General features: G+C 38.3%; 2 protein-coding genes, 1 long non-coding RNA gene and 1 pseudogene across 3 annotated transcripts; 3 read left to right on the forward strand and 1 right to left on the reverse strand.

Moving 5' to 3' along the window:
- The first annotated feature begins 2,286 nt into the window (after positions 1-2,286).
- Positions 2,287-7,925, forward strand: LOC125472367 (wall-associated receptor kinase 2-like). The gene is made up of 3 exons (XM_048573682.1): positions 2,287-3,376; positions 5,780-5,953; positions 6,578-7,925. Exons 1-3 carry the CDS (start codon positions 2,464-2,466, stop codon positions 7,804-7,806), a joined length of 2,316 nt encoding a protein of 771 aa, XP_048429639.1. The 5' UTR covers positions 2,287-2,463; the 3' UTR covers positions 7,807-7,925.
- Positions 7,926-8,195: 270 nt separating this feature from the next.
- LOC125472577 lies at positions 8,196-9,667 on the forward strand (annotated as a pseudogene).
- Positions 9,668-55,721: 46,054 nt separating this feature from the next.
- On the forward strand, positions 55,722-62,312 carry LOC125472393 (wall-associated receptor kinase 2-like). Its single transcript, XM_048573746.1, has 3 exons — positions 55,722-56,822; positions 59,112-59,285; positions 60,856-62,312. Exons 1-3 carry the CDS (start codon positions 55,913-55,915, stop codon positions 62,082-62,084), a joined length of 2,313 nt encoding a protein of 770 aa, XP_048429703.1. The 5' UTR covers positions 55,722-55,912; the 3' UTR covers positions 62,085-62,312.
- A 2,578-nt stretch (positions 62,313-64,890) lies between these two features.
- LOC125472354 lies at positions 64,891-65,991 on the reverse strand. The gene is made up of 2 exons (XR_007254284.1): positions 65,656-65,991; positions 64,891-65,586 (listed from the first exon to the last, which is right to left on the reverse strand). It is a non-coding gene; the product is annotated as an uncharacterized LOC125472354 (long non-coding RNA).
- Positions 65,992-72,089: the final 6,098 nt, after the last annotated feature.

A 72,089-nucleotide genomic window follows, 5' to 3' on the forward strand; every position in this document is an offset into this window, starting at 1 on the left:
TAGGAAACCCAGTTGAAATTAAGGGGGATGTTGACTGATATACACATAAGCAACCTGTCCATCATTTCTCAAGCATTCTTTCAATCTCAAGCTAGGAAACCCAGTTGAAATTAAGGGGGATGTTGACTGATATACACATAAGCAACCTACCACATCAAGAATCCACATCAGCAAGGTCGTTATCCACATCAGCAAGTCTGTTAGTTAGATAGTTAGGATTGTAGGAAGCTATAAGGTGGTTATTAGTTTGTTAGAAACTTACTACAAAAGCAAAGAGCATGTATAAATAGAGAACTTCTCTCTGTGACTTGTATCTGATTTCATTCTGCAATATACAAAGCATTATTTCATTCTCTCTCTTCTTCTCTCTTTCTCTCCTTACATTTCTCTGCAATCTTGTCTTACTTTGCTCTTCTTTTTCGATTCATAGTATAGTGTTAAAGGATAGTTTAAAGTTTAAAGATTAAAATTCTACACACTTTCTAGCCCTAAATTTTCCTGAGAAACAAACGGAAAGTGAAAGAAGTCATACTTGGTCGGCGATAGCAGACGCGATCAGCGAGTTTGGCGAATCATGCTAGCAAAGATATCTGGTGAGAAAAGGAAAAGCAAACAGGGGCAAACTCTCTTTGCTGCCTGGATCACTGAAATTAGGGACGGCTAAAAACCCATAATTCAATCACTGAGAAAACATAGAAAAATTAAACACCAAAGAAATCAATCACTAAGAAAACATCAAAAACCAAAATCACACCACAACCCCCATAAAATTAAAAAAAAAAATTAAAATTAAAATATGGGTTTTATTTATCGGGTAGTGAATGAGTACAAGTACCACGAATGGTGCTGAGGACTAAATCAAACAACAGTAAAATTAAACCCTACTTTATTTATTTTTTTAATTCGAAAAAGGGAAGAGGGTAATGATTTTTCTTCGCAAACCTCTCTAACCCAATGAAGGATGCTCCTATCAAGTCCTTCAGTGAACTTATCTGTTCTGGGTTCTTCCTTTACCTGCACAAAAAGTCAAAAAATTAAAACCCACAAACCAAAAACTAAAAAAATAAATCAACTTTTTTTTTTCTCCAGAGATCCTGACAAAGAAAACTGAAGAGATCTCTCCACTGTGTTTCTAAGAGAGAGGTCGAAATGGAGGAGACGCTATCCAAAGGATGAGGAGGAAGGAGGAAGGAACCTGGAGAATGAGGGAAGAACAGCGCATCATTTCTATTTTTCTAGGAAAACGATTTGCATAAATTTTGATTGGTTCCGTCGTTTTTGGCAACAAAGTGAAAGAGAAAACGCCATTGAGAAAACTCGAGAACGGCAATGGGAGGGGATGCACCTTCTGAGATCAGTGAATGGAAGCAAATGGGCTTTTCCACAGCTTTCCACCACTTTTCTTTCCACGATGTAGATGTGGAGGAGGGAAAAAAAAATGCAATTACAGAAAATGGAAGGCAGAGAAATCTAACAGGAAAGGCAGTCGGAAGAACGCGTGGCCAGCAAGGACAAGGTGGTCCTTTCGCTGTGCAAAGGAGGCCACTCAACGGGAGACCAAGAAGAAACCGGGGGACAAATCTATCCGGACGCTGCTGATGAACAGTGCCATCCGAAATTGAGTTTTAATATATATATATATATATATATATGATTGATTAAACTTCTTACCGTGAGTATGGTGTAAGTCAGTGTTTTAAGATTAAAAACAAGAAAACAATATCTACAATTTAATTTTTTTAGAAACCAATAAAACGTTGATAAGTTCTTGCTCCACCATCAATCTTTTCGTTCTTGTTTTTACTCAAAACACTTCTATCAAGACCATCAAATCAAGTGATTTTGACCTTTAAAATTTCATTAAATGGTTAAAATTTATTATAATTTTTAAGAAATCAAAACAGATAGATCATTCAATAAAATTTCAAATGCCCAAATCACTTAATTCGGTGATCTTATTAGAAAAGATCGAAAGAGATCTCTTTCTTACTCAAAATACACAGACTATGCAGCCCTCACAAAAGTATTTCGACAACTAGTTTCTTAAAAAATAAAAAATAAAAAGAAAGAAAATAATCAATAAATTCACACCAGCAATCTTTCTTGACTTAACTTTAAATAATTAAATAAACTTGACTTGACTTTGCACAGTACCGTCGTTTATTGACTAATGACTCAGCACCAAGTCTTTTTTTATTTTTTTATGTCAAAACTAAGTACTAAGTCATAAACCGGACAAAGCCTAACGGTGGACTAGAACACTGACAGACAAAGTCAAGATGAGGAAGGCATGTTCCCCCAACACAAAATATGCCACCAAGCGTTTTAATCCCTTCCATATATATATTCCTACAGAAGGCCAACCTTCTTAATTAGCAGTTCCTTAATTTCTTGGATCCATCACCTGCTTGGATTTTCTCTATTACTGCTAGGATCTGCTCGACCCTTTTTAGTTAATACTATATGGCGTTATATAGGAGGATGCAGATTTTGCGTCTCTCTTTAGTAATGGTGGTAGCGGTTACAATTTTACTAGGAACTCCAACTCCAACAACAGCTCAATCTCTCCTTCCGCCTCAGGCACTGCCTGGCTGCCCTGACCATTGTGGTAATCTCACAATTCCATACCCATTTGGCATAGGCACTGGTTGCTACCTCAAAAGTCGGTTTAACATCACTTGTGAAAATTCCACTCAACAGCCAACAACACGTTTGATGACGAGCAATATCGAAATTACCAACATATCTCTTTATGACGGTGAGCTCCAAATACTACAGTTCGCAGCCAATGATTGTTACGATGCTCAAGGCAACTTGACCACACGGAACAATTCCAGGCTCCGGGTTCCTCCTCCTTACACCATCTCCGGAACCAAAAACATGTTTGTCGCAGTTGGATGCGACACATATGCGTTCTTTACAGGTTACCGGGGTGGACAAAAGTACACAACTGGGTGCATGTCCATATGTGACAATCTTGACAACGCTATCGATCAGCGGGATACTTGCTCTGGCGTTGGATGTTGCCAAACTAAAATCCCTAGTGGGCTGAAAAATCAGACTGTGACCTTGAGAAGCTTTAACAATCATAAGGATGTGTGGCACTTCAACCCATGCAGCTACGCGTTCCTTGTGCAAGAAGGCGAGTTCAACTTTAACAGTACAAGTTTTCGAGAACTAAACGATACAGCCCGGCTTCCGGCAATTATTGATTGGGAAATTGGGAAGGGGAATGAGTTATGTAATATTGCAGCTAAAAACGAGAGCACTTTTGCATGCAAGGCAAATAGCTACTGCCATAATCGGTCTTCAGGCTACATATGCCGGTGCCTGCCAGGTTACGAAGGGAACCCATACCTCCCGGATGGTTGCCAAGGTAAATAAATCTAGACACCATTTGACCATTTGACCATTTGATTATTATTATTATTATAAACAATTTTGCGTATATCAAAACATATTATATATATATATATGTATGTATGTATGCATGCATGTGTGTATGTGTGTATGCGTGTACGTACGTGTGTGTGTGTGTATGCATGTGCGTGTGTGTGTATGCATGTGCGTATATGTGTGTGTATGTACGTAGGTAGGTCTACTTATTTGATTATAGTTTAAACAAATAAATTTTCAATTTGCTTGACTTTCTTGCATATATGATTGTATTATTAGGATTTGGATCCATCCGGATTTAAATTGTGGGGATCCTAGAGATCCTCAGATCTTAACCATTTACTGTGCATCATGCGGTCAGAAATCATTTGATTTTTTTTATTTAAAATTAAATACAAATAGTACTTGACGAAAACTAACCTCACGATGTACGATAAATGGTTAGAATGTGAGGATATCTAAGATTCTCACAAAGTGAATCCAAAGAGATCCTCTTCCGTATTGTTAGGCTCATTGGGGGGTTGCGTTGAGGGATTCAGAACACTTTTGATCCCTTTATATCTTATTATATGTTGCAAAGTACTAGTAGTAAAAAACAGCCTTAGTCAGCAAATAATTGCCACTTTTGTTTGTGCCGTGTGTGGGGGGGATATGTGGTCCGCCTTTGTGCGACAGCTTGATGTGGTCTTGCCTTCAAGCAATGATTATGTGGTTTCATTTTTTCAACGAAGATTTTATGTAGTTTCACTCTCCAACGAAGATTGTGTGGCCTTGCTCATCAGTGAAAATCAATCTGTGGATTGGTATAGGTTTGTTACATATATCATTCTTGTGACAAATTTGTGTTGGTGCACCTGTGGTTGTGATATACGTGTAGGTTTTTAATTAATTGCTTGTTTGTGCAAATTCATTCCAAATCAATGTGTTGATCATTAAAGTATTGTTCCGATTGATACATTTGTATTTGTTTGTGATGATCAAGAAAATACTGCTATCGTTTCTTGTCAAAAAAAAAAAATTTGACACTTTTGTTGGGGTGACTATAATATTAATTAGTAAAGAAAAATTGTTCGTGGTAAATAGAAAAAGAATGCACTATGCAGTAATAATCTAGACGAACAATTTTTGTTACAGTGGTTTGAAGACATTAAAATAAGAATAAATTAAGTTTACATTTCTCTTTTTTTTTTGGGGTTTTTTTAAATGGGTCCAAAGTAACTAAAAATTGGACCTATTTCAAAAGTAAAAAATCATTAAAAATTGGACCTATTTCAAAAGGTAGTTTATAGAATTGGACCTATTTCAAATTTTCCCTTTTTCTTGCTCATCAATTAAATTTTTTTTTTCATTTTTGACAAGGTCTTTTAACTTTTGTCCATGTCATTATTTGAATATCAAATTATTCACATATCATCATATGTCAATTTTGAAAATAAAAAACTTATTAATCATTTCCAAATATATCTTTTTAGTATTTTTCATTTTTTTTAATTTGTACTCCTTTTAAAAATTTGTACCAATATTATTTTTAGCTTTAATTTGTACCCATAATTTTAAATTTTAATATGTACCGTATTTCTTAATTTAATATGGACCCATATTTTTGTGGTGAATGTACCCATGCTAATACCATGTATTTATTTTATACTTTAAATTATATCAGTAGTTATTTCTTAAAATATATTAATAATTACATGGGTGCATTAAAATTTTGTTTTTTTTTTTTTTTGGTAGAACTATGTGAAGAACAGTATTACTTTATTATTGATTTTTAAGTAATTATTGTAAAAGTATTATTTGAGTTTATTTAAATTTCATAATTTGTGAGATATTGAATACATAAATACAGGAGTTAAATTCCTTAAATGATGCTAGGAACCTAGATCAAAATATTTAATTAAACAAAGTTTCAATCTAACAATTAAATTGATTGGAGACTGAACCCAAAATAGTAGACCTTTAAAATCATATGTAAGCTTAGCTGGCCATGCCAAGTAGCCGCCAATTAGGCACAGATGCTGTTGCTCTGTGAAGATAGTGCCCACAAGCTAACAGTAATTAGAATCCCTTTCACCTGAGTCAACTGAGCACGAAATTCAAGTTGTTAAAATTTAATTCAACGGTCAAAAATAAAAGGTTTCATTAAAAGTTATAATAACTTTTAATGTTAGATCAAATTTCAAGAATCCGAATTTTTTACTCAGTTAGCTCAGGTAAAAAGGGTTCCGAAGAGGATTCCTTTCCCAGTAACACCCAATTACTAAATTTGCGGTGGATTGTCAAATCTGTGGGTACATGTACTGTTTCCTTTGGGCATTTCTCAAAAGTGGGATTTTAGTTTTACCTTTTGTTCATGGATTTAATTCATTCTTTTTCTTATCAGATATTGATGAATGCAAGGCTTCAGACTCCTGCAGTATTGGAACCTGCATAAATACAGCGGGAAATTATACTTGTGAATGTCCGAAAGGGTACAAAAATGACGATATGGATAAAAAAAGTTGCATCAAGGACAACGGTCGAGCAAAGCTCAGTCTCCTGCTTATAATTTCACTAGGTAATTATTTTACTTTTCTTTAGGCACGTGTTTTTATATATACAAAAGATATTGGTGGAGGAAAAAGTTGAACTCGGATCTTGTGTGCAAACTTAGTTACAAATCTCTTATTGGGTTGTTAGTTTATTATCTATCACATCATACAATCCTAGTCTAAAATTCTAAACGTGCTAATTTTTCTTTGAACAATTGCACTCAGATTTTGTTTACTCGACCATCTTTAGATCCAAAACTTTCAAACATATATTAGAAGTGCTCTCTAGAAGACAGATTTTCAAATCAAAATTGTTAATAATGTACCAATCAAAATTGGTATATACACTTTGTTATTGACATGATATTAAAACTGATATCGGCACTTTGTTAATAAGTATAATAAGAGTCTGTCTTGCCCAAAGAATGACTAATATTTACATACATATTCTTAGAAAGATCCATGCATGTACCAAATGAGTAAATATTCTCATTGTGTAGTATATGTCATTTTTTGTCACAAAATATCACTTTGTCCAAAACCTAATTTGTTCTAAACAAGAAAAGCACTAGCCAGACGACAAAAACAAGATTAATACATTGATGATTTGCTCTGTATAATTTCTTGCAATTTTGCAATCATCTTTGCAGGTGCCAGTGGAGGCTTCTTGCTTTTACTAAGTGGATCTTCTTGGATATATTGGGGAATGCAGAGAAGAAAGTTCCTCAAACTCAAAGAAAAATACTTTAAAGAAAATGGTGGCTTATTGTTACAACAAAAAATCGCTAGTCAAGGAGGCACTGTGGAGACAACAAAAATTTTCACGGCAGAAGAACTTGAGAAGGCAACAAACAATTACCATGAAAGTAGAATCCTTGGTGAAGGAGGCTATGGAATAGTTTACAAAGGAATATTAGCAGCAGATAACAATAAAGTGGTTGCCATAAAAAAGTCTAAAATTGGTGTCCCAACCCAGAAGGAGCAGTTTGTCAATGAGTTGATTGTTCTTTCTCAAATCAACCATAGAAATGTGGTGAGGTTATTGGGTTGTTGTTTGGAGTCAGAAGTTCCTCTACTAGTTTACGAGTTTGTCACTCACGGCACTCTCTTTGAGCACATTCATGGTAAAAAGAGGAAAGGATCATCATTTTCATTGGAATTACGACTCAAGATAGCAGCTGAAACTGCTGGAGCACTAGCATACTTACACTCCTCCGCTCTCATGCAAATTATACACCGAGATGTGAAGGCGACCAATATACTGCTAGATGAAAATTACACTGCAAAAGTGTCAGACTTTGGAGCTTCACGATTGATTCCTCTTGATCAAGCCCAACTTGCAACTTTAGTGCAAGGAACATTCGGATACTTAGACCCTGAATACTTCCTCACGAATCAACTAACAGATAAGAGTGACGTCTATAGCTTTGGAGTTGTCCTCATTGAGCTACTAACAAGCAAAGTAGCACTTTCTTTTGACAGGCCTGAGGAAGAGAGAAACCTAGCAAGCTTCTTTGTTTGCTTAATGGAGGAGGATCGCTTGAATCAAATTCTCGATGATGCCATAGTCAACGAGAGAAACATCGAGACACTAAAAACAATGGCCAATCTCGCAAAAAGATGTGTAAGGTTAAAAGGGGAGGACAGGCCAACAATGAAAGAAGTTGCCATGGAGCTGGAAGGAATGAGAATTACAGAAAAGCATGCATGGGGAAAAGCTGAAATTTTTTCAGAAGAGACTGAGTACTTACTTGGGACACCTAACTCAGATGCTTATCCTGTGGCTTTTAGAGCTGATTGTGGTCCTAGTACTGGTACAGCTAGTGAGAATGACAGCATTCAGATCCAGATGTTAATTCCATATGATGATGGAAGATAATTCACTGCTTCATATAATCAACTCAACATTGTTTGTCATTCTAGCCATAGTGAAATAATGTTTCTTTTCATCAAATAATAAGTGTAGCCACATTGGCTAGAGCAGATTTGCTTTCTCTATACACTCTAATTTGAAAATTCCTTTGCTGTAGTTTAGATTTTAGTTAAAAGTAAAGTATTGCTTGTATAAAAAAATATATATTATTTGTCATCATTTTGGAAGTTTTTATTTAGGGTATATACCAGAGCAGTAGGTGGTGGAGATCTCAACCTTGCACGTAAGAAGTGGCCCAACACCACGAACTAATTTCTTCTTCAAAAGGATTTGCATGGAATTTAGGGTGTGCATCAGAGCAGTTGGTCGGGGATACCAATTGTTTGACTGGTTAAATGACGTTGTGTATTGGAATTCAGTGTTTGAAATAACTACATCAAACTCAGAGAATGAAGAAAAATAATTATATCGAACTCAGAGAAAAGTATTTCAAAGAAGAGGGTGGAGACAACAACAATCTTTACAGCAGAACTTAAGAAGGGCACAGACAACTATTATGAGAGCAGAGTCGTCGGCGAAGGAGGCTTTGGAACAGTCTACAAAGGAATACTACCAGATAATGAAGTGGTTGCCATAAAAATGTCGAAAATCGGAGCTTCAACCCAAAGTGAGCAGTTTATCAATGAAGTTATCGTTCTTTCTCAAGTCAACCATAGAAATGTGGTGAAACTATTAGGTTGCTGTTTAGAGACACCGGTGTCATTACTAGTTTACGAGTTCATCACCGGGGCAACTCTTTTTTATCATCTTCATAGCATAAAGAGCAAAGAATCATCGGTTTCATGGGAGTTAGGATTGAATATCGCAGCAGAAACTGCCAGAGCACTAGCATACTTATTACTTGCGCTCCTCCACCTCCATGCAAATCATACACCAAGATGTGTAAACAACAAATATACTATTCGACGACAATTCCATAGCGAGTGTCGGACTTTGGAGCTTCGCGATTGATTCCTCTAGATCAAGCTCAAATAATAACTCTTGTGCTAGGCTAGGGTACTTGGATCCTAAGTACTTTCATTCGAACCAGCTAACAGAAAAGAGTGATGTCTACAGTTTCGAAGTTGTCCTTGTGCAGCTACTAACAAGCAAAATGGCACTCTCTTTTCCTAGGCCTCAGGTAGAGAGAAACCTGGCAAGCTTCTTCATTTGTTCCGTGGAAGAGGGTCACTTGACTGAAATTCTAGACGACAACAGTCACCGAGAGAAATATTGAGTCACTGAAAGAAGTGGCTAATCTTGCAAGTAGATTTTTGAGGGTGAAAAGGAAGGAAAGGCCTAGCATGAAAATGGTAGCAATAAAGCTAGAGGGGATGCGGACCTTGGGCCGCCTTGAATGGCTTATGCTGGAGGTGAGGGCTGGGCATTTTTTTAAAACCAAACCGACTGAACTGCTCGAAGAGCACCTGCGGCTGTTTGGTTTGGTTTGGTTTTTTTTCTTTTTTCTTTTTTTTAAATTTTTGGTGGCTAAAACGAACCGCACTTATCTTAATCGGTTTGGTAAGCGGTTCCAAAAATTCTTAGGCTACGGTTAATTGAACCGACCTGCATATATTTGATTTTAATTTTTTAATCATAATTAATACGTGTAGTAATATAAATAGTTAATTATTTACAAGTTATTGTGTTGGGAAATTTTATTTAAATTCATCTAACCTCTTTCTATACCCAATTGCATAATTACTATTAGGTACAAAATGAAATTAATAATAAAAATCAAATTTATCAATAGAGCCACATACTATAATTAAACCCCAGCATCACCACTTGTTTATCCTATGTTCATTCCGGCTAAAACCTTAATAGCTTTGATAGAGAAAAACAAGCTTTTCTATTGATGGATGGTGATTTTGAAGTTTTTAATCCTCCAACTAAGGTATGACTTGATTTATGGATATTTTATTTGTTTGCTTCTTTTTTGGATTAAATTTCATACTTTTTATATTATATTGTATTTGTTTTTCTCTGTCGTCTGTATGTGCCCCAAAACACCAGTGCAAGGACTTTTGATTAGTACTGCAAATACATAAAACTTGATTCTTGTTGCAAATAAAGGTTGCTCAACCTTAACCACGAACTAGCGGGTGGATGTCTTGCACCTTTTTTATTTGAAATAGCTCCAATTTGTTTATTTGTTAGCCCTATGTCACTTCAAAGTTTATTAAAAAGTACATGAAAATGCTCGATTTAAAAAGAACTGAATTAGAGCTTGCATAACATTCTCTTGGCAAATTCAAGTCTATGGAATGATCTCTTGGATCCCCAGTCCATGGATGGGTTGTGGTAGCAAAAAAAAAAAAAGCTGCCATGGAAATGCTAATCCTATACAACAGATGCAATTATAGAGGGGCAAAGGACGCCTCTTTAAAAAGAAAAAAAAATATTCAATTAGAAATGTTATTTTATAAGGGAATGGGTGTAAAGATAATTTAACATTTTGAATTGGGTATGAGATGGTAGTTTAGGTAATAAATTTGTGTTTAAAGAGATTTTAATTCTTTAATAAAAAACAATATGAATGAAGAGAGTAAATTAAATATAGAAAGAGATTAGATAAGTTCAAATAAAATTTCTCTAATATGTTTCCATAGAAACAAAACTTAATTAGTTTAAAGTGTCCTCTTTCTTTTCATTCAAAAAGCAAATAGCAAAAAGTAAATGTAATATTTCGGTGCCTAAAAGGCAGAGAGGAATGAAATTATGAAGGACATTTTGATGCCTTTTATGATTATTAAATGCAGAGGAGATATATGACCCCAAAAACATGTAGAGGAGAGAGATGAGAGCCACACATTCGGAGGAGAGCATTCGGCTCTCCCATTTGGAAAAAACAGCAATCGGCTCTTCCATTTTGGGAGTTAGAAGCGGACGCTGGGGGCACCATTTTGAGAAGGGTAATTTTATTTGAACTCATGTAATTTTTTTCTACATTTAACTTATTCTCTTCATTCATATTGTTTTTTATTAAAGAATTAATCTCTCTTTAAACCCAAACTTATTACCTAAACTACCCTCTCAAACCCAATTCAAAATATTAAGTTATCTTTACACTCATTCCCTTCATAAAATAACATCTGTAATTGAATTTTTTTTTTTTTTTTTTTAAAAGAGGTGTCCTTGCCATACCCTCCTCTTCTTACTAGCATTTCCATGGATACCCTTTTTTTCTTTCTGCTACCAAACCCATTTTTTCTTTCCACTAATGTGCATAAGCAACAAATCAAACAATTCATCCTCTTATATTTATCAACAAGCAAGGAAGTATATAATCTAAGAACATTGGTAAGAAGTTTTTCCTTAGAATTTTCCAATTGCAAAAAGTTTAATAAACCATTTAGGATTGATGAAAAAAATTGAAACTCAAATACTCATCTTCTAAATTTAAAAAAAAATTGAAATCAAACGAATAAAATATTCATAAATTGAGTCGTACTTTAGTTGGAGGATTCAAAACTTCAAAATCACCATCCATCAATAAAAAAAACTTGTGACGTAGCAAGAAGATAAACAGAGGGATCCTTACGTTCACCCTTAATGACTCATCTAGAATCCACCAGAAAAAAGTGAGAGAATTCTCAAAGACTATATTGATTAATCTAGAATACAAAAAGAAGAAACTTAGAGCAACACTTACATTGCCTATTTATTCTACTTGTAACACCAGATTAATTATAAATATTGAATCTTATTTAAATCATAGCGTGTAACTCATGACCTATTGGTCTTCACCCTGCGCCTGTCAAGCTGTGTTTTAAATTCCGCCGCTAAATGTTCTACGTTAGACTCCTCCATTTCGGAAGAACTCACCCCCAAGTTATCTTCAGGATAGAGCGCTTCATCTTCATGTTATTCAAACAAATCTGCAACATTAAAAAGTGCTCAAAATTCCCATAGATGCAGCCATATCAACAACATAAGCATTGTCATTGATCTTCTTCAAAATCTTATACGGTCCATACTTGCATGGCTTCAGCTTGTTGTAGGTTCCAACAGGGAATCGCTCCTTTCTGAGATACACCATCACATAATCTCCCTCATCGAAAACTTTAGCACGCCTATGCTTGTCTGCAGCAGGTTTGTACCTAGCATTGGTTTTTTCCAGCTTATCTCGCACTTCTTCTTTAACCTCCATAACGTTTTTACCATATGTTGAGCGCCTACGCTAACTCCATGGGCTTTGGGAAGTTTGACCAAGTTAACGACATGGTTAGGAACTCAAGTATAGACCAAAGAGAAAGGGGACTTTCCTGTGCCACTATAAACAACGTTGTTGTAAGCAAACTCCACTTGAGGTAAAGCATTATCCCACTTTTTTGACTTATCAGCACAAACACTTTAAACCATGTTGCCAAGCGTTCTATTAGTCACCTCCGTCTGGCCATCGGTTTGTGGATGCGCTGTATTGCTACATTTCAAGGTAGTACCAAAGAGCTTCCATAGCGTAATTCAAAAATGACTCAAAAACTTGGTGTTACGATAAGATGTAATAGTTTTGGGTACACCATGCAAACGCACAACCTCCCTAAAAAAACAGTTTGGCTATGTGAGTAGCGTCAGAAGTCTTTCTACAAGTTATAAGGTGTGCCATCTTAGAGAACCTGTCAACCACAACAAACACAGAATCGACCCCACTTTGGGTTCGAGGAAGTCCCAGCACATAGTCCATACACAAATCTTGCCAAATGTCGGTAGGAACCGGTAAAAGAATATAAAGACCAGTATTTTGTGCTTGACCCTTTGACACCTGACAAACATAACACTTTCTTGCAATTTTGCCAACATCATTCTTCAACTTAGGCAAAAAATAACGTTCCTCAATTCCTGCAATGGTTTTGTCCCTGCCTAAGTGTCCACTCAAACCGCCTCCATGAATATCTCAAATAAGCTTCTCTCATAAGGACGAGCTAGGAATGCACAACCTGTTGCCTTTAAACAAATACCCATCTCTAATGTGGTAATCTGAAACAGGTTGATTCTGATCACACTTCACCCAAACTATTTTGAAATCAATATCAGCTTCATATAACTCCTTTAAAAACTTAAACCCCACAATCTCTTGTGCTAAAGTAATCAACAAATTTGCTCTTCAACTCAAAGCATCGACAGCATGATTGAGAGATCCAGATTTATGCTTAATCACAAAAGGAAAATTTTGAAGGAAAGTGGCCCATCGTACATGCATTTTACTCACACTCTTCTAGTTGTTGATGAACTTCAAAGCTTTGATAATGCTCTCATTGCTTCAAAGCATGCATAACCGCGTAAAATTCCTGATCATAAGTACTCTATTTTTTACGGGCTTCACTCAACTTTTCACTGAAGAATGCCACTGGTATTTTTTCTTGAGACAACAAAGCTCGCACGCCCAATCCGTTTGCATCACATTCGATCTCGAATATCTTCTCGAAACTGGGAAAGGTTAAAACCGATGTAGTGCTAAGTTTTTCTTTAATCAACGCAAAACTTTTGTCTTGTGCTTCACCTCATTGAAACTTCCCTTGCTTGAGACACTCAGTAATAAGAGCTGTAATGGTAATAAATTTTCATACAAGGCGCCTGTAAAAAGTAGCGAGGCCATGGAAACTACGCAACTCACTTACGGTCTTTGGAGTAGGCCATTCTCTGATTGCACGTACCTTGTCTTGATCCACATGAATTCCATCTTAGCTAACAATATACCCCAAAAACAGCTACTTATTTGTAAGGAATGTGCACTTCTTCAACTTAATATAAAGTTTATTCTCTTCCAAAACATCCAGAACTTGTCTCAAGTGCACTAATGCTCTTCTTTGGTTTTACTATAAATCAGGATATCATCAAAATACACAACAACAAATGACCCAGTAAAAGGAGCCAGTATCAGGATATCAATCAAGTTGGTTTAAAGAATTAAATGATTATGAATATAAAATTTGTTCGGAAAAGGTATATTATTTTTAAGTGAGGGGAGCTCATCCCCTTAAAAAGGAGCTGCAAGTATTATAGTTATGTAAAATGTTTAATCATCTATTGGTTTATTATCGTGGTTAATTTAGTAATTAAATTCGCTACCCACTATCATATTTGCTGTCTCCACCGCGTCATTTTATCCTTCTAATTTCAGATGTGTGATCCCTTCTACTATTTCAGATCGATATAAGCAATCCGCCTTCCCATAACTTCAACATTAATGTCCTTAGATAAAAACGTAGTTACTTGGTAGAATCATAAAACTTAGTTGCTGCTGTCCAAAAAGAGTTAAAAATACTTGAAGCACAAAAAGTTGAAAACATCTGAAATTTAACAAAATAATAAGTATTTATGAGCAAGGCTTCCGACTTCCAGCACAGAATACAGGATGAGGAGAACTAACATAACTGCTATAATTGATATGATGTAATATTTATTCTAACAATACAATTTTATTTGCCTTCGGTGCCCTCGATCCCTGATGGGGATCCTGTAGGTAGCCGGCTCATGTGACTACGACTTGGTTTGGTACTGAGGTGATTCTGAAAAAATCTGCTATCAAAAAAAGCTGGGAGCTGTTTTTATGTTTGGTAAACACTCAGCTTCAGCTTTTTTTCACAGTTTTGGGTGAAAAAAAGCCAAAAACAAGAAGCTGCAAAACCCAACTTTGAAAAACTAGCTTTTTTTCACATCTGTTTTACATAAAAGTTTACCAAACACTTTAATACTGTTTTTTTTTTCAAAAGCACTTTTACAAAAAAATCTACCAAACACTCTGTTGCTTTATTTCACAGCTGCTTATTCTCACAGCACAGCAAAAGCAGCTTTTTTTCAAAGCACAACAATACCAAACCAGCCCTACCTCTCCTGATCCAGGCGGCTTAGAACTTGTTGGTACGTCTATTGACGGTACTTCCCTTGCAAGAATGATCTCCATCTGCATAAGCGACTTATTGAGATCATCTTTCATCATATGCAATGATAAGAAAACAAATTTATCATCAGTTAATTACTGAATATATGTGTGTGTGTGTGTGTGTGTTTTAAAGGCTCGTTTCATAATCATTTCAGTTATCAATTTTTAGTTTTTATTTTTTATTTTTTGAAAATGAAAATTAAAACTTGTTTGATAACTGTTTTACGTTTTCGGAATAAAAATCTAAATAAAACAAAGTTTGAAAACCCAGAAAGTAGTTTTTTTTTTTTTTTTTTTAATAATTAAAAACAAAGTTGGTGGGGTTCTCCCCAGTCACGCAAGGCAAGGAGTTTTGTTAGCTTGAAGAACAATAAGTTAATATATAATATGAGAGAACTAGAAAAAGAGAGAAAGAGTAACTGTGTATTGGATCTTCGGAAACATCGGCAAAGACTAATTTTGATGATAACAATAGCAATAGAAAGAACGGAACCATGTAGATACCGCAGGCCTTGTGAACCATTTTAACTAGTGAGAAACTTTTTATTATGACAGGAATACGAGTAGTACATTATGTATTTTTATATAAGGGAATAAATTTTATTTTTTAAGTTATTAACTTTTTAACACACATATTCCACTATTTGTATAATGATACGTGGTGTACCACTCCATATACTGATTACACTAAAAAATCTCTCTTAACTAGTAGACATATAAATTTGGCTCCTTGATTCCTGTATTTAAGCTATATATATATAACACTATGTTGACTCACGACATGGGAGTCACCCCATCCGCATCGCGTGTCTTTTGGGGAATCTTCTTCATTTAGCTCTCAACTTCTAAGTAGAACGTTCTCCAGACTCCGACAGGTGGAGATAGTGTTAGAAGTCTTGTGCTGGCAAGAAGAAGAAGTCCGTCAACGAGCGGAAGCTCGAGAAGAACATGCACGGTAGCAACGATATGGTTCAAATTCACATTTAACGAGAATCGAATTTAAGACCTCTTATTTACAAGTGAAGAGGAATACCACTGGACCGTAGTACTAAGTGGCTAAAAAAATTATTTGAGTAAGAAAAATTTCTTTTGAACCAATTATGATAAGATAGGATGTTTGTTGTGATTCTAGGAGTTTTGCTATATTAATTTGTGAACTAACTGGTAACTTAAATATAATAAAAATCATAATTTTAATTTAAATTAGTAGAAGAATGTTTGATCAAATGTTTAAAAGTTATAGATGGTTGATTCAAAAAATTCAAAATTGAGGCACATATATCAAAATGCCTCTTAAGTTTTTTTCAATAATATTTTTTAATTCATTCGATTTGACAATAAAAAATTGAAATGAATATGTAAGAAGTAAAATAAATGTGTGGAGAACATCACCCTATAATTTGGGAAGCTAAATTCTATCCATGTGCGTTTGTAAACACGAATAATTCCTGAAACAAGCGACAAGAATACGTGTACAAAATATATATTTTGTATTAATGATTTTGGGGTTACAATCTCTTTGTAATTTGGTCCTCTGATTCTATCTTCGTAGGGTGTAGGTTTGTAGATGAGTTGCTGATCCAAAGGGTCGTCGGGGGCTTGATCTGAGGATGAACAGTTGATGAACGAATCTTCAAGGGCTTTTGGGCTTAATCTTGAAGGTTGGTGGATGTTCTTCAAGGGCCGTTGGGGCTTGATCTTGAAGGTTGATGGATGATGAACGATGAACACTTTCTTCAAGGGCCATCGGGGCTTGATCTTGAGTTGGTGGAAGTTCTTCAAGGGCCGTTGGGGCTTGATCTTGAAGGTTGATGGATGAGCGGATCTTCAAGGGCTTCTGGGCTTAATCTTGAAGGTTGGTGGATGTTCTTCAAGGGCCGTTGGGGCTTGATCTTGAAGGTTGATGGATGATGAACGATGAACACTTTCTTCAAGGGCCGTCGGGGCTTGATCTTGAGTTGGTGGAAGTTCTTCAAGGGCCGTAGGGGCTTGATCTTGAAGGTTGATGGATGAGCGGATCTTCAAGGGCTTCTGGGCTTAATCTTGAAGGTTGATTGGATGTGTGGATTTGTTGAGGTTCTTGATCCAAAGGGGCCGTTGGGGCTTGATCTTGAAGGATGAACGGATGATGAATGAATCTTCAAGGGCCGTTGGGGCTTGATCTTGAAGGATGAACGGATGATGAACGATGAACGAAGAGTGCTTTCTTGATTCTTCGGGATTTGCTTGAGAGCTTTAGAGTTTCAAGGTTTCTTTCTTTCTTCCTTTCTTCTTTCTCCTTCTTCCCCCCTTCTTTCTCCTCTTTCTTTTCTTTCTCTTCTTCCTCCCCTCCAAAATGAATGCCTTTGGCCTCCTATTTATAGAATTCCAAAACTTGATTTTTGGATTTAAATAATCAGATGAAATAAATCATTTCTGCCAGGTATTGACACGTGTCCTATTTGATGACATTTCCGATTTATTTCGATTTTTCGTTGAGTCACACGCTACATGTAAAATTTATGTGACACGTGAGCGTTGAAATTTTAATTATTGATCAACATTCATTTCACCGAAATTTTGATGTCTACAAATGCCCCCACTTCAAGGCGCGTCGTAAACATGTGCTTGTCACGTGTAGAAGATGCGTTTTGAAGTCCCTTAATGTAGATGTCAACCCAAGGGCCGTCGAGGCTTGATCTTGAATTGGGCTGGAGATTTCTTCAAGGACCATCGAGGCTTGATCTTAAGTTAGACTGGAAGATTTTCTGGTTTCCTCCAATCGTTGATTTTCCGCAGGCTTAATCTTGAACTGAGCTGGAGGATTCTTTTGGTCTCCTCCGAAGGTCTGAACTTACTCCTTTGATCTGGAGTTGAATTTGATTCAAGGGTGGTGAACACTTGATTTTGAATTGGACTTGTGATTTCTTCAAGGGCCATCGAGGCTTGATCTTGAACTGGGCTGGAGGATTCTTTTGGTCTCCCCCTATCGTTGATTTTCCTTTGTGCTACTCTTGAACTGGGTAGCAGGATTCTTTTGGTCTTCCCCGAAGGTCTGAGCTTACTCCTTTTTTTCTGTTTCTTTGTTCAATCTCTCCAATTCGTATTGAAGAGGGTTAGAGGATAGCTCAGCATATGCAGTCGTAGCTTGTCTCCACATGCTTCAATGCATCATTTTCACTTGCCTTACTTGCTCCTCTTTGTAGAAGTGGTATTTCCTTATGCAGGTTTAGCATCTTCTCTTGTACTATTTGTTCCTGATGCAGGAGTTGAATGCAAACCTTGCATTTGAATGGACCATCACTTCTTGGTGGCAGCGCAAGTTTGAGTGGAGGTTCCGACATATTGCTTTCTCTGTCCTTGTCCTGGCAGGTGAGAACAAGGGCAAAGGAAAAGATAGGGGAAAAGCATGATATGAGATACCTTTGCTTTCGCCCTTGATGATATGAGATACTTTTGCCTTGGTGTCATTTGTTTGCAAGGGTATTCCCGAAGAGGAAGAAAACTGAGCATTTTGAGATGCTTTGCTGGGAGTGTACTCTCGGAAGTGAGAAAGAGTTGGGCATTTTTTTTCTTGTTTGCAGGTTTGCCTTGCCATAAAAGATGAAGGTCGACATATATAGGGATTTCCCAATAGCAAGTGGTGGTACTGTTCTTTTACCTTTGTCGACAAACGTTTTGATCCCGCAAATCCGGCTTTTTGAAATAGTGACGGCTCTTCGATCTTTGAATACGCCTCTTTGATTTCTGAATGACGCCTCTTCGATTTCTGAACGAGTGCCTCTTTTGACAAAGCTGCACGCGTTTTCTGAAAAGCAGAGAAAGCGTCGCCTAACTTACGCTTGTCAGCTAAAGATGTGTAGCTGCGATGATAACCTCCACGTGATCTTTTGACAAAGTGGCACCCGTGCTCTGAAAAGCCGCGAAAGCGTCGCCAGCCTCCACGTGTTTTCAACTTTGTCGGAGATCTTTTGACAAAGTTGAACGCGTTTTCTGAAAAGCAGAGAAAGCGTCGCCTAACTTACGCCGGAAAATCCAGCTTTTGAGATTTGCAGAGCGATGTCTCTTCATTTTTTTGAATAAGCGGCCCTTCGATTTTCTGAACCAACGCCTCTTTGATTTCTGAGCAAGCGCCTCTTCGATTTCTGAGCAAGCGCCTCTTCCTTTTTATAGAGGTATTGATCACCTCTAACATGCACACTTTGAAGGTTGCTCATTCCTGAAAATCATCTCCGGCCTTTTGAGTTTTAACTCCATCCACCCATCTCTTTTAACACCTTTGAAAAATGGCTAACCCATCGAACCTTAGCTTAGAATTGAGTCTCAGCAGTGATCCGGTTGCGCCGCTTCAAGGTAATGTATGGTGCCCTTCTTTCTTATCTTCTAACGGTCCTCTTACAGGTGAAGACTCTGTGATGCAGGACGCCACAACAGCTACAATAGTAGCTAGGAACCTCCTTACTCCAAAAGATAGTAGGCTGCTGTCGGGACGGTCCGATGAGTTGGCCGTTCAAGAGTCCCTCGCTCTTAGTGTTCAGTGTGCGGGCTCCGTGTCCAACATGGGCCAACGCCTGCTTGCTCGGTCCCGTCAGGTGGAATCATTAATGGCAGAGGTGGAAGATCTTAAGCAGGAGATTAAACAGCTTAAGTACGAGAATAGAAGTTTGCATGTGCTTGCAAATAACTATTCGTCGGGCATGAAGAGGAAGCTTGATGAGATGCAAGAATCTCAAGGTCGAATTCAAAGTGACCGTCAAAGGCTTGCGTCTTTCTTCTAGAGACACCTTTTTCCTGCATCATCCAGCGTTCCACCAGGTATCGGGGCCTCGAATGATCTATCTTCGGTGCCTCCCGCTCCTGGAGTTTGGCCAAGTAGTGGGGCTTCACGTGAACGACCTTTGTGAAGGCTCCATCTTCCTCTTTCTTTGTTAGATACATTTTTTTTTTCGCACTTGTAATTGCTCTCGGTGTGCCTGGCACCGTGTGAGTTTCAAACTCTACAAAATTACAACTTGTATATAACAAATATGTCCACACATGAATGATGACCTTCATTACTTTCTTTACTTTTAATTCCAAAACTTGTACACACACACACGCATATAGGCCACTGCATGGCTACTGCATTTTGCTCACTGCCTTGCATCTTCTAATTTTGCTAATTTAAACAATTGGCAGCTGATGCTGCCTTTGAAAGATGCTTCCCAATATCATTATTGCTATCTTTTTTTTTTTTATTATTATTCTTTTTGAAAGATGTTTCCCAACATCATCATTGCCACCTTTTTTTTTTTTTTTTTTCTTTTGCCTTCACGCCTGAAGCCTTTATAATTATATATATATATATATATATATATATATATATATTCAGATGGTGCCAGAAGCATCATCATTGTTTTTATTTTTTTATTTTTTTATTATTATTCTTTTGAAAGATGCTTCCCAGCATCATCATTGCTACTTTTTTTTTTTTTTTTTTTTTTTTTTTTAATTATTCTTTTGAAAAGTGTTTCCCCGCATCATCATTTTTTTTTTCTTTATATAGCCATCTGCAAGGTTGAGTTCGTGGGTGAAAACCCAGGCGAGTCCCAGAGAAGACGGAGGAGATCTTTGGGTGTGAGTTGACAAACTTTGATTTTGTCAATCACATTCAAAGGCAGCAGCAGCAGAGGCAAGCAGACGAATGAGATCTTTGGGTGTGAGTTGACAAACTTTGATTTTGTTGATCACATTCAAAGGCAGCAGCCATGGCGGATGTGCAGAAGTAGATCTTGAGGCAGAGTGTAAGGCGTCGAGTTTGAAGGCCGGCTAGTCGTTTGACAGCGGTCAATGAAGCTCTTCGTTGATTTTGATCATGGTGGCCAGAATGACGAACTCGAGGTAGTGCAAGGCGTCAAGTTTGAAGACCTGTTGAAATAGCCAGACGAATGAAGCTTGCATCTCCTTATGCACCCTGCTTAAAATCCCCTGCAAATCTTCGAAGAAGAGAATCTCTCTCATCTGCAACGTATAGCTATGGAGCTCTCGAATTATGAACACCATGGAAGAGAAGGCCCTTTTTTTTCGATCAGACTTTTGCAAATTTCTTCTTTGCAATAATTATGTCGCCACTGCTTTTTTTTTTTTCTTTTTCTTTTGACTTGCTGATAGTGGCACGCATCATCTTTTCCTTTTTTTTTTTTTTTTTTTTTTTTTTTTTTTTTTTTTTTTGGTACTTGCTCTCTAAAATTCCCAAAATTCCAACAAAACCCTAGTAAGTCCACTCCTGGGGGAGCCTAATCTCGTTGCTCGCTGCCGGCTGCGGCCAAATATTGCGCTTCTGCTACAAAGTGGCGGTTCTGGTGGCGCCGGCCTTACTCCGAAGTTGAAGAGCAACCTCGTACTCAGAATTCAATCTGCCACTAAAACGACGCTGAAGCTGGGGCTGTTGCTGCATGTCGTCAATGTTCAAGTTCAGAGCCTGCACAACTCTAGCTGGGAGTAGAGCTGTGGAACATACTTGGTTCTTGCGGGGTTCGAATTGGGGACCGACTTGGCGGGGTAAGAAGACGGAAGGGGCGGCGGAGGAGGAGGCGGCGACATGGACTTGTCTCTCCTCTGCAGCTTCGAAGCTTGCCTCGCTTGAGCCGACGAAGAGGACTCATCGGTGACAGCTCGGATCTCGGTCCTGGAGACTCTCGACCTCTCTCTCTGGCCCCACTGCAGCAGCACATCGCCGGCGCCGCGGATTGGACTGGGATGCGGGAGAATCAGTAACACTGTGAAAAACGAAGGGACCCATTTGCAGGACGCCATGGATTTGCACAGTGAGCTTTGTGGAGGTGGTGATTGATATGGAGAGGGGGTTGAAAAAGGTGGTGACTTGTGGTTGAACTCGGTGAGGAGGGAGTCGACCCAGGTGGCGAGGTCGGAGGGGTTGTAGAGGACGGCGTCGGAGGCGAGAGTGATGAAGAGAGCGCCGCTGAAGAACAGCATCTTGTTGCGGCTGAGATGGTATCCGGCCATGGCCATTGGGACCAAAACGACGACACACGCAGCCAACACCCCCAATTGCACAGCTCCTATCATACTATAGTTACTCTTCTCATCAGATCAAACATCTAATCGGACAAGAAAATATTTGATTTTTCGGTGCCTTGCGAATTAATCAATCTTGTATTTTCTGCGTATTGCTGTACAAAATTGACTGTAAATTTATTGACCGGCTCTGAGAGGAACGTTGCAGCGGCAACAAAACAGAGAGAGGATGGGCGATCTGGTCGTCTCTCGACAGGGGAGTTCAGGGCAGAGTTGGAGTCGGCACACGTTTGAAACCGTGAGTTTGATTCTGCCGTTGTCGTAACAGAATCGAGAAACTAACTCGAACCCATCAGGGCCTCCCGGAAAGTCATCGATTTTGATCCTGGAATTCTTGATCTGGGAAATCGACGGTGGCAGTCGACGTGAAGCCGCCGCTAGGCCTGGCGTAGAGCATCTTCTCCAGTGCGGTGGAGGACGAGGAGCTGTAGAGGAAGCTCGGGAAGGGATGAATTGGAGAAGAGTAACTAATGTGCAGAGGATTAACGGAGCCATCAGTAGTAGCTTCAGCTCCGCCGCGTAGTTCCAGACGACTCAGACGAACAGCTTCTTCTCCTTGTCTGCTTTCTCTTTCGCCATTAATGCGTGTAGAGATTTCGTTTCTACTGAACTAGAAGGAGAGAGGAAAAAAGTTGAAGTTCTCTCTCTATCTCTCAGTCGATTTTTTTGTGACAGCGAATCCCGCTCAGTCTCTGCATCTTCTTCCTCCTCTTCGCACTCCTCTTCCAATTCTACTTCCACTTCTTTCTCAACAGGGCGAGCAAAACCCAGGTCCTCGATGTCAGCGGGGAGGGAAATCTTCTTCCCGAAGAGCTTGATCGCGGGGTCCTTGGCCGGTCCGGTTCAAGACGGAGATTAGGTGCTTGAACTTGGTGACGGTGAAGTCGATGATTTCCCGGCAATCGAGTGGAGTGTGGGACGGGGTTTGATTGGACAGGGTGCGGATGAGGTGCTGCATGCTTTGCAGGCCGGCGGAGGCAGCTTTTTTGCACGGCAGTCCGATCGTCCATCTTGGAGAAGCCAACTAGATCTATAGCCATCGGAGCTGGCTTTTGCTTTGAGAATACAGAGAGACTTGGGAGAGAAATCAAAGAGAGTTATGAATGGGTGAAGAATCTGAGCATTGGGGATTGAAGCCCAAAAGACTTGTAGGCCGACGAGTGCTCGGTCAAGCCCAAGGCCCATTGAGGGAATCGCATGCGACTTTGAGAGTGAGTAGGGCCCGGTTCTTTTGGGTATATGGGCCTTCGTCCTCAACACAATAATCCAGCCCACCATTTTGGGCTTGTCGACATTTTGCTTTCTCTTTTTTTTTTTTTTTTTTTTTTTTTTTTTTTATAGTAGAGAATGTATATATATTTTGTTTTTTTTTTTTTAATACATAGTAACATATGTATATATATATATATATTTTTTTTTGATAGAGAATATATATATATATATTCTCTAATACATAGTAACATATGTATTATTTTATTTTTTCTTTTTTCTTTTGAAACCAACAACATGTAATTTTTTTGTACAAAGAACGTAATAATATTGACTTTCTTTAATGAAACATTTATTTATTTATTTTGATGTGACTGTACTTGAAGTTTTGAAGTTTCAAGTTGCCTACGTACCCTTGGTTGAGGAGGGATCAAGTCATGACGTAGTTCAAATGAGTGATGGTTTTAATGATGATTTTGCCGTACACAGTTTATGCTCTTGCGGGCCAGGAGCGTCTTGGTGCCGTTTGCATTTTTAGCTCATGCAGGCAAGGAGCGTTTGTTGTCGCCTTTTATGCTCGTGCGGACAAGGAGCTTTGGTTGTCGCCTTTTAGGCTCGTGCGATCGAGGAGCTTTGGTTGTCACCTTTTAGGCTCGTGCGAACGAGGAGCTGGCGAATTTGTCAAATGATCTTAGAGGGGCATTCCTTGCAATCTTCATAGCAAGGAGTCTTGACTGAGTGATTGAAGAAGTCTTTGGGGAAGAAATCGCGCATTGTGATGGCAACGGACGATCTTTGTGTCATAACTTCATCATCCTCAACACTTTCATGTAGCTTTGAAGGTTGACGGTAGCTGCTTTGCCCCCTTTCCGATTGGCGAACTTGTGGAGGATACCTATGTTTCTTGTGCATTTTCTTTGGAGTGACATAAGTCCATCCTTCAACTTCACTTGACTTGACTGACATGGTTTTGGAGCATGCCCCCAGCGGTTGAGGTGAAGATTTTGAGTTCAAAGAGCCAGAAGTGACGGTGGTATAATTTGTCTTCACCACATCATTAAGATCTAGCTCGATGATCCCTTTCTGAGCCAACTTCATGATGAGATCTTTTAGCACAAAGCACTTTTCCGTTGGATGACTAATGAAGCGGTGGAATTTGCAGTACCTTGGACTGTCAGTACGGTTCATCTCTTCTGGCCGTTTGCACTCAGGTAGGTCGATCACCTTTTTGTCAAGCAAGTCTTTCAACATGGCAACCACGTCAGAGTCGGGGAATGGATAAGTCTTCTCCTCAAGCTCCTTCAAAGTGCGTCTACGTATCTCTTGATCACGAAAAGCTTCGGTTTGAATCGCCTTGCTTCGTGTAGGGATTTTGACTGGAGTTGTGTTGACCGTCATTGCTTCCTTGGTGGGTTTCCACGTAGCCTTATCCACCTTTGGCCCCAAAACTTTGTCATTCTTGTAGTCAGCGATCTATTCTTTCTTCCCATGACGAGTGATGCTTAACTCCATATCATGGGCGTGGGTGGCTAGCTCCTCGAATGTTCGTGGTTTGATGCCTTGAAGGATGTAGTGTAGTCCCCACTGCATGCCTTGAACGCACATCTCAATGGCAGAGGTTTCAGAAAGCCGATCTTTGCAATCCAGACTTAAGGAGCGCCATCTATTTATGTAGTTGACGACAGGTTCATCTCTCCACTGTTTTGTACTGGTCAGCTCTAGCATGCTTACAGTACGACGAGTGCTGTAGAAACGGTTGAGGAATTCCCTTTCTAGCTGGTCCCAACTGTTGATAGACTCAGGTTCGAGGTCAGTGTACCAGTCAAAAGCGTTACTTTTCAGCGAACGCACGAACTGTTTGACGAGGTAGTCTCCCTCTGTCCCAGCATTGTTGCAAGTTTCAATGAAATGGGCGACATGTTGCTTCGGGTTGCCTTTTCCATCGAACTGCATGAATTTTGGGGGCTGATAACCCCTTGGCATCTTCAAAGCATCAATCCTCTTGGAGTAAGGCTTTGAGTACAGTATAGAGTCATGCGAGCTTCCTTCATACTGTGTCTTGATAGTGCTTGCGATCATCTCCTGTAGCTGCTGGATAGAGAGAGATCCCACGGATGCCGTTGCTTGGTCTAGCTTCGGCTTCTCTTCATCTTCCTCCTCTGGTGGCTCCTCTTCTTCTTTCTTTAATGGGCCAACATTTGGGTCGACTTTTACGTCGAGCTGCGCATCTAGTTGGTTGACGAGTGCGGCAATCTGCAAGTCCTTCTCTTCCACAGTCCGTGTGAGCTTTGCAATTGCTTCATTCATCTGAGCTAGCTGCTCCTCGATTGAAGTTGCTCCGGTGGTCATGACTTGCATGGTTGTACTGCCGCTCGAATCAGCGTCGGAGAGTAGGGACTCTGAGTATTTCCTCGGGCTCTCCCCTTTTGATGCCCTTAGCGAGGCTAGGGTGATCACAGGCTCGTACCTCAGGTGCTCTTGTTCCTTTGACAGAGTTAATGCAGGGGCGGAAGCCGCGGCAAAAAGATCTCTTGCCTTACTTCGGGTTATGATGCCCGAAATATCACCACTTGCGGCGATGATGTTCTTGTTCTTTGCTTTGATTGCAGGAACAGCTTGATCCTTTCTTGATGCCATTTGCTTTTTTTGATGATTTGAGGATAGAGATGAGAGGTAGAGATTGTCCCACTGGGCGTGCCAAATTTGTAAACACGAATAATTCCTGAAACAAGCGACAAGAATACATGTACAAAATATATATTTTGTATTAATGATTTTGGGGTTACAATCTCTTTGTAATTTGGTCCTCTGATTCTATCTTCGTAGGGTGTAGGTTTGTAGATGAGTTGCTGATCCAAAGGGTCGTCGGGGGCTTGATCTGAGGATGAACAGTTGATGAACGAATCTTCAAGGGCTTTTGGGCTTAATCTTGAAGGTTGGTGGATGTTCTTCAAGGGCCGTTGGGGCTTGATCTTGAAGGTTGATGGATGATGAACGATGAACACTTTCTTCAAGGCCCGTCGGGGCTTGATCTTGAGTTGGTGGAAGTTCTTCAAGGGCCGTTGGGGCTTGATCTTGAAGGTTGATGGATGAGCGGATCTTCAAGGGCTTCTGGGCTTAATCTTGAAGGTTGGTGGATGTTCTTCAAGGGCCGTTGGGGCTTGATCTTGAAGGTTGATGGATGATGAACGATGAACACTTTCTTCAAGGGCCGTCGGGGCTTGATCTTGAGTTGGTGGAAGTTCTTCAAGGGCCGTAGGGGCTTGATCTTGAAGGTTGATGGATGAGCGGATCTTCAAGGGCTTCTGGGCTTAATCTTGAAGGTTGATTGGATGTGTGGATTTGTTGAGGTTCTTGATCCAAAGGGGCCGTTGGGGCTTGATCTTGAAGGATGAACGGATGATGAATGAATCTTCAAGGGCCGTTGGGGCTTGATCTTGAAGGATGAACGGATGATGAACGATGAACGAAGAGTGCTTTCTTGATTCTTCGGGATTTGCTTGAGAGCTTTAGAGTTTCAAGGTTTCTTTCTTTCTTCCTTTCTTCTTTCTCCTTCTTCCCCCCTTCTTTCTCCTCTTTCTTTTCTTTCTCTTCTTCCTCCCCTCCAAAATGAATGCCTTTGGCCTCCTATTTATAGAATTCCAAAACTTGATTTTTGGATTTAAATAATCAGATGAAATAAATCATTTCTGCCAGGTATTGACACGTGTCCTATTTGATGACATTTCCGATTTATTTCGATTTTTCGTTGAGTCACACGCTACATGTAAAATTTATGTGACACGTGAGCGTTAAAATTTTAATTATTGATCAACATTCATTTCACCGAAATTTTGATGTCTACAGCGTTTATGCAGGGACGAAGCCAGAAATTTAATTAAGAGGAGGCATGTAACAACCCGTTCCAAATTTTACGTTTTTATTTTATTTTAAAAGCGTGAATTTACAAAATTGCCCTAGAGGCAAGGACTTTGACTTCTGTTGACCATCGACTTGAGAGATGTGGGACTTATTCTTTTAGCATATCCTCGTAGTACTCATTGGTACGAACGTATAGGCGAAAACCGTTTGCAAGTCCGGATTATAACGGTATACTTATGGACGTTTGAAATTGGTTATTTAAATATTCGAATTCCCACCTTGTGGGATTAGTGGACCAATTAAATTAAAGGGACAAGGAACCAATTAGAAGAGAGAAGTGAAGCTTGCAGCCAATTAGAAAGAAAGAAGAAAAGAAAAGAAAAAAAAAAGGGGGGGAAAAGCTTCCCGTGCACCCATACCCGCACCACCGCGAGTCTATTTTCCAAGACCGATTCCGGTCAACTCCGGTGGAATTTTTCGATGCCACCACCACCATCTTGAAGCTCTCATTTCCCTCTACAAAACCCACCCAAGAACCACCTTGATTAACCATGGTATGTGGCGGTTTGAGGCCACGAAAGTTGACGAAAATCAATGGTGCTCCGGTCACCCTTTTCGATTTTCCTGCAAATCGGCAAAGCGATGGCCGATGCCACCACTTGGGCTTTGTAGCCCATCATCCCAGGAGAAAAACCCAACCAACCTTGACCCCGTTGGACCACCGTAGACGACGAATCGACGTCGGGAAGTTTTAGGCACCCGCCGGCTTTGTGGGAAAAATTGACCATCTTCCGTCCATTTTTGGACTTCATGGCAGGTATGAAAGTTGCTCCATTCACTGAGATCTTCATTTCTGTGAAGTTTGAGAATTTTTTAAAATAGTTGGATTTTCCGGCGAGTCGGGGCGGCCGACCGCCACCCGCGGTGGCGCGTGGCCAGTGGGCCGCCAATGCTGTTTTTAGGTTATGTCAAATGTCTTGAATTCAGTTTTGTCATTTGAATAACGTAGGTTGATAGTTGGAACCTAAATTTGTTACGATACGTTACTTGATAAAAATGTGAATCGACGATCCGACCGTTGGATCGTCACCAAAATTAGATACATTATAATACATAATATTTAAAGATCATAGGAATTTATGGATCGGGAATCCGACTTACGGATCTTCCTGAATTGGATTTGTAAGTTAGTAAAATAAATGTTCACAGCCACTTGTTTTAGGCAATTGGCGGAGATCTGACCGTTGGATCGTAATGAAATTTTAATATGTTATTCTAGAAACATATTGTGGATCGTTGGGAGTTGCGGATTGGAAATCTGATATGCGGATCTTCCGGGTCAAGTTATACAGGGTTGTAAACCCTACCGTCGATCTTTGATCGACGGTTGACTTGTGGTCAATGGGTGCCAAACTATTTTAGAATGTCGTTGGGATTGTGTTTTATGTGAATTACGTATTCTTCGGATAAGAGTTCTGAGATGTGATTTGATAATTGGTCACAAGGACCAATCATTCAGGACGCCTCGATGTGTGCGCTAGAGAATCATAGCGTGGACTCTAGGTAAGTGGATCTTTTCCTTTTTAACGTACATATTTTTTAGAGTTCTATCGACACTTTTAAATTGATTAGATATATTACTTTCATATATAATTATTGTGAATGCTTGAAGTACTATATGAACTACGAATGACTTGATCCCTGTTTAGGATACGTAGGCAGTCTAACGAGATGTTAGATGCAGCCATAAAATATTTGAGACAAAAGCCTTGCTTGGGAAATTGAGTAATGCGAAGGAAATTGGTAAAGGTAAGTTTTAGTTTTATGAATTAGTTAGCTAAATTAGTGTTAATTGGGTCGTCATGGATAATTATCCCTGAAAATAAGTAGTTTGGGAGTAGGGGGTTATTGATTGTACACTTCTCACTGTATTGTTTATAATTGAACATGCTACGACATGGTTGAGTATTAGATTGCATCATGGTATATCCATATGTATATTACTTGCATATAATTATTGGGAATGCTTTCAAGTGCAAAGGTGAACTCAGGACACTCAGGTAAGTTCAGGTGAATTTATGGTATTAATTGAATCGATTGAGTTATAGCATGACTACAGTTATGTGTTAGGCAACTTTGATACTATCGTACTGGTTGCCATGAGTTCCACATGTTATATTGAGATGCATTGAGAGCTCATAAACTTGCACCCCGGTGTTAGTGCTCCCGCCCGTGGCCAAGGCACAGTCCTTCACGTGATGTTCACCTCCCACACCTTACACTCACCTTGGATTCAAGGTAGGTGCACAGTCCTGTCGTACAGACCACTTTAGGTGGTTCCGACTCGTAAGTGACCCTCGATTATTCGCTCAGTCTTCACGTGATCGGAGCACTTGAGCGTATTTATTTACACCCAGTCCTGTCGTACAGACCACTTTAGGTGGTTCCGACTCGTGTGCAGGTATACTTATTGAGCTATTGGCTAGCCAGGATTGATGAGATATGGATATGTCGTACAGGTCACTATAGGTGACTCCAACTTAGATGCTAGCCATGATTGATGAGATATGGATAAGTCGTACAGGTCACTATAGGTGACTCCGACTTATATGCTAGCCAAGATTGATGAGATATGGATAAGTCGTACAGGTCACTATAGGTGACTCCGACTTATATGCTAGCCATGATTGATGAGATATGGATAAGTTGTACATGTCATTTTAGATGACTCTGACTGATATATCACTTTGTATTGATTTAGTTCATTTGGCCTACTTATTAATGTATGGTGGAGTTGATGGCAAACCGTGGTTTTGGTCATTTCTGAGTATGGTTTAGATATATGTATAATGTTGTACTGTCTTATGGAAAACGATACAGGTTTTACATTTAGGGGCATTACTTTTAGAGAGGTAATAACTTTGGGAAGCTTGGTTTTATTGCTTACTCACACCTTCTGTTTGGTGCCCTCCAGGTTTTAGCTGTTGAGTTTGTATCGACAAGAATCTGTGGCGAATCTTAGTATTGATGGATATTTCTGAGGGTATGATTCTTACCCACACTATTGTACCTTACTTATGCTCTGACATCGCGTGTGAAATGGGTTCGCTCCCACTCGTAGCGCACTATGGTACTTAGACACTTTTAGATTCAAATTTATTCACTTTTTATACACTATCACATTTTATGGCTTCGTCACCTTCCAAGTGTCGGCCAGCACAGTTCGATTCAGGGTCCAAGTGGACTTTCTGGGTCGGGGTGTGTCAGGGCACCTTAAAAAATTTGAGCTCATTGTTCGGACAAATAAAGCTAGTTCTTTTACAAATGCTGAAAAAATTAATTACAAAATGCCTAATTTTATTACTTTATTGTCTAATTTTATCTTTAATTGTTGACAATCTAATGCTCATTTGTACTAATTAACCAAATGCATGCAACTCAACAAGGTTTAGACATTAGTGTGTGAGAAAAAAATACAAGACGGTGAGGCATTTAAAAACTAAAAAAGGATTTTTACTATTTTAATATAATTAATTGAATAATCTGCAATGCAAAAAAAATAGAAATAATTAATTAAATAATTTGTAATGAAAGAAAAAAGGAATGAGAGTGGGCATGTGCCCCCACTGGGCCTTACCTCCCTCAGTCCATGCGTTTATGTTTATATATGAGAGCCTCATACATAATTCTAGATGACAAGAAAGTCAAGGTCTTTCGGAGCATAAACTTCCATCAATACGAAATTTCTTATATTATATTCCCCATCTCGATTTAATTATCCACCATTTGGTGGTGATGTTTATGTAAAGACTATATATTCAAATATAGTTTAGCGTGTTCCTCACCCCTCTTTAAAGAATCTCTTAATGGAAAAATTCATAATTTAACAAAAAATTAAAAAAATCAATCAGACAAATTTTGTGTTTTTTTCCTACAAAAGAGGGACAATTGATAGCAAACCACGGTTATCCACCTCTTTCAGGCTCGGAGAAGCTATGACGAAGTTCACCCTGCCTGTGACCACAGTCAAGCAGACTTACCAACTCGGAACATCGAAACCGAAACCTCCCACATTTTTTTTTGTTTATTGGGAAGCCACAGTCTGTGCCTTTACCATTGGGCCACTTGATGTGGTAAGAGAAATTTTGCCTTTTCATTTTGCACATGTTTATTATAAGACTTTCTCCAACACTTGGGGTAAAACTTAAAATTGTTAACTCAGAAATAGTTTTTCTGTTCTAACTCCTTCTGGTTAACTTTTTAGCCTGAGATTATTAAAAAAATGAATTTAGGATAATTTTCTTCTTAAAGTAATTTAAAAAAAAAAATTATGTAGGCTATCCTCATTTAGTGTTATGAACATTTTATCCTAAAATATTTAGATACCGATAAATATTGAAAAATCACTAAACTGCCACCATGAAACTCATTGGACACTATGAAAGAATTTTTTTTATAATTATTTTAGCAGTTGGATTTAAGTTTGGACCGTAAGATTTGATTATTTTAGATCTTAGCCATTGGATTCAATGAATTTATAAATATAAAACAAAAAAAATACACATATATATTGGGTCAGCCGCCCACTAATTCAAGGGGAATTCTGGCCTAAATTTGCCCCAAAAAAGAGTTTGGGTTAAATTTCATATTTGTGCCACTTAGTATTACGGTTTAGTGGTATTCCTATTCACTTATAAGTAAGAGGTCTTAGGTTCAATTCTCGCCAAAGGCGAATTTGAACCACGTTATTACTAGCTCATTGTAAGGTTAAGCCCACCCAGTGACACACCCCAACCAAGATCAGGGCATGCTGGCCGTCACGTGGAAGTGACGTAGCCATGTGCACAGTGCGGAAGCTAAAAACCGTAATATAAAAGTACGAATAATTTAAAACTAGCAAATATAATGTGATAAAGTATGTGCTAGCAAAAGTAAGACGCTGAATTCAGAGCTTTAAGCCTACAGCAGTCCAAAAGAAACGATACAATAAAAGTGCACCCGAAGGTGACCCTACGTAAAGAGTGTCTGTCAGAATACCAGGACGTCCTCCGGGGAAACCACCAAACCCGCTAAGCTACTAGAACCTGGAAGGGCGCAAAACAAAAGCGTGAGTGGGCAAAAACAAATTCTGTGAAAACCAATTCATAAAATACATTTTAACCCCTCGCCGTAAAACCTGTATACTTCCCAGAAAATAAACACATATGCGTAGATATGTCAAGTCATGCTGAAGGGTAAGTCAATCACGAAACCTCATAACAACATGCAAGTGCTCAGGTATAAATCGCATCAATATCATAACATCTGACAGCCGGAGTCCCCTAAGTGACCTGTACGGCTGAATCTAGAGCTCAAATCTCAATTTCCATAACTAAACCTGCCCACGAGTCGAAACCACCTAAAGTGGTCTGTACGACAGGCCTGGGTGTAAAACATATAAACGCTCTAGTGCTACGATCATGTGAAGGCTGTGCGAATAATCGCGGGTCACCGACGAGTCGGAACCACCTATAGTGGTCTGTACGACAGGACTGTGCACCTAACTTGGATTCAAGCTGAGCGTGTGGTGCGGGAGGTGAACGACACGTGAAGGACTGTGCCCTACTCTGGGCGGGAGCACTAACACCGGGGGTGCAGGTTATGAGCTCTCTAAGCATCTCTAACCGTTATTTAATGCAATCGTTAAATAATGCTTACCTGGCTACTTACCTACGCCTCCACAGCACCAACATATATAATGCAATCATAAATGGATATGTACTTAAACGTATATGCCACTAATCATGCATAACCATCAATCATATAAAAAAGGAATGGCATAAAACAGAGCATTCATACTAATTTCTGGGAATATATATGTATATAGGTGTATACGGAAAACAAAAGCCCACTCACTGATATGTGGAAGGGTCGTAGCCCCCCTGCCTCGAATGTGCACGCTCGTCCTCGGGATACGTGTCACCTATATGCGAATTAACTATAAAAACGTTAACTTTAAAGCACATAACCGTCCGTTCAAAATAACTTCTCATACATTGCTCAAAATGGACAAATGAATATACCAACGTGATCTACACAACCTCACGATCACAACCATATTTTTAAAATAATTTTTGGACTTGCCACGCGCCCCCACGCGCCAGCTCAGACACGGACCCACGCGCCCCCACGCGCGGCCACGTGCCATGCACACTGACGGCGTCAAGTGACGCCGTCAGGAATATTCCCTTAACCCCAACGGAATATTCCGTTAAACCTAACTGACGCCGTCACTGCCGTTAGGAATATTCTGTTAAACCTTAACGGAATATTCCTCCTTCTTCTCCGATCAACCCCCTCGCCGGCGCCGTCGCCGGAAAACCTGCAACTCGCCATATCTCGCTCGTTTTTCCACCTTTTTTCACGTTTCTTGCACCAAAATCAACCTTAAAGCTAGTAGAATAAGTTCCAACAAGTTTTAAGGCCTAAAATTTCAAGATTATACCTGCCCAAAACTTCAAAACTCGGCCAACTCCACCACCCACGATTCTGACGTCCAAATTCGCCCAACGAGCTACTCCCAAGCTCCTGGGAACCCCACAAACACAACTATAAGCTTCAAATGTCCAAAAACTCAATAAATTACTCTTGCATGAACAGTGACCAAAACGGACCTTGTGAAATCGACGTGAAAACGTCGAGGTTCTTACCTGAAAATGGTACCATTAGACTCCTCTCAGCCTCAGGAACTTGATGGTGCACTTGGTTCCATCGATCTGTCCAGGTTTGAAGGGTTGTGTGGGTGTCCGTACGTTTTTGTTTGAAGAGGACCCAGATACCATCAAAACCGTTATGTGGATCTCTCACTGGTTTGAAGGGTTGTGTGGATCTCTCACTGGAATAAAATGTGTGGACTTAGTGAGTCGATCAACGATCACCCAGATACCATCAAAACCGTTATGTGTACGCGGGAGCTTGTACACAAAATCCATGGTGATATTTTCCCATTTCCACTCGGGAACGGGAAGCGGCTGCAACAATCCAAACGGCTTCTTTCTTTCTGCCTTAACCTGCTGACAAATGGCACACCTACTCACATACTCGGCTATCTCCCTCTTCATACCCGGCCAATAATAAAATGGTCGAATGGTATGATACATTTTAGTAGCTCCTGGATGCATGGCGTAAGCCGAGATATGTGCTTCATCCAGAATTTCCTTCTTCAAATCCACAACATTTGGCACGTACATTCTTCCCTCTTGCATCAACATGCCATCCGATTCATGTACCCTGAGGTCTCTCCTCCTACCTTGTTCTCGAGCTTGGATTAATTCTTGAGTCTGCTCATCAGCTGCTTGGGCTGCCAGCACCCGATTAAGATGGGCCTAACTTGAAAATTAGCAAGTAAAGCCACATCTCGATCTTCTGCTTCTAACCTCACTCCTGTAGCACGCAAGTCCGCCAAAAGAGGAATACGGCTTGCATACAACGCATTAATGCGGCCTTGAGACTTCCGACTAAGTGCATCAGCAACTACATTCGCACGACCAGGGTGATAATCAATCGTGCAGTCGTAATCGCTGAGCAACTCCATCCACCTCCGCTGACGAAGATTAAGTTCCTTCTGAGTAAAAAGATATTGGAGACTCTTATGATCAGCAAAGATCCTACACTTCTCTCCGTACAGGTAATGTCTCCACAACTTCAATGCAAAAATGATAGCAGCCAACTCCAAATCATGAGTAGGGTAATTCAACTCATGGGGTTTCAACTGACGTGAAGCATAAGCAATCACCCTACCATGCTGCATCAACACACATCCCAGACCATTCAAGGAAGCATCGCTATAAACCTCAAAATCACCACTATCGTCCGGGAGTGCCAGAACAGGTGCTTGAGTGAGACAATGCTTCAACTGCTGGAAACTCTGTTCACACCTATCATCCCACTCAAATTTAACATCTTTCCTCGTTAGTCTCGTCAATGGTAAGGCAATCACCGAGAAATCCTTAACAAATCTCCGATAATACCCCGCCAAACCAAGGAAACTCCTCACCTCGGTGACGGTTCACGGTTGCTCCCAATTTTCCACTGCCGCAACCTTCTGAGGGTCAACCAGAATACCCTGAGCAAAAATAACATGCCCCAGAAACGCTACTTGGCTTAGCCAAAACTGGCACTTGCTAAACTTAGCATATAATTGATGTTCCCTCAACCTTTTCAGCACTAATGTAAGATGTCGAACATGCTCCGCCTTCGACTTAGAATACACCAGAATATCATCGATAAAAACAATCACGAACCTATCCAAGTAAGGCTGGAACACCCGGTTCATTAAATCCGTAAAAGCTGCCGGTGCATTCGTCAACCCAAACGGCATAACCAGAAACTCGTAATGACCATAACGAGTCCTGAACGCCGTCTTAGGAACGTCATCCCTATTAATCTTCAACTGATAGTACCCAGACCTCAACTCAATCTTAGAGAACACACAAGCACCTCTAAGCTGATCGAATAAATCATCGATACGTGGCAACGGATAACGGTTTTTAATCGTCACCCAATTCAATTGCCTGTAATCGATACACAGCCTCAAAGTTCCGTCTTTCTTCCTCACAAATAAAACTGGAGCGCCCCAAGGCGAAGTACTAGGCTGAATGAAACCTTTATCCACCAATTCCTGCAACTGCACCTTTAATTCCCTTAATTCAGCAGGTGCCATACGATAAGGGGTCAAAGAAATAGGATTAGTACCTGGAAGCAATTCGATAGTGAACTCCAAATCTCGATCTGGTGGTAACCCAGGCAAATCCTCGGGAAAAACATCCGGAAAGTGTCGGACAACCCTCACGTCCTCAACACTACAAGGAGGAGCCTCATCCAACACCACATGGGATAAGTACCCCTGACAACCCTTAGTCAACAACTTTTTCGCTTGTAACGCCGAAATAACACCATGTCTCACCCTACTCTGCTCACCAACAAAGGTAACCACGGGTAGTCCAGGACGACGAAATGTAACTATCTTCCCATAACAATCAATATTGGCACGATTGGGGTGCAACCAATCCGCGCCCAAAATCACATCGAAATCAACAATATCTAACGGGATAAGATCAGCTGGCATAACCACACCCTCAACTATCACTGGACACCCTGGGTACACACGATCTACAATACATCTCTCCCCTCTAGGCATAGCGAACTCTAAATCATACCCTAGAGGTGTGGGGCGAGGTTGCATCACTTGAGCAAATGTATGAGAAATCACAGAATGTGTAGCTCCACAATCAATTAAGACTCTAGCAAAATAACCAAGAATATTTAACGTACCCATAATCAGATCCGGGTTGTTCTGAGCATCCTGCAGAGAAATGTTGTGTATACGCCCCTGGCCCTGCTGCCGTCCTCCACGACCTCTGCTCGCCTGAGCACCACGACCCTGCGTACCACGCCCCTGACTGGGCTGACCGGTCTGTCTCGAAGACCCTGCACTGCTAGTAGCAATCTCCCCTGACTGAAACTGTCCTCCCTGATACCATTGAGAACCACCGGCTGAAGCTGGAGGATACGGCATATAGCCGCCCGAATACTGAGGGTAACCACCCTGGGAGTAGGGGTCCTGAGGATACTGGTACTGTCCCGGGGCATAGGGAACAGCATCACCCTGGTAGTGGTAGGCACCACCCCGACCTGCCTGTCCGTAACCACTAGGACCTTGAATCTGCTGGATAGCGGCAGGTGGTGGCAGGAAAGTCTGCTGCGGTCTCTGCTGCTGACTCTGGGGACATTGCGCGGCTCGATGCCCTATCTGCCCGCAAGTGAAACAACCACTACTGCCCCGCCTACACTCGCCAGTGTGCCGATTATTACACCTTCGACAAAGTGGGGCCCTACCTCGACCACCGTCCCCCTGCCTCTGGCCTCGAGCGCCACTAGTAAATCTACCTCCTCGTCCCTGACCAGTGGCACTGAAACCACCACTAGAAGAGCTAGAGCTATTACCACCCCTCTTGAAGTTTTGAGTCTGACAGGGCCCGAGCGATGCCTGACCTTTACCTTTGTCGTCCTTTTTCTGATTACCATTCTTCTCATTCTCATCACTCTCGCTCGTCATATTCTCAGAGTCCTCAACTCTCAGCAAAACCTCGTAGAACTCCTGGTAGGTATCACAATGAGTGGAGGTCGACATCGAACGCCACTTCTTCTTAGTGCCGATGCGAAAACGACGAAGCATCTCCGCTGGGTTACTAGCAATCTCAGGGTGGTAGCGAGATAAGTCGGTAAACTTCCGATAATACTCGTTCGCAGACATCTTCCGCTGTTTCAACTCGGTGAATTCCTGTTTCTTGCGATCGATATACTCTGGGGGCACAAATCTCCTCTTAATAGCCTAATGAAAACATTCCAGTCCGTCTTCTCGGCTGGAGTCAAACTACGAAGCTCCTGCTCCCACCAGGATGCAGACTCCGTACCCAGAAACCATGAAGTCATCTCGACCCATCTCTCCACAGAAAGATTCCCCTGATTATTCAGTACTCGGAAAGTCTTCTCAATATGCTCTAACCAGCGCTCTGCGCCCTCGTGCCCCTCGTGACCGTAGAACTTATCCAATTTCAGATTGTACATAGTTTCCAGAGGAGTCCTCTGGGGAGGGCGGATAGCTGCCTGGATAGCAGTAGCAATAGCTTCCCCCAGCTGAGTGATATCGGGAAAACTAGACTCATCTGAACGGCGTGGTTCCCGACGAGGCGGCATAATTCTGACAGAAGGCACCAAAACCATTAGAATACTCACAAAAGACACAGGACTGCCAAACCTAGGCTCTGATACCAAACTGACACACCCCAACCAAGATCAGGGCATGCTGGCCGTCACGTGGAAGTGACGTAGCCATGTGCACAGTGCGGAAGCTAAAAACCGTAATATAAAAGTACGAATAATTTAAAACTAGCAAATATAATGTGATAAAGTATGTGCTAGCAAAAGTAAGACGCTGAATTCAGAGCTTTAAGCCTACAGTAGTCCAAAAGAAACGATACAATAAAAGTGCACCCGAAGGTGACCCTACGTAGAGAGTGTCTGTCAGAATGCCGGGACGTCCTCCGGGGAAACCTCCAAACCCGCTAAGCTACTAGAACCTGGAGGGGCGCAAAACAAAAGCGTGAGTGGGCAAAAACAAATTCTGTGAAAACCAATTCATAAAATACATTTTAACCCCTCGCCGTAAAACCTGTATACTTCCCAGAAAATAAACACATATGCGTAGATATGTCAAGTCATGCTGAAGGGTAAGTCAATCACGAAACCTCATAACAACATGCAAGTGCTCAGGTATAAATCGCATCAATATCATAACATCTGATAGCCGGAGTCCCCTAAGTGACCTGTACGGCTGAATCTAGAGCTCAAATCTCAATTTCCATAACTAAACCTGCCCACGAGTCGGAACCACCTAAAGTGGTCTGTACGACAGGCCTGGGTGTAAAACATATAAACGCTCTAGTGCTACGATCATGTGAAGGCTGTGCGAATAATCGCGGGTCACCGATGAGTCGGAACCACCTATAGTGGTCTGTACGACAGGACTGTGCACCTAACTTGGATTCAAGCTGAGCGTGTGGTGCGGGAGGTGAACGACACGTGAAGGACTGTGCCCTACTCTGGGCGGGAGCACTAACATCGGGGGTGCATGTTATGAGCTCTCTAAGCATCTTTAACCGTTATTTAATGCAATCGTTAAATAATGCTTACCTGGCTACTTACCTACGCCTCCACAGCACCAACATATATAATGCAATCATAAATGGATATGTACTTAAACGTATATGCCACTAATCATGCATAACCATCAATCATATAAAAAAGGAATGGCATAAAACAGAGCATTCATACTAATTTCTGGGAATATATATGTATATAGGTGTATACGGAAAACAAAAGCCCACTCACTGATATGTGGAAGGGTCGTAGCCCCCCTGCCTCGAATGTGCACGCTCGTCCTCGGGATACGTGTCACCTATATGCGAATTAACTATAAAAACGTTAACTTTAAAGCACATAACCGTCCGTTCAAAATAACTTCTCATACATTGCTCAAAATGGACAAATGAATATACCAACGTGATCTACACAACCTCACGATCACAACCATATTTTTAAAATAATTTTTGGACTTGCCACGCGCCCCCACGCGCCAGCTCAGACACGTACCCACGCGCCCCCACGCGCGGCCACGTGCCATGCACACTGACGGCGTCAAGTGACGCCGTCAGGAATATTCCCTTAACCCCAACGGAATATTCCGTTAAACCTAATTGACGCCGTCACTGCCGTTAGGAATATTCTGTTAAACCTTAACGGAATATTCCTCCTTCTTCTCCGATCAACCCCCTCGCCGGCGCCGTCGCCGGAAAACCTGCAACTCGCCATATCTCGCTCGTTTTTCCACCTTTTTTCACGTTTCTTGCACCAAAATCAACCTTAAAGCTAGTAGAATAAGTTCCAACAAGTTTTAAGGCCTAAAATTTCAAGATTATACCTGCCCAAAACTTCAAAACTCGGCCAACTCCACCACCCACGATTCTGACGTCCAAATTCGCCCAACGAGCTACTCCCAAGCTCCTGGGAACCCCACAAACACAACTATAAGCTTCAAATGTCCAAAAACTCAATAAATTACTCTTGCATGAACAGTGACCAAAACGGACCTTGTGAAATCGACGTGAAAACGTCGAGGTTCTTACCTGAAAATGGTACCATTAGACTCCTCTCAGCCTCAGGAACTTGATGGTGCACTTGGTTCCATCGATCTGTCCAGGTTTGAAGGGTTGTGTGGGTGTCCGTACGTTTTTGTTTGAAGAGGAAGAAGAATAGAGGACTCGGGGGAGAGAGAGAAAAGTCAGAGGGAGAGGGAGAGAAAGTAAGTGTGGATGTGTGTGTGTGTGGTCCAACTTTGGCCAACACCACATAAAACAACCAAAAACATAATAAAACAAACTAGGGGTAAAATGGTCATTTCACCTATGCGTTTCGATAGTTTCGGGACGGGGTGTCACACCCAGCCCTTAGTGTCCAAAAACATAAAATAAAATAAAAAACTCATATTGGGCCCCAAGGGTTAGAGTAAGTTGGGATAGGTTTAGAACCTAAAATTTTAGTAGGTCTGATAAACTATGTCCAATATCCAAATATTGACACAACAAGTATGTATATATGTGGTAATCTTATAGAGATTGGTTTTTATGAGTAATCTACATGGTGCCAAATGATCGGATGGGTTCCCCACTCATTTGGCATCAGTACACTAACATAAATTTTGATGGAAAGACAATACAATTACCAAATTGATTTGCGGAATTCATTTTTAGGAACTAACATGATAAATTTTCTATTTTAGAGACCATTTTGATTAGAATGCCCAATTTCAGAGACCAACCATGATAAAAACTCACATATTTTTATGCTATATATCGCACACCATTATAGCTCAATTTTGGTGTAGAGACTCTTAGGCCATAAAATGAGTACATTTTTATAATACGTGTGACATGTTATGCTATTAGGATAATCTAGATAAATTTTATTTTCAAAAAAATTACCAACCTAAAATTATTATTTAATAATCTTGAGCTAAAATTTTAAGTCATAAGTGTTGGAAGAGAAAAACTATTTCTGAGTTATGACACAAATTTTCTAGCTTAAATTTTTAAACTTTATCCCCAAGGGTAGTCTTAGAGAGAGGGAGAAAGACTAAACTGTCAACTATTATTTAAGAAACTTATACGGGAAATCTAGACTCATGCACAAACGGGACTCAAACAGAGAGTGTTGTTTCTTGCACAAGCGGTACTTTTTATTGTATTATTAGTCTTGATGAAGATAAAAATGTCATGAAATTAAGGGGTCACTTTCTCAACGACTCATGGCCAGGTAGCGGGGCAGACCCGCCTGCTATATAGAATGGATAATGATCGTCTGCCCTCCTAGTTTCGGTGTTCTCCCGTGCCCTCCTGTTTTGTGTGATCACGGTTAAACTACGTTAACATTTTATATTGTTTTTTTTATAGAGATAATAAGATAAAAATGAATAATAATATAAAATGTAGATGTGACTTAACCGTGATCACACAAACAGAAAGACACGGAAAAGCACCGAAACTAGAAGGGTAGTCAATCCTTGTCCATATAGAAGGGAGCACGGAAGAAAAAGTCAGATTGGACCAGAATATAGGAATCTTCCAAACCTAACTGACCAAATGCATGCTCCAGCAGGATCTGAGGAATACTCTACAACGGGAATATTGTTGAAAATACTAGTGGGTAATGAATGCCCACAGTATTGAATACCTGCCACAACATTGAAAACGTTGCCAAAGGGTTGAAAACCTTGGCAAAATATTGATATGTGGAGATCATTTGTCAAAGATGTGTGCTTGGAGTTGCTCTATAAATAGAGCACTCCGTATGCTTCGAAGATAGAGCAGAAAAAGAAAGAGAGGAAGAGGAGAAAAGAGAATACATAGAGTTATCTTTGTACTCCTATTATTCCAAATTATAATGAAAGCATCACTGCTGCCCGAGGACGTACTCCAGTCACACTGACTGTAGAGGAACCTCGTAAATTTTGTGTCTTGTTTTATTTATTCCACTGTACACACATAGTCGATTTTACAACACATTATCAGCACGAAAAGCTCTCATGTTAGTGGAAAGCACAACGCCATAAATCCGATGAAGCACTATCCACCTCTCACCTCCGTCATCTAAAATCTCACAGAATAAAAGGTATGTCCATTTTTCGTCTCTCCTACTGCGCCAGAAGCGCCCCACCGAATTCCGGTGAGAATTGAAATTTACGACCTGAAGTCGTCACGAGATGAGAAAACTCGTACTTGACAACTGGTTTCCAGAGATCCAGAAGAATCTCATCAGACTTGGAAACCCAGATCACGTTGTTTTCAACGAATCTTGAGAACTCCCATGAATACTTGGTTGTTTGAGATGGTGATGGCAAGAATGAATCCACACAGACCTCCCTCTCTTGTGCCTCTGTCAACCCCACTGTCATCTATGTCTCTGTAAGGAAGTTCTTGCTTAACGATGACATGTTCCCTGGGTCATGCAAGAACAACGCCAGTCTCTTGTAGCCTTTTGGATTGAATTGAATTTGGGCAACTTCCATAACTACCCAGCTGGCCCTGCGTTTTGAGACTGGCAGAAACAGAGAAAGAAGAAAAAAGGGATGTTGACTGCAACATAAGAAAAAATTATATATATATATATATATAAAGGATTTGAATGGTGCAGAATGGTGCATGACACCATTTAGTCAAAATGATATAAATGGTTTCTGTTGGTGCATGGCACCATGCTACAGAAATAAGAAAAGTAAAGTTTGAATAAGTACTGACAAAAGAAAGAAAAATAATAAATAAAAGGAGGTATGATACTTCTTGTTATTTATGTGAATTTGTGTTGGTTTAAAACCCTTTCACAAGTTCTATTTACTTTAAAGTAATTTATTTATCATGGACGGTTTTACCGCCTACTGCTTTAAGTTTTGATTTATGTGAATGGTGCTGAATTAAAGCCCTTGTCACAAGCTTTATTTACTTAAATGCAATTTATTCATTATGGCTGAAATTACCGCCTATTGCTTTAATTTATTTATTGTACTTCTTTTTGTTACGATGAGTACATACTGGACCCGAAGTTCCTTGATCAGATCAGAACCTGCAGTTTCTTGATCCTCATCATATAAAAATGATTGGACCTGAGGTTCCATCAAACAAAAAGATCGGGCATAAAGTCCCTTGATCCTCAAGATTAGGACATAAAGTTCCTTGATAAGTATCTTAAGTTTGAAGTGCCGCAGTGCCTCAACTTAATTGCAATAAAAAAGCCATAAGAGTCTCGGTCTGTAAGACTATTAAATAAGGACCAGAAGTTCCTTATGTCCATACTCAAAAATGGTTTAGCAGAAGCATTTATTAAGCGGATGAAATAGATTACCCGCGCTCTGCTCACGAAAATAAAATTGCCCGTTTTTACATGGGTACATGTCATTTTACATGATGCATTATTGATTTGGTTGAGACCTGTTGACAACCATCAATACTTCTCAGTACAACTCGTGTTTGGGAACCAGCCAAACATTATATATTTACGAGTTTTTGGTTATCTATGTGCCTATTGCACTGCCACAACATACTGAAATGAAGCATCATTGCGGATTAGGCATTGATGTTAAACATCATCTATCATTCAATATTTAAAACCCTTGATTGGGGATATATTTACCGCGTGGTTTGCGGACTGTCATTTTGATAAGACAGTTTTCCTGCCGTTAGGGGGAGAAAATAACTTTGTTTCAGAAGAACGATGAGCAAATATCATTCCAGAAGAATGATGAGAAAAAACCGTTCCAGAAGAACGAAGAGAATTTGTCGTATTTTGATTCATGAAGCAATCAATATACAAAACAAAGTGAGAATAATTGAATGATGCAACGATATGCAAATCAAATGCCAGATGCATTTAATGATGCAACGAAAATGATAAAATCACATATACTTGCTGCAAGTGTGCCTACAAGAATTAATGTCCCTATTGAACAAAATAATATGGCAGCAAATGATTTATCTGTTGCACGCCTGAAGCGTGGCAGATCCTCAGACTCAAAAGGTTCAGTCATTCGAAAGAAGAAGAATATGGCACTACTAAACTATTGCATAACTGCCACATGCCAAACGCATAACAGTTGCCGCAAGGATACTTGTCCCGAAAAGGTTAATCCGCGGATATGGGAATATTGATGTCTCATGCATGAAGCATGACAGACGTATAAGTTCCAATGACTTAGCTCCCGAAGTGGAGATTAAAAATCCAAGCTCTATAACGCTCAAGAGGAGGTTATGATCTGTATTCTCTAAACTATAACTATCCTGGAAGAGATAGTGTAATACCCTTGAAGAGGCAATGGATATCCCAAAAGAAATGAAAAGTTTTTATGCATGCGCATGCACATGAGAATATGGGATCAAAAATTGATGATAACCAATGGTAATTTTGGTTCTTACAAGTAGCTACTAAATTCATCAATGAGCTGTGGTGATATTGAGTCCCGTTCTTTTTCCATCAACGAAATTATGGGCCAAAATGGAAATAGGCAATTCCATTACAATTTTGTAAGAACGTGGAAAAATAGACTTATATACTTGGATACAATACAAATAGCCAAAAGATGTTGAACCTAGAAGGTTACATATGGGCATTTGTAATATTGTGAAATACACTCACATGATATGACACAAGGTTGTAAAGGAGTTCATATGAATGGAGAATTATATACAAAGGGTTATGAGTCGCCCACATCATATCTCCATGAGTAAATCCCTCAAATATACATGGAAGCGAATTGCTCTGTATAAATTCTAAAGGAAAATGTGTCATGAAATGTAGAAAATCCCTGAAGGATTCAAATTGCTTGAAGAAAACCCCATAAGGGTAAAGCATAAAATATGTACTCAATACCAATGGATGGTATAAATTGCCTTAGTGAGTATTTTCATTATGGTATTGTTGCAACATACTAAAATCTCTTGCAAGAGTTGATGATATTAAATTGGGACTCCTGAAGAGTCAAGAAAGATTATAAAGTGTTGAGAAAAATATTGTCTCGAACTGCAGAATCAAACAATATGCCAACACGAATCTTATCCATGATGTTTATGACATTAAAGAATCATATGGATTGAAGATTATGAGTTGAATACTCAAATGATTTAGACACTAAGAATAATCATTTATCTTCGCAAGAGTAAAGATAAATTGATATTTGGTCCAGAAGTACCACATCTTAGTGAAATATATGCTTTATTGTATTTAACACAATACACTGAATGAAATAAAGCTTATAAATTAATATCTCCGAGAAATTACATACACATGAGTTAAAACAAACAAACAGAAGGGAACCTTCACAAAGGTTACTCATGTGAAGCCTCAGTACTCGGAAGTACCCCAGAAGGGGAAAACACCAGAAGTTGATTATTTGGAGTCTCAATACTTGGTGGAACTCCAGACAGCTAAGACAATGGATGTCTTTGGAATAAAGACTCGAACCCCCGATTGTCATTTTGAGTCCGACCTTCAGATTCCAGTAGCTGATCGAGCTTTCTTTTCATGCTCGTAGAGTAATTATTTGAAAGCATGTGTAACACTCTATTCTCATGCTTGAGCCCTCTAATCTCTTGTTTAAGACTTGCCACCTCAGCCATTAATGATTCAACTTGATGAGTTCGAGCAAGTAGGCGTTATCCCATATTGGATACAGAGCCCGCACATTGAACACTGAGAGCCAACGAGTCTTGAACGGTCGCCTCATCAGACCGGTTTGAAAGGATTCTGTTGTCCTTTGGAGTGAGAAGATTTCTGGCTACCACTGTAGCAGTTATGTTATTCTTCATCACAGAGTCCCCAACCGTAAGAGGACCATTAGAAGTTGAGAAGGACGGGCGCCATATGTTATCCTGACGCTGCTCGTCTGTATCAATCCTGAGACTCAAATCTAAACAAATGTTAGATGGGCAAGCCATTTTCAGAAATGATGAAGGAAGTTAGATAAAATCTCAGAAGTGCAAGAAAGGGAAATTTCTGCAGGCAACAATTTTCTGAGTGTTACTGAACAAAATTGATATCTCTATAAAAGGAGGGACAACAGGACCACTTATTCAAAAATTGAAGAGACACCGATTTTCGAATCTCAAAAGCTGGATTTCCCTGTATGACGTCTGTCAACATTTCTCAGACGCAATCTCAGCTCTTGGATATCACGTGCAACTTTGTCAAAGATTTCTGATAAAGTTGAAAACGCGTGAATCTTACTGTTCTAATTACACCACAGTTGCTAACAAGAGTAAAGGCACAGCTTTACTACCTGCTATTGGAAAATCAATATATATGTCAACCTTTGTCCTCCACGGCAAGGCAGAACTGAAAAATATCTAACTCTTCCTCATCTCCGAGAATGCATCTTTCACAAAGTATCTCGAAATACTCAGTTTTCTTCCTCTCTGAGAATACCTCTACAAACAAGTCACACCAGAGCAAGAGTATCTCATATCATCAGGGACGAGAGCAAGAGTATCTCATATCATGCAATCTCCCTGTCCTTTCCTTTGTCCTTGTTCTTACCTGCCAAGACAAGGATAAAGAAAGCAATATGTCGGAACCTCCACTCAAACTTGCGCTGCCACCAAGAAGTGATGGTCCATTCAAATACAAGGTTTGCATTCCACTCCTGTATCAGATGACAAATACTACAAGAGAAGATGCCAAACCTGCATAAGGAAAATATCACTTCTGCAAGGAGAGCAAGTAAGGCAAGTGAAAATGATACATTGAAGCATGTGGAGACAAGCACAACAAACACATTTCAGTTCATCCCCGACAAAGTCTAAGATCATTTGTCACATGAAGCTCCTCATGATCCAATTTCATTCAAGATCAAGTGTAGACGGCCTTTGAAGAAATCACAAGTCCGATTCAAGATCAAGTGTCCACCACCCTTGAATCAAATTCAGCTCCAGATAAAATAGGTAAATTCAGACCTTTGGACGAAGTCTAGCAGAAAGGCCCTCCAACCCAGTTCAAGAACAAGTCTGTGGAAAGTTAACAACAAGTGAAACACCTCATTCGGCAACTATCACCGCTAAAAGACTAAAGCAGCAGGATCAATGATCAGCTTAAATAATTTGAAATCAGGGGGAGATACTCATCAAGGGGGAGCATCCAAAATAGATCAAGATCTTAACGAGGCAACTCATGTTGATATGTGGGCATCCAAGGGGGAGTGTTGAAAATACTAGTGGGTAATGAATGCCCACAGTATTGAATACCTGCCACAACATTGAAAACGTTGCCAAAGGGTTGAAAACCTTGGCAAAATATTGATATGTGGAGATCATTTGTCAAAGATGTGTGCTTGGAGTTGCTCTATAAATAGAGCACTCCGTATGCTTCGAAGATAGAGCAGAAAAAGAAAGAGAGGAAGAGGAGAAAAGAGAATACATAGAGTTATCTTTGTACTCCTATTATTCCAAATTATAATGAAAGCATCACTGCTGCCCGATGACGTACTCCAGTCACACTGACTGTAGAGGAACCTCGTAAATTTTGTGTCTTGTTTTATTTATTCCACTGTACACACATAGTCGATTTTACAACAAATATCATTATTTTGCATGTCAGATTCTTTATAGCAATGTGGTACTGACAATGACAAGTTTCGTAGCCAACTAACTAATAATTCTATTTTTACCGTCTAAATATATCACAAATTTATACCGTTTTATGGAAAAGACGAGGTGGACAGCCTAGTGTAATTTTTATTTTGTAAATAAAATAGAAATTATATTAGGCTGTACAACTAGGTTGTCATGTAAGGTGGTACACTGAATATGATATATTTAGATGATAAGTGTAATGGTACTCTTTTGTAACTGTATGTTTTTGTCTCTAAATATAGATTTTATTTTATTCAGTGGTGTTTGTTGCAGTTCTAATTTAATTATGAATCTGATTATGTAATTCTTAAGTAAAGATTATTGTAGAAATCCTATGAGATCTAAAAGATCTTTCCTATTAGTATTTGTCTTACTTAGAGAACAAGTTTCTCTCTCCTTCACTAATATAAATAAAAGTACAAAACATTAGGAATATCAATAACTGAATTCCTCAAGCCCATGCTCTCTTTATTTCTTTGCCGATCTCTCTAAAGTGTTTTTCCTCTGAAGTGTGAAGTTGCTAAACACTTGTTAATAAGAACAACTTTTTTGCTTGACTTTTTTTGTAGCTCTCTTTCTTTTCCCCCACAAAGATTATAGTAGGTAACAACTCTTATTTTGAATTTACCATTTTCGTCCATTCATTCGTTGTAAAAATTTCTTTGGCTTTTCAACTAGTATGAAGGATTCGTTTGAGACTTTATCTCGAAGAAGCACTTTTTCTTATAAATGCTTATTTAGAATTGTTTTATTATAAACATGTAGAAAGTTCTCTTACAAACAAAGATACTAATCATTCTTCTTGGAGAGATTCGACTAACTGCTTAATAAACCAATCATCCTTCTGACAAGCTTGTTGATGTGGCACTTTTAACCAATACAACAGCGACATATGTCACTATAGCTATTTTCCTAATCGGGAGAGGATCCTATCCAGAGCCGGTTCCACCAGAGCCTCCGGATCCTCCTCTTTCCTCTTCTTTCTCTGCACTTTTTTGGCCCCCGGAGTCGACGTTGTGCTCCCCCAGAGTGGGCGTCAGCCGGAGTGGGCGTCATGGGCTCCCCGGAGCTAATTATCGGCAACGTCGTAATAGTCGTCGTCGACTGTGTAGTGTTGAAGTTTTCCGATAACTAACTCCGGGGAGGCGACGACGCCGAACGTTTGTTGGAGGTCTTCCTTGCCAGAACCATCTCCATTTGCAGATGCAACCTACTGATGACCATCTTCCTTGCATGCTCTGCAATAACCAGAAGAAACTTTCATCATTATAGATGACTAGCTAGATGTTAAGGGTCATTCAACAACCATTTCAATTTTTTATTTTTCGTTTTTAGAAACTTGCTTGGTAAGTGTTTAATAAAAATTGAAAAGCAAAATCAAAGTGTATACTGAAAACACACGCACAAAAAAAATAGCTTTTAGCTTTTTGTTTTCATTTTGCATTTTTTGAAATTAAAAACAAAGTAGTTATCAAACAGCTTCTCAACAATAATTTAACATGCATGAGAGAGAGAGAGGGTAACTATGTATTGCATTTTCTGAAACGTTGGCAAAGACTAATAATGATGATATCAATAGCAATACAAGGAAGGGAACCCTTGATAGAAAATATTAAAAAATAAAAAAGATGTAGAAAAAGTAATTTGGGATGTGTGAATATAAATATAAAAACGGTCTAGGTTGCCAAATGTTATTGCTAGGTCAAGGTTTCTGTATACCCATTAAGTCATCCACAAAACTTCCACATAATTTCGAGATAATAAAATAAAACTTGTCAAAATCAAGTGTTGATGAAATTATGCAAAACGAAATTTCTTCTTGTTATTATTTATGAGGTTTTCAATGTCGAAAGTGATCGATATGTCAATGCCTGATATATTATGCAATTAAGCATGGAAGAAAATAAAAGCAAAGTCTGATTAGAGCAGAAAACATGAGTACGTCACTACTAGAAATACTATTTGCTCTACAAATTTATGCTCCATGAATCGAAATTTGTCAGGTAACAATCACGTTTATTAGAAGTGTGAAATTGGTAACAAACGGAATATCCTGTATATAAAAATTATAATCTGCTAAACTGACTAGTCAAGCCCACTAGTTAACTAAAATAGATTTGTTAGTCGATAAATCAAAGATTCAATAACCAATTTCAAATATCAAAAACTATTCTAGTTAGCAAGGTCTCAGTTCGTTCCAAGTTATTAATGTGTCAAGTGAGCATGATTGTGTGCACATTATAATTAAATATTCAAGTGATACATGTAGCATGTATATATATGTGAGATATGTAACACAATATAAATAACTTTGAACACAAGATGTTTTTGGTCGGAAAAACCCACCTCTAGGTTAACAAAATCGAGGACTCTCCACTGAGTCCAATCCACTAGTATAATCAAGGTTCTTACAAAGTACCACGCAAAGCTCAATTCTTAGACCTAGTCTATAATAGCAATACAAGGGGCCATTTTCATTAGTAGAGATATAAAGTTTGGCTCCTTCATTCCCCTAGCTAAGCTAAGCTACCCACATATACATATTTAAACGCGGATTAGGTGGCCAAATGTTATTGCTAGGTCAAGGTTTCTGCATACCCATTAAGTCATCCACAAAACTTCCACATAATTTCGAGATAATACAATAATACTTGTCAAAATCACGTGTTGATGAAATTATGCAAAACGAAATCTCTTCTTGTTATTATTTATGAGGTTTTCAATGTTGAAAGTGATCACTATGTCAATGGCTGATATATTATGCAATTAAGCATGGAAGAAAATAAAAAGCAAAGTCTGATTAGAACAGAAAATAGGAGTCTGTCACATTACCAGAAATTACTATTTGCTCTATAAATTTATGCTCCACAAATCAAAATTTGTCGGATAATGTAATTTTACCCGATGCAAATTTCAGTTGGTTGTGCAAAAATGGTCAACGATTAGGGTTTTGTCGGGCTATGCGCAAAAAAGTCATTTAGTTGGGCAAGTCAATTTTCGTTAGGCAAACATTTGGCGTCAAGGAAAAAATGGTGTGTAGGATGTGAAATCTTGTCCAACGAACCTCAAAATGTTTCATCACCTAAAGGCTTAGGTTTTAGGATTTTGTTTCGTTGTGTGCGTATATTATCCTTTGTTGACATACTCTTTGATTATAACTAAACTTTATTCCAATATATGTGTCACAGATGTATTATAGAGTTATTAACAAATATGTCAATTTTGTGTGTCCAAATAACATCACCAAATTATGAAGTCTTATATCAACACTATTGTTTGAGAAACTTATATGAGAAATCTAGACACATACACAAACGGGGACTCATTCGTAGTGTCATCTGTTGCTTTCACACGCAATATTTTTTTATACTATTGTTAGTCGTGATGAAGATAAAAATGTTAGAGTCGCGAATTTATGAAATTAAGTAATCACTTTCTCAATGACTCATGCCCAGCTTGTAGCGAGAGAGACATGCCTGATATGTATCATTCAGCATTGAAGACAAAGTCAGATTGGACCAGAAAATAGGAGTCTGTCTTACTTTGAATCTTCCAAACCCAACTGACTAATGCGTGCATGCTCCATGAGGATCTGAAGAATACAGTACAACTGGAATTTTACGATTTTGCATGTCAAATTCCATCTACTATATATTATTAATTAATTTTATGATGAAATCAATTTTTTTTTTTTTAGAGTGTCAGAGCAAATTAGTCAACATATTAAGTCATTTTCATCATGGTTGTATTCTTTTGTTGTGTGGGGCATTCCTCACATCCTCAGGCGTGGTCACTTTTTATGAAAATGACTTGTATACATAGAGAGATATAGTTGTTAATTACCATTGCATACATTGAATAAAAGAAATTTACTAACACATTTTTTTTTATTATTATTAAAAGGAAGGGAGAGAGTTTGAAATTATTACAATAATTTTAAAAAGGAGGAGTTCCGAAATCGAACACATGTGTAGAAATCTAACACCCTATTTACTATGATTTTAGACCACATACAAGTTTCAGTCACACATAAAAACTTGAAGAGGAAAAAAAAAGATATCGATCGAACATATTTTAGCCACCAATGGATACCTTAAGGGTATTTGTGTTCATGTTCCTCGTGTTGCTTTCGTCATCTTTGCGTACGTCTAACTACAAGTTGTTTTTTCTTCTTTATTTTTTCGTTTTTATATCAATGTAGTGCTAATACTCCGACGGTTATTAGGTTTGTAATTGTCTGTTTTTTCTTTCTAAAATATAGATTTTTTTATTTGGTAAAATTTGTTGCATTTCTAATTTAATTAAGAATGTAACTGTGTAAATCATAAGTAAATATTATGTAGAAATCTTATGAGATATAGAAGATTATGTAGAAATCTTATGAGATCTAAAAGAAGATTATGTAGAAATCTCATGAAATCTAAAATATCTTTCTTATTAATGTTTGATCTTTCCTCATGTAAATTCCTCAATGTCGTATCTCTCTTTTTATTCTGTGACCACTCTCCCTTCACTCCTTGTAAATTTATACTACAGTTGAGTTTAAAGTGTTTTTCTTTATTCTGTGAACTTACTAAACATTTGTACGTGAAAAGCTGCATGAAATTTAGCTACAGCATGCCTAACATCACTGTTATAAAAATCTCCACTAGGAGGTCACCGTCCTGATTAATTTCTAGGAGTTTGAAAATTAAGAATGAGCCCCTAGATTTGACTAGGCCCCCCCTAAACAAAAAATAGATAACTTTCATTTTATATTTTAATTTTTAATAAATTATAAAAAATTTGTTGAATACTTAGATGAACACTCATTATATGCTTGTTCCCCATGTTTTCAAATACTTTTTGATCCATATGTCATTCTATTTTTTTCATTTATATATCCCATCACAATTATGTATTTTTTTCAGTATAAGTAAATATGTAACATAAAATTAAAACTATAAAATCGCCTAGGTGCTAGGTCACTCCTCGTCACTCGACTAGTGCCTAGTGCTTTTTAAAATCATGCCTAACATTGTTAATGAGAACAACATTTTTGCTTAACTTTTTTTAGCACCCCTTTTTCCCACAAAGATTATAGTAGGTAACAACTCTTATTTTGGATTTAACTTTTTCTTCCATTCATATTCGTTTTTCAACTTTTGAACTAGCATTAAGGATTTGTTTGAGGAACTATGATTCTCTTTCTTCCTCTTTCCATCCATTTTCATTCACTCCTCTCACATTTTCTATTTTGTCTTTACATTTTTATAAAATAAGAAAATATAAGATGTTGACGTGACTTAAACGTAACCGTTCAAATAGGAGGGGAGAACATGAGAGGGAAAAAAGAGAGGAGAGAACGCAACAGCGACACATTATTATAGCTATTATCCCGATCCCGGTGGTTTAGAACCTATTGGTACTTCTATTGGACCTTTCCTGCCAAAATCATCTCCATTGCAGATGTGACCTACTGATGATCATCTTCCTTGCTGTATCCTCTGCAATAACAAAGAAGAAACTTTTCATCATTACAGATGACTAGATGTTTGTTAAGGGCTCGTTCAACAACCATTTAAATTTTAAATTTTTAGTTTTTCAGTTTTATTTTTGTGAAACTTGTTTGGTAAGTGTTAAAAAAAAATTGAAAATTGAAACCGAAATCAAAGCATATATTAATAACGCCAAAAATTTAAAAAAAAAAAAACTTTCAGTATTTTGTTCTTTTAAAATTAAAAACAAAATAAGTATCAAACAGCCAAAACAATAATTTAATGTACATGAGAGATAAGAGAGAGGGAGGGTAACTGTGTATTGGATCTTCTGAAACATCGGCAACAATTAATTTTGATGATAACAATAGCAATACAAGGAAGGGAACCATTTTCATTAGTAGAGATATAAAGTTTGGCTCCTGCATTCCCCTAGCCAAGCTAGTAAGCTACCCATGTGTGTGTATATATAGAGGGTTTAAATAATAAAAAGTTACATGAGTTTAAATAAAATTTCACATATATAAATGCAACCTACACCAAAACGCGTTTTATCTAACCAAATGTTATGGCTGTGGATTTGCTGTCCCGTAATGCATGTCCCGTTTGTGCCTCTTTGTCTATTTTTTTTTTTTACACATGTCTTTACACTTAACAAACCATTGGCACTGTTAATTCTTATTAAAAAAACAGTAAAAAATCTGTCTCGTCTTCTGACCTAGTTGACCGACGCCGCCGCCTTCTTCATACCACCAAAAAACAGAGTCTGGAAAGACGACTTCATGAATCTAAATGATATCGTCAAACATTAGATTCGATTTGAAATTGCAATTGATCATATTGCATAATCTGGGTTTGTGAGGTTTTGAATTGAATTTTTGTTGAAAAGATTAAAATTTTAGAAAGAAAGGCACTGCTTAAGTCGGTTTTGTGCGTTTGTAGGGAAGATCTTTGCTGGAAAGTCTTCTATGATTCTGATATGCCATCTTTAGCGGTTGCTGTGTCGAAGAAAATGCTTGTTCCTGATAGCTAGAGTGACGGCTCTTCGTCTTTGACGGAGCAGTTATGTTCTATGGTATCAATTAAAATATTATGCTTTCAATTCAGGGAAGAGTGGATTTCTACTTGGAGCACCAAGAGGCCATGGCAGCAAACCAGCTTAACAGAATTAAAACGGAGAAGATTGCGATGAACTGGGACTAAGACGAGATTTTTTAATTTTTTATTATGTTTTAATAAAACTTAACAGTGTCAGTGTTTTTAAAATGTAAGGACAGATGTTAAAAAATTAGACAAGGAGACACACACGGAACATGCATTCCGGGACAGCAGACCCACAGCCAAATGTTATTGCCAGGTCAAGGTTTGCATCTGCATGCCCATTAAGTCATCCAAATTTATGTTCAAGTAAAATTCTTAACATTTTATAGATTTTTTGCCATCTCACCTAAATTTCTATTTTAACATTATAAATCATTGTTCCAAAAATATAAAGTGTAAAAAAAAGTCATAGAAATTCTCTTTTGAAAGAGTTTTTTTTTAGCATTTCTCTTATGTCCAAATGACTTGCAATTATGGCAAAACGAAATTTCTTGTTATTATGTTGGAGGTTTTCAATATCTAAAGTTTTCAATGTCAAATTTCAGTGCCTGATTTTTTGTTAAGCATGGAAGAAAATAAAATAAAGGATTGGACCAGAATTAAGGAGCCTGTCAATGTCATAGTTTGAATCTTCCAAACCCCCGACTAACTCATGCTAATGCATGCTCCTCACTCTATATGAGGATGTGAGGATTTCCTACTTATTTTTAAAGTATGGAGTATTTAAGCAGTATTTTACATATCATATTATAAGTTGGAGAAAATTAACATATTTTTTTTGTCTTTCTACTTATTTTATAATACGTGGAGTATCCGTTTGAACACGGAAAACTAGAAAAAAATTCTCCCTACCTAGAAGGTTCAAAGATTAATGTCATATACTAATTCCGAGTCGCACATCTCTCTTATAAGTAATACACTTGCAAGTGTTGTAGGTTAATTAGCAAGAAGTGATATTCACATTCACTTTTTTCTCCCACATACGTAACTTCACAACGATATTGCAAAAATCTCTTTTTCCTAACGTCAAATATTCAGCGGCTGTCTTTGCTTCTCTCTCGCATGTCTGTTTGGTCATGTAAAGGTACAATCTATATTAGAAAGGAGAAGGAAAAAAAAGAAAGAAAAAAGAACCATGTGGTACGCAAATGAAACCGCATTATTTTACAATAATTCCTGATGAAAAGTTGTTTAGTTTCGTTGATCATTAAACTTGTAACAAACATAACTCAGACAAATTCTAATTAATCAGATGTCCCACCTAAAGTGTAGAGTCAAACAAATGCAGGCAGATATGGAAGCTCTCATGGCAACCAACAAAAAGACCAGAGAACCGTTTGAGACCAAAATTTTCGCTGCTCGGCAAGACTATGTTGGAGTTTTGAATGGAAAAAACCATGAGTTTATTTTAATCTGCACTCGTGGATTAGTTTTTTGCAGATTTCAAATTATAAGTCTTACACAAGTAGACTCAGCGTATTGAATTAAGTATAGATTAAAAGAGTTTGGTATGGATTAGGATGCAGTCCATGATTAGAGCAATTAAGACAAGGGCTCGGAGACCTTGGGATCTCAGAATTAATCCAATCCTTGTGTGTGTGTGTGTGTGTGTGTGTGTGTGTGTGTGTGTATTTTCAGATAACTATGAGTTTGTATTCAAATCAAACGACACAACTGTAAAAGGCAGTTGTTTATTCTCGTCCAAAAGGCGTGAACAAGTCTATAAATTTAGTACCAAGTCAGATCGATATTTTCTTGTGCTCGTCCAGGAAATAAACCGGACAAAGCCTAATGGTGGACTAAAACAATAACAGACAAATTAATCAGCCAAGATGAGGAACACAAAATATACCACCATGCGTTTTAATCCCTTACATTTATATTAATTCCTACAGAAGGCCAACCATGCTCAAGGCAACACGTATCGACTAATGACTAATACTAAGTCAGATGGATGTTTTCTTGTGCATTTCCTTGAAATAAATGGGACAAAGCCTAATTGTGGACTAAAACAATAACAGACAATTAAGAGTAGGGACACATTTTCCCCCAACCCAAAATATTCCACCACGCGTTTTAATCCCTTCCATATAAATATATTCCTACAGAAGGCCAACCTTCTTCATTAGCAGTTCCTTAATTTCTTGGATCCATCACCTGCTTGGATTTTCTCTGCTATTGCTAGGATCTGCTCGACCCTTTTTAGTTAATACTATATGGCGTTACATAGGAGGATGCATATTTTGCATCTTTCTTTAGTAATGGTGGTTACAATTTTACTAGGAACTCCAACTCCAACAACAGCTCGATCTCTCCTTCCGACTCAGCTGGCACTGCCTGACTGCCCTGACCATTGTGGTAATCTCACAATTCCATACCCATTTGGCATAGGCGATGGTTGCTACCTCGACCGCCGGTTTGAAATCACTTGTAACATTTCCACTCAACCGCCAACAGCATTTTTTATGAGGGGCAATGTCGAAATTACCAGCATATCTCTTTATGACGGTGAGGTCCAAATACGACAGTTCGCAGCCAGTGATTGTTATGATGCTGATGGCAACTGGACCGAAACGAACAGTCCCGAGCTCTCGGTGCCTCCTCCTTACACCATCTCCGAAACCAAAAACGTGTTCGTTGCAGTTGGATGCGACACATATGCGTTTTTTAAAGGTTATCGGGGTGAAGAAAAGTACACAACTGGGTGTATGTCCATATGTGACAATCTTGGCAACGCTATCGATCAGCGGGATGCTTGCTCTGGCGTTGGATGTTGCCAAACTAAAATCCCCGGTGGGCTGAAAAATCAGACTGTGACCTTGGGAAGCTTTTACAATTATACGAAAGTGCGAGACATCAACCGATGCAGCTACGCGTTCCTTGTGCAAGAAGGCGAGTTCAACTTTAAAAATACAAGTCTTCGAGAACTAAACAAGAAAGCCCAGGTTCGGGAAATTCTTGATTGGAAAATTGAGAATGGGACTGAGTTATGTAATACTGCAGCTAAAAACGAGAGCACTTTTGCATGCAAGGCAAATAGCTTCTGCCATAATCGGACTTCAGGCTCCATATGCCGGTGCCTGCCAGGTTACGAAGGGAACCCATACCTCCCGGATGGTTGCCAAGGTAAATAAATCTAGAGACCATTTGACCATTTGAATATTATTATTATAAACAATTTTGCGTATATCAAAACATATTATATGTATGTATGTATGCATGCACGTGTGTATGTGTGTATGCGTGTACATGTGTATGTGTGTATGCGTGTACGTGTGTGTACATGTGTGTCTGTGTACGTGTGTATGTGTGTGTGTACGTGTGTACGTATGTGTACGTGTGTATGTATGTAGGTAGGTCTACTTATTTGATTATAGTTTAAATCTACTTATTTGATTATAGTTTAAACAAATAAATTTTCAATTTGCTTGACTTTCTTGCATATATGATTGTATTGTTAGGATTTGGACCCATCCGGGTTCAAATTGTGGGGATCCTAGAGATCCTCACATCTTAACAATTCATCGTGCATCGTACGGTAAAAAATAATTTGACTTTTTTATTATTTAAAATTAAACACAAATAATACTTGACGAAAACTAACCACACGATATACGATAAATGATTAAAATGTGAGGATCTCTAAAATTCTCATAAAATGAATCCGAAGGGGATCCTCTTCCATATTGTTAGGCTCATGGGGGGGTTGCGTTGAGGGATTCAGAACACTTTTGATCCCTTTATATCTTATTATATGTTGCAAAGTACTAGTAGTAAAAAAACAGCATTAGTTAGCAAATAATTGCCACTTTTGTTTGTGCCGTGTTTGGGGGATATATGGTCCGCCTTTGTGCAACGGCTTGATGTGGTATTGCCTTCAAGCAATGATTTTGTGGTTTTGTTTTTCAGCGATGATTTTATGTGGTCTCGCTCTCTAGTGATGACATTATGTGGCATCACTCATCAGCGAAAATCGGTCTGTGGACTGGTATAAGTTTGTTGCATATATCATTCTTGTGACAAATTTGTGTTGGTGCACCTGTTGTTGTGGTAGATGTGTAGGGTTTTTAATTAATCACTTGTTTGTGCAAATCCAAATCAATATGTTGATCACTAAAGCATTGTACCAATTGGCACATTTGTATTTGTTTATGATGATCAAGGAAATACTGCTATCGTTTCTTGTCAAAAAAAAAATTTGCCACTTTTGTTGGGGTGACTATAATATTAGTAAAGAAAAATTGTTCGTGGTAAATAGAAAAAGAATGCACTATGCCGTAATAATCTAGATGACCAATTTTTGTTACAGTGGTTTCAAAACATTAAAATAAGAATAAACTAAGTTTAAATTTCTCATTTTTCTTTCTCATCAATTAAATTTTTTTTTTTCATTTTTGACAAGGTCTTTTGACTTTTGTCCTTGTCATTATTTGAATATCAAATTATTCACATATCATCATATGTCAATTTTGAGAATAAAAAATTTATTAATCATTTCCAAATATATCTTTTCAGTATTTTTCATTTTTTTATTTGTACTCATTTTTAAAATTTGTACCATTATTATTTTTAACTTTAATTTGTACCCATAATTTTAAATTTTAATATGGACCCATATTTTTGTAGTAAATGTACCCATGCTAATAACATTTATTTATTTTATACTTTAAATTATATCAGTAGTTATTTCTTAGAATATATTAATAATTACATGGGTTCATTAAATTTTTTTTTGGTATAACTATGTGAAGAACAATATTACTTTATTATTGATTTTTAAGTAATTATTGTAAAAGTATTATTTGCGTTTGTTTAAATATCATAATTTGTGGGATATTGGATACACAAATACATGAGTTAAATTTCTTAAATGATACTAGGAACCTCGATCAAAATATTTAATTAAACAAAGTTTCAATCTAACAATTAAATTAACTAGAGACTGAACCCAAAAATAACCTTTAAAATCATATGTAAGCTTAGCTGGCCATGCCAAGTAGCCGCCAACTAGGCACGGATGCTGTTGCTCTGTGAAGATAGTGCCCACAAGCTAACAGTAATTGGGAATCCCTTCACCTGAGCCAACTAAGCACGAAATTCAAGTTGTTGAAATTTAATTCAAAGGTTAAAAACAAAAGGCTCCATTAAAAATTATAATAATTTAAACTGTTGGATCAAATTTCAAGAGTTCGAATTTTTTGTTCAATAAGCTCAGGTAAACAGGTTTCCGGAGAGGATCATTTTCCCAGTAATTGCACCCAATTACTAAATTTGCAGTGGATTGTCAAGTCTGTGGGTACATGTACTGTTTCCTTTGGGCATTTTATAGTACTGAGTTGTTTACAAAAAGTCTCAAAAGTGGGATTTTAGTTTTACCTTTTGTTCATGGATTTAATTCATTCTTTTTCTTATCAGATATTGATGAATGCAAGGCTTCAGACTCCTGCAGTATTGGAACCTGCATAAATACAGCGGGAAATTATACTTGTGAATGTCCGAAAGGGTACAAAAATGACGATATGGATAAAAAAAGTTGCATCAAGGACAACGGTCGAGCAAAGCTCAGTCTCCTGCTTATGATTTCACTAGGTAATTATTTTACTTTTTCCTTAGGCGCGTGTTTTTATATATACAAAGGATATTGGTGGAGAAAAAAGTTGAACTCGGATCTTGTGTGCAGACTTAGTTACAAATCTCTTATTGGGTTGCTAGTTTATGGGTAAAGTACAAAAAACTATATTAACTGTTAGGATTACGATAGTTTCATACTTCATTTTTTAAAATTGACAATGTCATACCTCATCTTACGAATTTGTGACAATATCATACCTCTGTCAATTTTTCTGTTAAGTGCTGACGTGACAAGAAACAGAAACCACTCACTAATCCAGCTGGATTAAAAAATAATTAAATATTAAAAAAATTAAGAATAAAAAAACAAAACAAAATTAATTTCCTAGAAGTGCGGCATCCCCTTTCCCCTCTCCTTCTTCTTCTCCTTCTCCTCCTCCTTTTTCTTCCTCCTTCTTCTGGGTTTTTTTTTTTTTTTTTTTCTTGGGTTGCAATTTCCATTTTTTTTTTCCTCCTCCTTTTCTTCCTCCTTCTTCTTCTTCTTCTTCGGTTCTTCCTCCTTCTCCTGGGGGGGGGTGCCGAGTGGGGTTGGGTTTTCAAATTTTTATTTTTATTTTTTCCTCCTCCTCTTCTTCTTCCTCCTTCTTCTTCTTCAGTTCTTCCTCCTTCTCCTAGGGACGGGTGGGGTTGGGTTTTCAATTTTTTTTTTTTTTTTGTGTTAAAGATTAAGCAGAAGAATATGAAGATGAGGAAGAGAGAGAGGGGGAGGGAAGGGAAGGGACGACTAAGGTTTTTTTTTTTTTTTTTAATTTTTAATTTACTTTTATTTATTATTTTAATATTTAAAAAATAATAAATATTTTTTTTAGTTTTTAATAATATTTTATTAATTTTTTAATAGAAAGTGGTCAGAGTCTCTTGCCACGTCAACACTTAACAGATAAACTAACAGAAAAATTGATGGAGGTATGACATTATCACAAATTCGAAAGATGCGGTATGACATTGTCAATTTAAAAAGATGAGGTATGAAACTGTCTTGATCCCAATAGTTAAGGTAGTTTTTTGTACTTTACCCTTAGTTTATTATCTATCATATCATATAATCCTAGTCTAAAATTCTAAACGTGCTAATTTTTCTTTGAACAATTGCACTCAAATTTTGTTTACTCGACCATTTTTAGATCCAAAACTTTCAAACATATATTAGAAGTGCTCTCTGGAAGACATATTTTCAAATCAATATTGTTAATAATGTACCAATCGAAATTGGTATGTACACTTTGTTATTGACATGATATTAAAACTGATATCGGATCCTTGTTAACAAATATAATAAGAGTCTATCTTGCCCAAAGAATGACTAATACTTACATACATATTCTTAGAAAGATCCATGCATGTACCAAATGAGTAAATATTCTCATTGTGTAGTATATGTCATTTTTTGTCACAAAAGATCACTTTGTCTGTCCAAAACCTAATTTGTTCTAAACAAGAAAAGCACTAGCCAGACGACAAAAACAAGATTAATACATTGATGATTTGCTCTGTATAATTTCTTGTAAGTTTGCAATCATCTTTTCAGGTGCCAGTGGAGGCTTCTTGCTTTTACTAAGTGGATCTTCTTGGATATATTGGGGAATGCAGAGAAGAAAGTTCCTCAAACTCAAAGAAAAATACTTTAAAGAAAATGGTGGCTTATTGTTACAACAAAAAATCGCTAGTCAAGGAGGCACTGTGGAGACAACAAAAATTTTCACGGCAGAAGAACTTGAGAAGGCAACAAACAATTACCATGAAAGTAGAATCCTTGGTGAAGGAGGCTATGGAATAGTTTACAAAGGAATATTAGCAGCAGATAACAATAAAGTGGTTGCCATAAAAAAGTCTAAAGTTTGTGTCCCAACGCAGAAGGAGCAGTTTGTCAATGAGTTGATTGTTCTTTCTCAAATCAACCATAGAAATGTGGTGAGGTTATTGGGTTGTTGTTTGGAGTTAGAAGTTCCTCTACTAGTTTACGAGTTTGTCGCTCACGGCACTCTCTGTGAGCACATACGTGGCAAAAAGACGAAAGGATCATCATTTTCATTGGAATTACGACTCAAGATAGCAGCTGAAACTGCTGGAGCACTAGCATACTTGCACTCCTCAGCTCTGATGCAAATCATACATCGAGATGTGAAAGCGTCAAATATATTGTTAGATGAAAATTACACGGCAAAAGTGTCAGACTTTGGAGCTTCACGATTGATTCCTCTTGATCAAGCCCAACTTGCAACTTTAGTGCAAGGAACAGTCGGATACTTAGACCCTGAATACTTCCTCACGAGTCAACTAACAGATAAGAGTGACGTCTATAGCTTTGGAGTTGTCCTTATGGAGCTACTAACAAGTAAACCGGCACTTGATTCTGACAGGCCTGGGGCAGAGAGAAGCCTAGCAAGGTTCTTTGTTTGTTTAATGGAGGAGGATCGCCTGAATGAAATTCTCGATGGTGACATACTCAACGAGAGAAACATCGAGACACTAAAAACAGTGGCCAATCTGGCAAAAAGATGTGTAAGGTCAAAAGGGGAGGACAGGCCAACAATGAAAGAAGTTGCCATGGAGCTGGAAGGAATGAGAATTACAGAAAAGCATGCATGGGGAAAAGCTGAAATTTGTTCAGAAGAGACTGAGTGCTTACTTGGGCCAGGTAACTCAGTTGCTTATCCTGTGGATGTTAGAGCTGATTGTGGTTCTAGTACTGGTACAACTATTGGGTATGACAGCATGCAGATCCAGCTGTTAATTCCATATGATGATGGAAGATAATTCACTGCTTCATATAATCAACTCAGCATTGTTTATCATTCTAGCCATAGTGAAATAGTGCTATTTTTCATCACAGACTGTAAGTGTAGCCACATTGGCTAGAGCCGATGTGCTTCCTCTGTACCCTCGAGTTTGAAATTTTCTTTTGCTATAATTTAGATTTAGTTGAAAGTATAGTATCTCTTGTATAAAATAAAATATTATTATTCATCATTTTGACAGTTTTTATTTAGGTACGTATCAGAGAATTAGGTGATGAAGATCCCAACCCTTGCACGTAAAAAGTGGCCCAACACCAAAAACTATAGCTAATTTCTTCTTCAAAATAAGTATGAGTTTGGAAGATCCCGAGTTACATGCTTATGGCATTCCGTACTTAATTAGTGCGTATGATAATTAATTGTTAACATGTTAGTGAGAAATATTTCAAAAAATAAAGTTATAGGAAGAAAAAAAATCCCTGTACATCAACTACTAAAGTCAGTGAAGTAATAGGTAAGGGCAATAACAGTTGGGCGCAAAAGAGAACTTTTTTTTCCTTAGATTTTTAAGTGTTTTTTTTTAATTATCTGGTACCAAAGTATTTCAAAGGAAATGGTGGCTTCTTGTTACAACAACGACTCGCGAGTCAACGAGGAGGGATCGATGAAGACAACAACAATCTTTACAGCAGAAGGACTTGAGAAGGCCAGAGACAACTACCATTAGAGCAGAAGAACTTAATGCAGTGGTTGCCATAGAAAAGTCGAAAATCGGAGCTTCAACCCAAATGTTGTGAAGATATTGGGTTGCTGTTTCGAGACACCGGTGCCATTACTAGTTTATGAGTTCATCACCAGGGGAACTCCTTGATAATCTTCATAGCATAAAGAGCAAAGAATCATCGCTTTCAAGGGAGTTACGACCGAAGATCGCAGCCGGAGCACTGGCGTACTTGCACTCCACCTCCATGCCAATCATACACCAAGATGTGAATGTAATTAGCAGAAAGTTACTCAGGCACACAAGAAATGAAATACATTCCATACACAACATATTCAAAATCCAGGCAGATTGACATTTCTCGGATGGAATTTTTAAAACGAGTTTTAACACGAAAATGGTGTCTACAATATATGAGATTTCAAAGTAGCAAATCTCAGGAAAAGCAAGTAATTTACCAACTCGATCTAATTTGTTTATTTTCAAAAGTCACAAGAATCGCCTAGACCAAAACGCTCAACCTGTTCATTAGAGCGAAATCACGATCACGTACCTTGACATAAAATTTGAAATAGAAATACAAGAGAAGCACACAACCTAATCAAATTGCGTTCTTTAACATAGAAACCCTGCTCAAGGAGATGAGAAAACTAACATAACCGTTGTCGGATTTGAAGGTTGGAAAAATTGCTCCCACTTGAGCAGCAGGAGATCATCTTATCTGGGTAGGAGAACAGAGCAAACCAGATGCATCTGATCCAACCACTGAAAGATCACAAACAGTACAGAGCTTCCCTTCCTGGTCCGGAACAAACCGAGAACTGCAGTATGGGCATGACACATCCTTCTGTCCACGGTAAATAGGCACATATGTTGCCCCGCAAACCACAAATGGGTTTCTGAAATCATAGTTTAGCTGGGTTGCATCAGTCATGTTCTTTTCGGCAGCTTGCAGCAAGAAAACTTGATTCTCTTTCTTCAATGCTTGCAGCAAGAGCATCAAACTCTCTCCTGGAATCTGGTTCCCCACCAGGATAGGTCCTATAATTCGTCGGGTTATTCGCCATCGAGCCAAGGCAAACCTGTTCTGATGCCAACTGACGCAGCAAGAAGATAAACAAGGGGATTATCACGTTCACCCTTAATGATTCATCTGGAATCCACCAAAAAAAAGTGAGAGAATTCTCAAAGACTATATTGATTAATCTGGAATACAAAAGATGAAACTTAGAGCAACACTTACATTGCCTATATATTCTACTTGTAACACCAGATTAATCATATATATTGAATGCTATTTAAATCATAGTGTGTAACTCATGACCTATTGGTTTACACCCCGCGTCTATCAAGCTGTGCTTCAAATTTCTCTGCTAAATGTTCTACGTCAACTTATTTTTCTCTATAAGACCTATTAGGGTTTTAGCCAGAATGAACGTAGGATAAACAAAAAGTGATGGTAGGGTTTAATGGGTTTATTGATAAATTTGAGTTTTATTATTAATTTCATTTTGTACTTAATAGTAATTATGCAATAGGGTAAAATAGACAATTAACAATTTAAATTTAAGTTGGGTGTAAAAAGAGGTTACATGGGTTCAAATAAAATTTCCCTTTTGAGAAGGCAACAACTGCTGCTTTGTTGCTCTCTTTGGGTTGCTTCATTTGTGCTTTCTTTTAGGTAATCACTCGTATTGGTGCTACAATCTGTAGCTTTTAAGAGAGGAATTTGTTATATATTTTCCTCTTCACACAAACCGAGAACTGATCCAAATCAACCCGCCACTATAAGTTAACCGACCTGATCGATTTTTGACCCAAATTTGTCAGTTTCAATTTGCAATTTTAGCCCAACCAACTAGATCGGTTTGGTTTCAATTTTGGCCCAAAACCAACCCAAACCAACCCACACCCACCCAGACCCAATGTTGTTCTAGTACTAGCATAACTATTGGTGCGACTAGCTTGTACGAAAACGTGGAAATCGAAATGTTAATGCGAGAAGATGATGTCCGAGATTCCATCAACTTCTCAATAGCCGATAATCCATCGTTTCTCAGTACTGTACATCTTGGAATATAATTAGCAGAAAGCTCCTCAGACACACGAGAAAAGACATACATTTCAAACACAAGATATTCAAAAACGAGTTTTAACACGAAAATGGTGTCTACAATATATGAAATTTCAGCTACAAATCTCAGGAAAAGCAACTAATTTGCCAACTTATTGTAATTTGTTTATTCTCGAAAGTCACAAGAATCAGCTGGACCAAAATGCTCAACCTGTTCATTACATCGAAAATCTTGATCACGAACCTTGAAACAAAATTTGAAATAGAAATACAAGAGAAGCACAACCTAATTAAATCGCATTCTTTAACATAGAAACCCTGCTCAAGGAGATGAGAAAACTAACATATCCGTTGTCGTACTTGAAGGTTAAAAAAATTGCTCCCACTTGAGCAGCAGGAGATCACCTGATCTGGGTAGAAGAACAGAGCAAACGAGACGCATCTGATCCAACCGCTGAAAGATCACAAACAGTACAGAGCTTTCCTTCCTGGTCCGGAACAAACCGAGAACTGCAATATGGGCATGACACATCCTTCTGTCCACGGTAAATAGGCACGTATGTTGCCCCACAGACCACAAATGGGTTTCTGAAATCACAGTTTAGCTGGGTTGCATCAGTCATGTTCTTTTCGGCAGCTTGCAGGATTTGTCTTGCAGTCTTTGCATGGTTTTCAATGGTGGGGTTGGTTTCCAAAAGTCGTCTGGCAAAGTTAGCTCCGACCTCCCTGTAAACAAATGCCAATGGGAAAAAAATGGCGGAAAATGTGAAAGAATGTTGGAAATTGTGAAATTACCATTCGGTCCTGGAACCGTTTAGCGCCCTCTGCGCCGGCTCTGGACGACGGATTCGGCTTAGTTCCTGACGGTGCGGGTGAGGTTGGTCATGTTGCCAAACTCCACCGCCTTGCTCACCGCCGATCTCAGTCGTGACATTTTCTCCGACATTTTAACAGAATAACAAAAAAAAACACACATCAAATATCCCAAATCGCAAATTCTGATGCAATCTCCTACCTACCTACTCAATTAAAACCCTAATAAAAAATTAATCTCCAAATCCCCGATTTGTAAATCATATTCGAAACCTAATTCAAAAGCCTGTGATCCCAATTCAATTGGAATTTTGAAGAATTTTAATTCTTTTAATGAATCTAGAGTCTTTAATTAAGATTTGAAGTTATTAAATTCAAGTTATTTACACTTAGATTTTAAGATAATTTATTAAAATCCTTAGAAATCTAAATATATTCAATTGGAATTTTAAAGAAGTTTATAACGTTCGTATATTTAATTAGAAATTGATTTTAAAGAATTTGATAAAGTTAAGGAATTAGAAAGAAATTGGGAGATTTCGTAATATATTTTAAGCATCTAAAATTTCATCCTTCTTATGAGATTTCGAAATAATTAAATCAAAATTTTATATGAAAGCTAGACCAATCAATTAAATTTCAAAAAAATCCATATATTTATAAATTATATTAAAGCCTCTCAAATTCTCAAACTCTGGAGCTAAAACAGAGAGGATTGTGGTCAACGGCACGGTACACGGTGCGCCGGCGTTTGTACAGAAATAGCTCGCTGGAATTGGAAGAACCAGACCCAGACCTTAACATTTTTACGGTACAAATATACTCAGATGCAAAGACAGAGCACCACTATTGAAGAGGAATCCTCCTGGAGCATCAGTTGCTGCATATTCAAATCTAAAACGTTTTTACTCTTCAGAAAGTCACTGAACATATATACTGTAAAATATTAGCAAAAAAATCTTTAGAAAAAAGAAGAAAAAAAATACATACTATCGGATCGGGGAAGACATAACCCAGCTTCCGGACCCAGTTCTGGTGGAAGCCTGCAAACAACCCGCCCTCTCTCTCCCCAAACCCTATAACGCAGCCCCTCACTTTCTCGAAACCCACTGTCAAACCTTAGAACGCAGCACTCTCACTCTCTCAAAACCCACTCTGAATAACACGGATGCAACAACCCGCCCTCTCTCCCGCCGTCAGCTTCGGTTCGAAGCCGCTTTGTTTTCACCTAAACTCCAAATCGCGCTCTCCCTCTCTCTCCCCAAAGAGAGCATCATCGCTCAATCCCCTCTCTTTCTCTCCCTCGAACCGTACAGCCCCCTGTGACTCTGTCTACATGCAAACCCTCTCCTCAACCACTCGGAATGACACCAACACCAGCCACCCACCGCCCAAGCGCAATCGCAGAAATCCTCCCATAACGGACACCCTTGCCCCATCTCTCTCTGCAAATCCCTGAATCTCGTAGCCATCGAAATCCCGCCATATCTCTCTCTCTTCGGATTTCAGTAAGAAATGAGGGTTTGAGAAGGAAATGGAAAAGGCCGGCTTTTCCATCCCTTCTTCCCCTTCCACGATTATCAACACGTGTGCATCAAGAGCACCGGTAGAGAGAGTCCAAAACGCTGTCCATTCGCACAGTGCAATTTCATCCCTACTCTCTCTCTCTCAGCAAGCAGGGCCGCTGTCCATTCGCAGCTCTCGTCTCTCTCCAATCTGTCAGTCCTTCTACCCCCCTTCCCCAACAACAACAGGCCTACCGAAGCCGAAGCCGAAAGCCCAGATGCAGCCCAAACGTCGTCTCTCTCCAATCAGTCAGTGCTTCTATCCCCCTTCCCCAACAACAACAGGCCTACTGAAGCCGAAGCCGAAAGCCCAGATGCAGCCCAAACGTCGTCTCTCTCCAATCAGTCAGTGCTTCTATCCCCCTTCCCCAACAACAACAGGCCTACTGAAGCCGAAGCCGAAGCCGAAGCAAAAGCAAAAGCCGAAAGCCAAAAGCCCAGATGCAGCCCAAACGCTCAAAATCGGTTTTAAGGTGATGGTAAAACCGTAAATGTAACGAAATTTACCCAATGGCATAGACGTAAATATATCAAAAAGAAAGGGCGGTGGCAATTTTGTAAATAAAGTGAAATCAGGCCAAATTCAGTGTTCAGTTGAACAGTGCAATTGGATTTCTTACTTTAGACTTGAGTAATGATTTATTAAACTTCTTACTGTGAGGGGAAATTTTTCATTATCACGAGAACACAAGGGGTACATCAAGTGTTTTTATGCAAGTGGTGAAATTTTTTATTTTTTCAGTTATTAACTTTTTAATACACATATCATAACATTAGTATAGTCACAAGTGATGTATCATTCCATGTTCCGATCACACTGAAACATCTCTCTGAAGGCGGTGTAAGTCTGTGTTTTAAGATTAAAAACAAGAAGGAAAAGTTAGATCGTAGTACAAAGACCTTATCAACCTTCTATACATTTCTAGAAACCAAGAAAACAATATCCACAATTTCATTTTTTCATAAACCAATAAAACTTTGATAAGTTCTTATCTTTTCTTTCTTGTTTTTACTCAAAATATAAAGACTATGTAGCCCTCACAAAAGTATTTCAAATAGGGAAATTTTATTTGAACTCATATTTTGTATCTCAACACCCAGCTTATTTTTTATGCTCACATTGTATTTGATTTATCACCCAATGCTATTTTCGAAACCGCCCTTACTTATCAAAACTCAACTCAATCAAACTTCTTTTTACACCCAATTCAATCTACTTCAAAATAAAAAAATAAAACCCTAACCAATCCATCATCTCCATGGAGCAAAGCCCCTTCTCCATCTCCCATAGTTGTCATTCTGCACCCCCGTCTACTCCTCCGTGGTCGTCTAAACCTCTTCCTCTTCCTTTTCTTCATCATTTGACATCTCTAAATTTCTAGAGCACTAATTAGCTTAATAATTGGTATGTGTTCAATCGATTGGTTCAATTTTTACGTATTGATTCTTTTTTCTTTTCAATTAAATATGCTTCTGGTTAAAGTGTTTAATGAATTTGGTATATTTCAATTAAATGACGGTGTGGGTTCTTACACAATGGTGTAGTTTCGAATTCTATGGGTGACTAATCTAACATCTAACTTACTAATGCTCTCGCTCGACTAAAAAAAAAATTTCGAAATGTATGTAGTGGATAAACACAATCTCAAAATTTAATTAAAATCACATAAGAACGATAAATAAAGGCATTATCACAACTTAGGGGTGGTGAGCAATCCCATTAAAATAGAACTTAATATATGCATATTAAAAACAAAAACAAATTGATGCAAAATCTCCCGACGAGTAATATTATTCCAAGTCATGCATGAAACATACACATTTGTCCCTTCATGCCACTTGGTTATAATCAAACATCATGCATTTACTAATATTATTCCAAATCATGCATGAAACCAACACATTTGTCCCTTTATGCCACTTGGTTATACGCAAACATAATGCATTTACTAATAAGCAAACATCATGCATTTACCAATACTATTCTAAGTCATGCATGAAACCTATACATTTGTCCCTTCATCCCTTCATGCCACTTGGTTATATGCATACATAATGCATTTACTAATAAGCAAACATCATGCATTGACTAATACTATTCCAAGTCATGCATGAAACCTATACATTTGTCCCTTCATGCCATTTGGTTATAAGCAAACATCATGCACAAGTTGTTTACTAATTAGTATTACTACTATTTAGCTTGTATCATGACCCTTTTTTTTCTATTGTTCATACACCAAGACATTGTAAGAAATAATATTGATTATTCAAAACGAATCAACAACTAGTTGCACAGTGTCACAGTTGATACTTCCAACTTGATAAAGAAAGAAAAAAAAAAAAGAAAAAAGGAAGCCGACTTCCAAACTAAAATAAAATGTATATAAATATAGAAAATTGTTATTAGCATTTCAAAAATCTCATTTGTCACTCCAAATTTTTTATAATTAGAAAGAAAAATACATTTATGCGGAGTGTAAAATGAGATTTTTAGAGTGCTAATAACAGTTTCCTAAATATGTCTTAACAAATATTGTACGTGGCATTGACTTAGACTTTCGCAAATAGACTTATAATTTCTGGTATCTAATAAATATCCAGATTGAAAATATTCATCAATCTACAAAATTTTCTCATGGAAGTACACATTTTTCTACCACTTATATGAATATAGAGGCTAGAAGATTCTCATTTAATAAAAACTTATCAAACTCATTAAACACTCTAACCAAAAGCTCATACCGATTATTAAGCTAATTAGTGCTCTAGAAATTTAGAGATGTCAAATGATGAAGAAAAGGAAGAGGAAGAGGAAGAGGTTTGGATGACTACGAAAGAGTAGATGGGGGTGCAAAATGACAACCATGGGAGATGGAAGGATTTTTTTTAAAGAGAGAGAGAGAGAAGGGTATTTGCTCCATGGAGATGATGGACTGGTTAAGGTTTTATTTTTAAGTAGATTGAGTTGGGCGTAAAAAGAAGTTTGATTGAGTTGAGTTTTGATAAGTAAAGGCGGTTTCGGAAATAATGTTGAGATACAAAATATGTGTTCAAATAAAATTTCCCTTTCAACAACTAGTTTCTTAAAAAAAAGAATAGTAATGCTTTTCTTACCATGTTTTTATACTACATTTATATGTCACCTTATGTGGCATTTAATGTGGACAACCATATCATTTAAATTAATCATAATTTAATTTAAATTAATAATCAATAATTAAAATAAAAGCTGGAATTAAATGGTGATTGTGGCCTATAAGGAGTCTTCTTCTTCTTTCCCCATTCAATCATGCTTCTTCTCTCGTTTCTTCTCCCACGCCAGTTCTTTTATGCCATATTTTTTTCACTCCCTTATCTGGATTATTAGTATGCATCTATTATTTTTTTTTTCAATGAATTTAATTTTTTTAGTCTGTTTATTTCTTCTTCTTTCTCTCAATCTCCATTGTGTAGCAAGATAAATTCTTCTTCGGGTCTTGATCAGAGTTGACGTTAATGGTGTTGTGGTGAGAGATGAAGGTTTCCTGACGATACGTGCTTGAGATTCCTTTAATTTGATTATAAGTAGGAACAAGATGGAGTCCTTAATGACTCATAGTGTTAAATCTTCAACCCCCAATGTCATTTTTCTATGAACAAAAAGGCTTAGGTAAATAGTCCAATGGAGATCGAAAGAAAGAAGAAGAATAAACAGACTAAAAAAATATAAATTCATTGAAAAATAATGGTAAATGCTTACCAATAATCCAAACAGGGGAGCGTCGATGAACCTTTGCTGTATGAGAATTAGTTGAGATTGTGGTAGTCCACACTAACGTGAAAAAAACTGGAATGAAAAAAATATGGCGTGAAAGGACTGGTGGAAGAAGAAACGGGAGAAGAAGCATGATTGAACAGGGAAGGAAGGAGAAGATTCCTCATATGCCACAATCACCATGTAATTCGAGCTTTTGTTTTAATTATTGATTTATTAAATGGTTTTTAATTTAAATTGAATTATGATTAATATAAATGATCACTACAAAAAAAATGAGCACTGCACACAAAAAATTATATGTGCCTTTTGAGGCCAAAAAGCACCAACATTTGTGCTCATAGACCAATAGCAACAGTGCAGCAACTAAGTTTGTATCTGTGCCCTCTATGGGCGTCACCATTACTTATAGCACACAATATGATGTTTTGTGCCCAAAGCTAAGCACAAATACAACCCTTATTGTGTCTTACCTCTAATAAAGGCTACTGAATGTATGGTGTAAGATGGGCACAATTGCTATTTTAAAGGCTCAGATTGCTGTATAAATGTTAAAGCAAGGGCACAACTTTAAAATTGTGCCACTATTATATTTTAATAAATACAATAAAACTCCAGCACAATTAAAAATTTGTGGCATAATTGGATATTTTTATTTAAACATGGAAATCATCAGGTTGCTCATAGAACCTAATTTCCACCTAAATTTAGAAACTTACAAATCATCCATTACAAACTAAACATAAATCAACATTAGCACTAAAATAGTGAAGTTAATATATTACATAACCCATGTTCTCGGCTAAGACCGATTCATGCAACCTAACAATACAACCCATCCAAATGTTAAACCAAAAAATACATGTTATCCTATGCTGGACATACCCGGGATTCTCTATATACAACAAAATATAACATATCCAAGCTTGTATCCCCAAGTCAAACGTACTAATGGTTAAACTAGCAATATATAAACAAAATACACATCTACAAGGGCTGCTTGATGACAACTAACCAGTATTCTCACTTTGGCAGTCCTCATGCATCATAGCACTAGAAATTGGAGGTCCACACTGCACATTCTTGTCATTTCC

This window comes from the organism of the source record quoted next, unplaced genomic scaffold (genome assembly GCF_019419815.1).
Source record: "Pyrus x bretschneideri cultivar Hongxiangsu unplaced genomic scaffold, Pyrus_bretschneideri_v1 Contig7, whole genome shotgun sequence".
Taxonomy (NCBI): Eukaryota; Viridiplantae; Streptophyta; class Magnoliopsida; order Rosales; family Rosaceae; genus Pyrus; species Pyrus x bretschneideri.

Bases quoted from the DNA above. Each gene is read 5' to 3' on its own strand.
- LOC125472367 (XM_048573682.1), top strand. From the start codon at position 2,464: ATGGCGTTATATAGGAGGATGCAGATTTTGCGTCTCTCTTTAGTAATG. The intron at 3,377-5,779 runs GTAAATAAATCT...TTTTCTTATCAG, and splicing joins CCTCCCGGATGGTTGCCAAG to ATATTGATGAATGCAAGGCT. The intron at 5,954-6,577 runs GTAATTATTTTA...TCATCTTTGCAG, and splicing joins CCTGCTTATAATTTCACTAG to GTGCCAGTGGAGGCTTCTTG.
- LOC125472393 (XM_048573746.1), top strand. From the start codon at position 55,913: ATGGCGTTACATAGGAGGATGCATATTTTGCATCTTTCTTTAGTAATG. The intron at 56,823-59,111 runs GTAAATAAATCT...TTTTCTTATCAG, and splicing joins CCTCCCGGATGGTTGCCAAG to ATATTGATGAATGCAAGGCT. The intron at 59,286-60,855 runs GTAATTATTTTA...TCATCTTTTCAG, and splicing joins CCTGCTTATGATTTCACTAG to GTGCCAGTGGAGGCTTCTTG.